Source organism: Stomoxys calcitrans, chromosome 4, assembly GCF_963082655.1.
Source record: "Stomoxys calcitrans chromosome 4, idStoCalc2.1, whole genome shotgun sequence".
Taxonomy (NCBI): Eukaryota; Metazoa; Arthropoda; class Insecta; order Diptera; family Muscidae; genus Stomoxys; species Stomoxys calcitrans.
This window is the reverse complement of record NC_081555.1, coordinates 71,689,721-71,760,586: the sequence shown is the minus strand read 5'-3', so window position 1 is coordinate 71,760,586 and position 70,866 is coordinate 71,689,721. Positions and strand designations below refer to the sequence as shown.

The following is a 70,866-nucleotide window of genomic DNA, read 5'->3' as shown; positions in this document are numbered from 1 at the left end:
TAAATGCATAGACAATCAAAAGAAAACCTTTTTGATCTCAACAGAGCAATCGAATATTCCCCCTTATTCCGGTCGGCGATGGCGTGATTGAATGTCGAAATTTTTACAAAATTGTATTGCGGTTGTCGAAGACGAAAAATCGTTTACATTTTTGGTATTATATAAATTGAATTCGACTATATAATATCGATCGATATATAAGTTTATTGCAACTATACCGCGCTTGTTTGTCGAAAGAGTATGGAACCTATTTTTGTATTACAGTTACAGAAATGTATAAGGAATAAGGGTGATTATTTCGAAGAAACGAAACTTGATATCAAGTCTCGTGATTCGCAAAATGTACAATCTATTGAAAAATCTCGAAATCGAATATCGTGATTATGCCCCTGATTAGTTAGTTATTATATTTTGAAGACATTAGCTGTTGCATATTTTACGTTAGGTTAAGGGAGGCCGAACCGTAGGCAAGAGGCTATGACGCCTGGTTTCGAATCCTGGCGAGAACATCATGAACATTTTCAGCGGTGGTTATCCCCTCCTAATGCTGGCGACATTTGGAAGGTACTGTACCATTTGGTATGGCAGCCATTACGAAGAGGTGACGCACTGCGGCACGACGTTCAAACCCGACTATTAAAATGAGGGCCCTTATCATTGAGCTTAAAAAAACTTGAATCGGACAGCACTCATTGATATGTGAGAAGTTTGCCCCCGTTCCATAATGGAATGTTCATGGGCAAAATTGTATTTGCAAGAATTTTGTGCAACGTAAAATGCTCCACCATACTAGAAGATTACGCAGTACAATTAATTCAATAAGAACCATCTGTGTTTTAAGAGTCGAATATCGATTGAAACTCAAAGTCAGTTCCGTTCCCAACGACGAAATTTGTTAGAGAAATTTATGTTTCTTTTTATACCCTCCCCCACACTGAACAAAATAAAAATCGGTTTCAATCACGAATTTAATTTTTCAATTGGAACTGCTTCAATTAATAAATGATAATATCAATCAGAAGAAGAAGATGATTGAATAAAATTTCGATTAAAAAAATTGCATAGATTAAAAAATTATTGAAATTTTCGATTAATTTTTTAATTGGATCGATTAAAAATTAATTCAATACATTGAAAATAAATGTTATATTCAAATTTTGGCGAAAAGCGCGCTGTATAGGGCGCACCCTCGATTTCGATGGAACTTGTTACACATATGTAAACCCCCTGGAACACAAATTTGAGTTTTATGTTTGACTTCATAATCTCTCCTAAAACACAAAACACCTCGCGTTCTTTTCCAAAATTTGAGGACGTCAGATATGTGTTGATATAAATTTTGCGAAATGTAGGACTTGTGGGTCTTTAAAATACTCTTTCACGTACATATGTATTATATAATGCTTAAATAAAAACAAAGGCTACATTCCAGAAATGTAAATATGTTTCCTGAATTAAAAAAAATAGTAGCTAGGGGGGTTAGACACAGCTATTGACATATTTTAACAGTAGTTATTGTAGTGTTATTACAGTAAATTTATGACTAAAATGTATTGGAAATGTAACCCCATTATCTAGTATATGAAGAAGCCGTTATGCTATTAATAATGTTTTGATCATAATTAAGATTGGAATTGCGTCGAGATAGAGCTGCCAAACCGTCGATAATTGCAACGTTCGATATTTCTTATAATAAATATCGATACTATCATTAATTACCTATATTTCAACCGAAAATGAGAAGTAAAAATCAGGAGATAGGTTTATATAGAAACATCATATGGAAAATAGAAAAAATCGATTTTCGGACAAAAAATAAAATATAGATAGTACCATCGATATTTTGTCAGCTCTAGTCTAGAGATTTAATAATCTAATCCAAAGACTGTTTGCATTGGAGTTTTATCCATGACATAACTATCAGGTAGTGTACCATAGCTGAGTACAATTTATCTCTCGAAGTGCACTATCTGCCATCTGTCATCATACACACAAAAGCAACGAAAAATGGCGCGAACTAGTAACATACTCATAAACAGAGTTGCACTTATCACTGATTTTGACAGATTGTGCACTAAATATTTTGTTGTTGGCAACTGCCACCACCTGTAAATGAATATATCTTGCGTGCATGTTACACACAAATGTGAGTATGCTTGTGAGTATGTTGTAATTTCAATCAAAAACCACTCCTTCGAGATTAATAAATTTTGAAACACAAATATATTAAAAAACGATAGCAGCTTCTATTTGCAAATATAACAAGATTTGGTAATATTTTCATTGGTGTAAATAAATAAGCACAACTTTCTAAAAGCCTTTGCCAGCATCTTCCACTTGTTTCAAAATAATGTTGTAAGTGCAAGACCTAAAGCACAATACTGTCTTTCGCAATCGTTATTACTTCGTACAGGTTTATTGCTATAGCTTGCTATGAAAAAAACATTTTTTATTTATTTTAGAAGTATATTTATTTTTAGTTATATACAAATTCTTTTTTATTTATACATCTCCAAATACTAAATTGTTTTCCATCCCGAGTATGTACTTGTTAGCATGACATACTTACCAGGTAGTGTACCGTTAACAGCAGCGTACAATTTTTTTCGCCTAGTGCACTATCTCTCAACGAGTTTTGGTTGTGTGTGTATATTATAGTTAAGAACCATACACACACAAGCAACGAAAAATGACGCTAACTAGTAACATATACAAAATCAGAGTTGCACTTTGTTGTTGGGCAACTGCCACTACCTGTAAATAAGCTTTTAAGCAAGATCACGAACACTAACAAACACTTAGTTACAATTAGAAGTCTCGCGATAACGTTTATTTTACTTAAGAAAACGACTTATTTCGCAGCGACTGTGGTTGTGCTCTTTTTGGGCGTCGTGAAATGTAAGTTTTCCCTAGATGAAAAAACAATTCAAAGCGAAATGAAAATTTTTCATAAATATTTTCCTCTTATTTTTTTTATATGGAGTTTCAACGTGAAACCCGAATATAGTACCAACCTTTATAGATAAATAAAACGTTCTTTCCATTAAACGCTTTATTCTTTAACCTTGACAGCACTGACACCACATCTGAAATAATTAAATATCAATAAAACAAACATATCATAAATGTGATTTTATTAAAATCCTAAGCAATTTTGCCACTTCAGAAAGTTTAGCTAAACGGGGATAGAAAACACTACTATTGTCCTCGGCCGAGTACCAGTGTTAGCATAGAATAATTTGTAGTTAATATGGTTCAGTTCAAAAACTTTGTTCCAGGTCGTCCATGGCTCCTGAATTAAGGCAATATGAATCTTGCCCTTGTTGATTTTCATCAGCATGACCTCAATCATTGGCGCTGCCGCAAACGGGCTTCTTGCGAGTGGGTGATGGGCTCATCGTCGGCTCTCTGTTCGTTAAGCTATATTGAGTCTACCGTCCTGATGTTCCAATATAAGGATCTTTGCCTATCCAAGTTTTCCAAATTTTAGGTAAATGGGCTTCTTGGGAACAGGTGATGTTCTCATCGTCGGCTCCCTGTTCTTGTTGTTGTTGCAGCAGTGTGTTGTGTTTTATCTTTCGTCTGCTTGATTCTCTTGAGTATCCAGATTCAGGAACTTTGCGAATAAGATGGGTGTGGGGTGAGACCAAAGGGATCGGTGGAGGTTAATTTCAAATAGCTGTGGCATGTAGGGAGAATGTATAAGAGCTGTCAAATGTGACACCAAATATTTTGGGACGTTTGATCCTCAACCGTATCTGTAGTGATGAATGTGGCTGAAGATTTGGTGGCAGATATCTTCAGATCTTTTGCAGCGAAATAAGAGGCAAGTTCGTTGAGGTAGACGTTTAGCCTATCTCAGATGTCATCAATGGGTAGCGGGTCTGGTGCCATCGTAAAATACGCATATGATACGATCTCTATACCACATGGAGGGGGTGGAAAGGGATTAAGTAGAGGTTAAACAGTGCCGGAGATATCTCCCCGCCTTGGGGAACTCCCTGTTTCACTCTACGGTGCTTCGACTTCTTATCCTAAATTCCACAAATGACTGGCGACCACACAGACAATTCGCGACCTAGCGTTTCAGGTCTGGTTGGAGGGACGTGTTGGCGATGTCCTCAAATAGTTTTCCATGGCTGACCGTGCCGTATGCCTGTGATAGATCCAGTGCCACGAGGACCGTTGGCCTGGGCTCATTGAAGCCACGGCAAATGTGTGCGTGGATGGCATGCAAAGCAGTTGTTGTTCTATGCAGTCTATGCTGATGCTCGGCGAATGAAAATTCTCAAACCAGGCTCGGGAGGAGTAGTCCCTCAAGCGTCTTTGCTACTAGTGAGAGAAGAGGAATCGGTCTGTACGACTCCCCCAAACTCAGGTCCTTTCCTAGCTTCAGTAGCGAGATCACCCTACCCATCTGCCAGACATTGGGTACTATAAGAGTGTTCAAAGACAGGTTTAGAACAGTTGTAAGATACTCGACTCCAGGTTGATCCAGATTCTTCAGCATCAGTGCAGAAATTTCGTCGGGGCCCAACGCCTTTGATGACTTGGCGACACGGATGACGTTCGTAACTTCGTCCACGGTAAATTTTGATGGTTGTCTATCGGCTCGGAGACCACGGTTACGACGAATGGTTCTTCGGATCATTCACCGTTACGTCACCTAAAGTGACTGAGGTCCCGTCTACCGGGGTTCGTGAGTGACTTAACAGTAGACCATAGCTCCCATAAACCGGTACATAAGTTACATTGCTCCAAGTGTTCCACCTACTAATTCCTCTTATGTTTGTTGACTATCCGATTAATTTTCAAATTCAGCTCGCTGATTCTGGGGTTCGTGCAACGAATCCCATCATGCTCGTCTGAAAGTACCAATGCCTGCGCCGGGAAATTGGGCCGCACTTGGGGTATTCTGGTATAAACCGGGGGGCTGCTGCGTTAATGAATTCGATTTTATGAGATCAGAAAATCAGGTTTATAAACAAAGAATACGAAATCATCAAACATTTTTTTGCAAAATGTTTTTATACCCAAGATATCTGCAAATTTATAAATACCCAAAGGTTTTTTATTGGTATTTACCCAAAAATACCCAAGCGTTGGGTATTTATCCGGTAGAAACCCATCTCTAACCATTCAAAACGTGGATCCTTCAATCTGCCCTCACAAAGGTGGTCGTTACCAAGGGAAGAATGCCATGAAACGTGATGCGCATTAAAGTCTACTTTAACCAGACGATTAAGGCCAGACAGCCCACTTATCTCGGGCTTGTAACCTTAGCCATTAACTGGGTCACAACTACCAACCGGCGGTATTTACACGTTGAATAGCTCTTTCTCGGCAGTGCCGGACTTGACTGCTGTCGCCATGCACTTTATGTTGGGGTCAATAGCAGCAGGCGTAGGCGAGATGGGTCTATAGGTTAGGTTAGGTCCGGATATTAATCCGCCCCATGCCACATATACCTATGCCAGTAATCGGCTTGTTGTGTGCTATACTAAAAAAAATACTAAAAAAGTAACCTCGAAAAAGAAAATCTAAGTTAGGAACTCCGTGCTACTTATAAAATCCTCAATTGTTTTCCATGCCACGCCCCTTAGTTGGGTCATGTCTGGTATTGTGTCTCCACCAAAGTACCGGTGTACTTTAGCCGCGAAAGCCAGGAAATGACAGAAAACGCTCCAACGTCTCATCATCTTCCCCACATACCCTACACACGCCATCACTTGCCGCACCGTTTTTGCATAAGTGAGATCGTAGTCCTATGTGTCCCGTTGTGATACCAATAGCTATACTGACCTCCTTCTTACTTCCTTTCATTAATAGCCTCGTCCTCTCACGATCCGGATCACCACACAGGATTTTCGCCGTCCTACCGACTGTTTCGCTGTTTCACAGTGTTACATGCGCATTCCTCATTATCAGAGAAGGCATTAATCTCCTTCTTACAATCCAAGATTGTTCGTGATCTTACCGTCCTGGTTGTTACTATGGCCATTTTACTGTCCGTAAATATGTTCACACTCGACGTCCACGCGTTAGCATCACACTACCTCACGCAATCCGTGATCGCCCGGATCTCCGCCTGCACGACCATATTATGGTCAGGCAGTCTAACAGATCTCAGCTGCAGGTTTTGGTCTCCTGGATCGCTGCGACCAATATGTTCTTCCGACTCATAAAATCGACAATCTAATCGATCTCTAATAATTGCAATTCAATAACAAGAAAGTTACACTTCCCGGCACTGGCCTGGTAATATTGGGGCTGGGATGCTGTTGTTGCGTATATTGCCGCACGGGAGAGGTCGGCGGGTCACATAGTCCGACAACGTGGACGCAGAAGGCGACGAGGACGACGACGGCGCTTGTGACCCACTGCTGGCTATGTTCGCACAGCACCTTGCAACATATTCAGTATGACTATACTTCCGTAGCGATGTAAGGCCAGAGCAAGATCGGAAATGTACCCAATTCATGCACCGGTTACACCTCACCGACACCGACCGATGATGGAGGGGGTTTTGGAAAACCGAACAGAACCAGGTTCCGGGGTTCTTATCAATTCCGGCACGGAGCAGAAGCTTGCGGGATGTGCCTCTCCCGTGACGATTTGACTGACATTTTTCCAATGACTTCTGCTTTGACCTTTAACATACATACCAGGTATGGTCTGAATCGGTCCACAATCTCTAGCTCCCATATAAACCGATCTCCTGATTTTACTTCTTGAATCCCAATTCTAAGCCGATTTGGCTGTCATTTTGAACACTGACTTTCGTTATGATCTCTAAAATCCAAACCAAATATGGCTCGAATCGGTCCTTAATCTGGTATAGCTCCCATACCGTAGGAATTATATTATCTATTATCCTTTTTTGTCCATAAAGGGATGCCGGGCAAAGAACTTAAGACATGCGATCCATGTATAGAGAGTATATATGATCCATCCCGGCCGAACTTAGCACGCTTTTACTTGTTTAAATTGCATACTTTTTACAATTTATTTAGGTGCTGAATGTTAAAAACACTGATATTTTATGAAACCGACAAACGTTTCCAACTTCTTCTCCAATCTTCTGACAACGCAAATACAGATGAGTTTAAACCCATTTTCGAACCAAAAATTTTCTATAAAAATTTTCATTTGTCGATGTTCTTTAAATAAACTTAAAATTGCCCTATTAAAATTCTATCTCGAATTTTTTGTGGCCATGGATTTCAGTTGTTAATCGAAAAAGCTTACCACACAACGCAAGCTTGTCCGTTGTAAGCATAAAGTTTTCCTTTCTTTAAAGCTCTTCTCCAAAACCATGGTAGAATTAAGTTAATGGCATAGCCAGACGCCCAACAACAAAAAATCGAAAAGTTGACATTTCTGTTAAGAAATGTTGTTAAGATTGTTGTTGTTGAAATAAAATGTGTTTTGTGATAATAAGGCCAACAGTCCTATAAAGAAAAACAGTCAGCGGAGATAGATCCGATTGCAACCCGAAGCAAAGTTTCCAACGGACTTTCCACCTGACTTTACAGTGTTTCAAACAAACGCAAATCCAGAAAACAATTGGTGGTGCTTAGGTTAGGTTAGGTTGAAAAGAGGCTGCGGATATTAATCCGCATCTAAAGGTGGAGTTACATACTATGCGCGTGCAAAATCAAATCTATGTTATGTTGTCCTATTTTACGAATCGCGCGTAATTTTGACCTTTCTACTGGATGAGGATTTGCATTGGGCATGAGCAAGTTCCTTTTGTTTCATTTTATTTTAGCGGATGGTTCAAAATGCTGTCCACTATTCATTCATTTTATTTTACTTATTTTTTGGTTTCACATACCACAAGATTTAAAATCTTTTAATTACAATATGTGATTAGAATTGTTATACTAAGATAAGGGAACATTTAAATTTAAGTCACTCAAAGATAGCTGCGGTTAATGATCTGCGTCTGCTTCCAGTAGAGCGGCGGATCTAGAGCCCTGGAGTAGGCTTAGAATGGACTTCAAAGACCCAACAGCTGCGGTGGTGGAATCACGTCGTAGCATGTTGTCTGCTACTGAAACCTCGACTGGTGGATCGGCTGTTCTTGGTGCCACTAGCTGACAGACGACTGGTCATCAGGGGCTTTTGATGAAGACACCTGGTTCGAGTCTTAAGGACAATAATTAACCTAGGCCATCGGCCTTCCCCGACAAACCAACACGCTCTCTAAGAGGTTGGAAAAATAGAAGACGCATCGCTCTCAGGTTTATTGAGAGGCTTGGTGCGAATGATCCTAGGTCTCTCTAAATTAGGCAAGGGAATTTGCTGCACAGGCTACTCCAAAGACTACACGTCTAGATTCGGAAACAGCACCGCAGTCAGCCAAAAGGATGCGGACACCTAGAGGGCATCCCATGCCTAAAAAAAAACTAGGGCGAACAATAGTAAGATGGGTCCAAGAACCAATGCTAATGTCGCTAGAGACAGTTTGGTTATGGCAGTTGTCGACAAGGGAGAAGAACAGGGCTGCATACTTAGGAATAATTGGAATGGGATAGTCAATGAACTGTCATCAGTATACTCCGGCTGTCTCGCAGACCTCAACAAGTCTGAAGGGGTTATATACTACGAATTCAACAAGTTGAAACTGAAGGTCTATAGAAACGGTGGGGTTGGGGAATCAGGAGACGATTCAGCAGCTGTTGCTGAACACTTGGCTAAGGAACTATCGACCACATCGCTAAAGTCTGGCGGATTGCAGAAGACTAAAAATCCCCTTTTTACAATCGAGACAGGAGGGGATGACATTGAAACCGACAAGCCCTGTGTGGGTGGCTCATCCGGTTGCACTGGGCTAAAGGTGTGCGCCAACGGGGAAGCACGAAACTCAAAAAGTACTTTGACAGCTAGGGAAGCATCTAAGGAGAAATCGTCCACCGCGCAAGTGACCAGTGTGCCGAGGAAGAGTGGTTCCACAGCTTTCTCATCTGCCCATGTATGGGTACGGAATCTCATCATGACAAGATCTAACGAATCTTGTGAGGATGAACTCTTGGTGGAATCAAAAGACGAGGCTCACAAAACAGTGGTGGAAGTTCTGAATCCTGACCATGGATCTACATATAAATCTCCACCTTTGTAAAGCCGCTTCGGCGGCACTAAAGGTCCCCCTGATGGCAAGAGTGGAGAAATGGTTTGTGGACTAAGAATTCCGGGATTTAAACTTCTCAAGGGCAATGGGAGACACAGAGCCTGTATTCTTGCAAAGAGTAGTCTAAATGTTTTTCTTCTTCCGCCGCTAAGTACTGAGATTTAGTAGTAGCCAGCCTTGAAATAAACAAGTCTCATTCCTGGCTGGCTTCCCCATATATATCACACGATTTAGAGTTGCCGCCTTCAAACATTAAGACGCTGGTTTAAGCCGATTCTGTAGGGAAGAGAAGCCTCATTGTAGGAAGTGATGCTAATTCACATAACCAGATATGGGGAAGTTCGGATGTCAACGAAGGGGGTGAGCCGATTATTGAATTTATTATAAATTGCAATCTGGCGATTTGTAATAAAGGGGATAAACCGACCTTTATCACCAGGAACAAACAGGAGCTACTAGATATTACCTTTGTATCGGAAGATATAAGTGGAAGAATATGCGACTGGGAAGTGTTGGATGACCACAGCTTCTCTGATCAGTGTTACATTAGTTTTAGCCTTGGAGATAATATTGAAGAAGTGGTCCCTCGGCTAAACAGAAGAAAGGCGAATTCGGATAAATTTCGGCAAAAATTCTGCACGTCTATCCCTTCTAGACCAGAAAAGGTAGTGGAAACTACGGAGGATATAGACATAGTGGTCAAGCGGATCACGAAGGCCCTGAGTGACACGCTTGTATCAGCATGCCCTAATGCCAAGCCAAGGGGGAAAGAGCGGTCACCATGTTGGACCCCAGAGCTAGTTGGTCTAAGAAAGACTGCAGAAAACTCTTCAACAAAGCAAAAGCCACAAGAGCACCCTACAATTGGGACATCTGTAAGGCTGAGCTAAGAAAAATATAAGGGCGAGCTGAGAAAGGCACAGAACAAATCCTGGGTAGAATTCTACAGCTCCGTGGAGGATACATCTGAGGTCTCTAGGCTAAAGAAAACTCTGTCCTCGAGACCTATAACGGTGGGGTATATATTTAGAAGTCAGAGAATGTATGGACAATGTCTTCTGAGGAAACACTAGAACTACACGTTGATACACATTTCCCGAGAAATTCTCAAACGGACAACGTGGCGCGAGAAGAGGTCACTGATATGCATTCGTCGAAGGTCATTAGGAAAATTGTGTCTGACCCGAAAATCCTTTGGGCGATAATGTATCACCGGTTGATGTACAAGCTGTGTCTGATAGACTGGTTCCCTGGCTTAGGGAGATATATTCTGCTTGTATCAGAATGCCATATATACCTATGGGATGGAGGGACACGAAGGTAATTTTCATTCCGAAAGCAGGAAAACCCTACCACACGAAGGCGAAAGATAGACTGTCATCCTTTATGCTGAAGACTCTTGAGAGGTTGATAGAAACATATCTTACGACAAAGATCCTTGAAGATCGCTGCAGCAGCATGCATATAGTAGAGGCAAATCCACTGAAAAAGCCCTTCACACCTAGTCGGCTATATAGAGGGTTCTACAATACAATGGTAGCATTTCTTAACATTGAATGTGTTTTCAATAATGTAAAACCGACGTCAATCATGAAGGAGTTGGAGTTTCTAGGCATCAACTCTACTTACTTACTAAAAGATGCATTACGGCAGGCTTGGGATCTGTGGATCTAAAAAGATGGGTCAGCAGAGTAACACCTCAAGGAGGTGTACTGTCTCCTCTACTTTGGAATAAAGTCATTAACAATATATTATTGTCTCTGGAATAAAAAGGTGTAAAAGTGGTCGCGTATGCTGATAACGTGGCAATTGCGGTTAGGGGAAAGTTTCACAGCACTCTAAGAGATATACTTCAGGAAGCTCTACGTGCAACAGCAAAGTGGGCTACCGAAAGTGGTCTAGGTATAAATCCGTCCAAGACAGAAGTAGTTCTTTTCAGCAGGCGATACAAGTTGCCTACAGTGGAACCTGCCACCTTGGGTGGAGATAATGTTCCATTTACAGAAAATGCAAAATACCTACATGAGAGCCATTGGCAAATTTGGGGGTTTAGACAGCGTGTGATGCATTGGGTATATACTTCAGTTGTCAGACCTATAATGCCATATGGTGTTGTGGTCTGGTGGGCGACGCTTCAAAAGTCCACCTACTGCTCAATACTTAACCGGATCCTAAGGATGCCTTGTTTGTGTATCACAGCCGCGCTGAGGACGACACCATTTGATGCGTTGAATTTAATGCTACATATTATGCCTCTGGACATTGTGACTACGACAAATTGCCACGAACACCGCGAGGTTAATAGAGCCTTCTCATTGGTAATGTGGCGGCTACGGACACTGTGTTATCCTTGATACAATATCCTATGTTCCAGCCAGTGTGGATTATATCCTTTCTGAGCCGCTTTTTGATGAAAATTACTGTACCACTATTCCTGATAGAACCGATTGAAACTACGATATCCCTGGTAACAGAAGTTACATAGACTTCTATACGGATGGTTCCAAACTAAACGACGAGGTGGGCTTTGGGGTGTACTCTAAAGATCTTGAACTGGTCATATCGAAAAGGTTACCCGGCCATTGCAGTGTGTATCAAGCGGAGATCCTTGCAATTAAGGAAGTGGTGGAATGGCTAAGATATAATGACAGACAGACAGCCATTAAATCCCTGGAGAACATATTTCTGAACACAAAAACAGCCCTCGACTCTCGCAGATCTGAACAGTTCAAAATTCACCTGTTTTGTGTGCCGGGCCACAGAGATATCCCAGGGAACTGTAAAGCAGACGAGCTTGCGAGACTAGGAACTAATCTACACATTCCAGGGATACTGGAATCTGTGGGTATGCCTCTAGCGACATGTAAGCTAAGTTTTCAGGACCAGGCCCGCAGGACAACGAATGATAGATGGCCACAAAGAGGGGGTTGTGAGCATTCCATAACTATGTGGCCTCTGGCGACATGTAAGCTAAGTTTTTAGGACCAGGCCCGAAGGGCAAAACGAATGATAGATGGTCACAAAGAGGGGCCTGTGAGCGTTCCAAAACTATGAGGCCTAATCTAAACTTGAAGAGGTCTACTGCTTTGCTGTCATTGGCTAGAACAGACGTCTCAGTCATTGTGTACGTCGTGGCAGGTCACTGTCTTATCGGAAAATATACTGACAGACTGAAGGTTGCCTGCAATGATTTTTGCAAAAGCTGTGGGGACATCAAAGGAGAAGAGACTATAGACCACCTGCAATGATTTTTGCAAAAGCTGTGGGGACATCAAAGGAGAAGAGACTTTAGACCACCTTCTATGTGTGTGTCACGCACTAGCAGTCAGTTTAGGTTCTCATTTATTTGAGAATCTGTCTAATTTTGGGGGATGTGAACATTCGCCAGTTGTTGGGCTTTTTAAAGCGATCTGGATGGTTCAACGGTAGGAACTAAAGGCATATTCCTTCTTCTGTTCCTGTGGCATCACAATTGGCGAAAACGTCTAAGTGAGTCTGATGGCAGACTGCCACTTAAACCTAACCTAACTTAATCTATTGCGTAGCCATTAAATTTAAAAGATGGTGGGAGGAAGTTCCAACGACGGGTCACAGTTAAAAAAATTGCCACTCCGATACCAGCAATTTATGATACCTTGGTGTTAACCACATATTTTTCCCGAACTCCATGCAGCATACATTTACCCACATTTGACGCCTTGCTTAGTCCTTGGGGATTGAAAAAACGGAAAAAACGAAAAAAACGAAAAAAAAATGCACACTGCATTTACGCATTTTGTTTTTTTAAACCCTCCACCATAGGATGGGGGGTATACTAATTTCGTCATTCTGTTTGTAACTACTCGAAATATTCATCTGAGACCCCATAAAGTATATATATTTTTGATCGTCGTGACATTTTAGCCATGTCCGTCCGCCCGTCTGTCTGCCGAAAGCACGCTAACTTTCGAAGGAGTAAAGCTAGCCGCTTGAAATTTTGCATAAATACTTCTTATTAATGTAGGTCGGTTGGTATTGTAAATGGTTCAAATCGGTCCATAACCTGATATAGCTGTCATATAAACCGATCTTGGGTCTTGACTTCTTGAGCCTGTAGAGTGCGCAATTCTACTCCGATTTCATCGAAACTTTGCAAGAAGTGGTTTGTTATGACTTCCAACAACTGTGTCAAATATGGTTTTAGTTGGTTATAACCTGATATAGCTGCAATATAAAGTCATCTGGGATCTTGACTTCTGGAGCCTCTAGAGGTCGCAATTATTATACGATTTGCCTGAAATTTTGTACAACGACTTCTCTCATGACCTTCAACATACGTGTAATGGTTTGAATCGGTCTAAAGCCTGATATAGCTCCCATATAAACCGATCTGCCTATTTTACTTCTTGGGCCCCTAAAGGACGCAATTTTTATTCGAATTGGCTGAAATTTTACAATTCTTTTCTTGCATCATATGTTGGCCAAAAAAAACCGATCCATGGTGGAGGGTATATAAAATTCGGCCCGGTCGAACTTAGCACGCTTTTATTTGTTTTTTTTTTTTTTTTCTTAATTCTCCCAATGTTTTCAAATTCAATTTTAAATTTGAAGTTACGGTTTATTATTAAAATGTCATTTATTTCAAATGTATACGACAATTCAGTGGCACGATACAACCCTGAAATTTCCCAATATTTAATCAGCTGGGCTAGTGATTCTAGCAATTCCAATATCGAAGGAATTTCATCCATGTGTGGGTGCACATATCATTCTAGTTAGCTACTCTGTTTTGTTTGGTGTGGTAAGACCGGTACTATGTACGAGAATATGAAGAACAAAACAATTCTTGTGACCGGCGCTGGGGCAGGTAAATTAGAATACGGGTCGGATGGGGGAGGGCGATTTAATCAAAATCAGTCTCAGCTGATAATTCTCTATCAAATTAGATTCTACGGGCGTTTATTTAATGACCTTAAGCTTAACCAACTACCATTTCCAATTGATTGAAACCTGATAACGTTGAATATTTCAACCTTTTTTGCCCTTAAGGTATAGGCAATGATTTGTGCAAACAACTTGCGGAGGCTGGAGCCAATGTTGTCGCGGTGGCACGGTCTAGTGAACAATTGAAGGAATTGCGGTCATTCAATTCATCCATCAAAACATTCCAGGCAAGAAAAAATGCGACTAGTTGCTATGTTCCGCAACAAAGTTTACGTTGTCGTTAATCGATGAAAACACTTCCAGGTTGATCTTAAAGATTGGTCTCAAGTACGCCAGACTTTGGCAAATGTGCCCGCCCTTGATGGATTGGTTAACAATGCTGGCATTGCAATCATCAGACCATTTACAGAGTTAACCGAGCAAGATTTTGATGAGTAAGTATTGATTTTAAGAGAATTGTTTAAAGATTTTAATAAAATTTTGTGTCTGACTGGTCGTTATCATTGAAACGTGATCATCACACAAGATGATATTTACCAAGCCCAACATTTCAAACTATGTTAATGGGCCAGTTGCAAACCATTTCAAAGCAACACGATTTATGTGTCGTGACGATTTGTATGATGACTTCGGCTCCCAAAAATATTTTGGTGAAAGGTTAATTTACAGAAATTTGTTCAACATTTATCAACAAAATACAGTTAGGCACAGGTGATTCTAAATCATTATCGACCCGATCTCCGCCGGATTGATATGATAAATCACGATCTCCTTGGCGTACGGTATGAACAGCGATAGTTTTAAACAGCGAATATCAACCATGATTGTACTCAGTCTGAAGATGACTATGATCCCAGAACCAAACAATCAAAAAAGTCTGAATTCTCTCTAATTGGAAGTATGGATGTTTCATGTACAACTGGCGTAACTTTTTTGTGTGCCTTTCTTTATACGATAAGGCTCAAAAATCAACAATGAAAATTTTTCAAGTTAATTTTTTCTGCACAAAAAAATTAGAAATCGTCTTTGCAATTGTTTTTTATGGCTGACTAATTTATTTTAAATTAAATTATGGCAGAATTTTTATTTTAAAAGTCGCTCGTATTTCGTATTTATTAATATATAGATTCTTACCAACTGCATCCGTTAGATGGAGCCGCCACAATTTTACAGAGCAAGGATTGATGCCAGTGTGCAATGTCCCAACTGTGACCTGGACCACACGACACCTGTTTAACTGTTCAGCCAGACCTACTCGACTCGGTCCCAGATCCCTCTGGACGCAGCCATAACACGTACGGTTCATATCGTTGAATAACTTGATATAGCAATCATATATTTAAAAAGGTCATTCAAAGAACTTGTGGAGGGTATATAACATTCGGTCCTGCCGAAATTAATGCTCTGATTTTAGGCGCATTCGAAAAAAACGTGTTTTTCCTTTTTTTTACCTGTAAGTCGTAATCTTCTCGTGTCTCACTCACACCCAAAGAATTTTATTCAATGTCCCTGCATTATGAAGGGCCTTTGAAAATTGTGAATTGCTAATCGTACCTTTTTAGACCGTGAAGGTAGCCTGAACACCTAAAGGTTCTGTCTCCAATTTTGAGATGAAGAGCTCCATTTGATTTTCATACCAAAATTTCATTTCTTTCTGCGTATTGCTCACTCAAATAACTTTTTGGCTAAAACCTTTTCGTCAAATCACACACGCATAGCCTTCCTTTACAATGCGATATCAATCCCGGCACGGGGTAACTTTGAACACTATACAGGCTGCAACTTTGAGCTCCGACCTACGTGGTGGTCATATGTAGTTATCACAAGATGTTCTGCTAAGAGCTACCGGGCGTTTACAGGTTGCGGTTAGTGGGAATCTTTGTAAACGTTATAGCTGCAACTACAGTCGCGGACAATCAACGGTATCGAGTGGAGAGTCTCAGTGAGAGGCCAGGCGGCACCGGCTCTTGCTTAAATACTGAATGCCTATGATGCTCGATATGACAAGGCGAGTTTTTTGGCGCCTTTAAATAACCAATGGCCATCACGTTCCTATGGACTGGAACGAGCTTACCCACTTTTAGTAGTTTGACGAAGATCGCTAGCTCCATATGCAATGTGTCTACAACAACAATAATACGATACCAATGACCCGATGAGATGCTTCATGGCAAGGGCTGCACACTGAGGCGTACTATATAGCTCGTTGTTCAATGACATTGAAATTCTCCGCCAACGCAGATTGAAGCGTAGATTTGAACAAATACACAACGTCGTTTGCTTTTTCAAATAGCCAAGCTTCGAATGTTTATAACAGCACAGTTAATAATAGGATCTGGGATCGAATTATGTACATATATCATATGTGATTGGGTAGGGTTATGTAAAAACCCATATCCTTGTAATAACTACTTCCTTGCAGTGTTTTATTTGTGATGAAAATATTTGTTTCTGTCTTTAATCTTACTGCAGCACTTTTGATGTCAACATCAGGGCAGTTTTCAATGTGACACAAACCGTACTGCCCAAATTGAAAGAAAATTCCAGCGTTGTCATGGTATCATCTCTAGCAGCATCGCGATCCTTTGATGGCCATGCGGTCTATAGTGCAACAAAAGCAGCAGTTGATTCCCTTACACGATCTTTAGCTCTCGAGTTGGGACCAAGGAAAATACGGGTGAATTCAGTTAACCCCACCGTTGTACTAACTAAAATGGGCCGGGATAATTGGAGCGATCCCGCCAAAGCTGGCCCTCTTTTGGCCCATATACCACAACGAAGATTTTGCGAAGTCCAAGAAGTTGTAGATGCCATTGTCTTTTTATTGAGCGACAAATCGAGTTTTGTCAATGGGCATCATTTGAATTTGGAAGGAGGCTATTCGGTTTCTTGAGTCTTAAAAAAAACCACAATGTTCCATTATTTTTTCTTTTATTTTAATATATGATTATAATCCGTGTGTATTCACAAGACAAGAAAAAACAAGAATCTTGAAACGAATGTAAGTAAACATATATGAGTGTGTGATTATACATTATTAAATGTGTGTATCTTAACTTAATAACTTATTTTTTGTTTTGTTACTTACAAACAGTGTAAATAAAATATTCATGTTGTTGTTATGCGTTTAAAAGGAAAGCTCTAACCAAAAATTGTTGTTTTTCTTCTTTTCTATATCTACATGGGGAGCGATACCTATAGTGGTAGTACATGTGCATGGGGAGAATCTTTTTAGCCCTTGCACACTAAAATCTAATTTTGAAAATTCTCACTTGTGTTTATTGCAATATTTCAATTAATCAAAATATGTATATTCATTTATATGCAAAGTGGTTGTTGTATGTAGATTGATAGATACAATTGCATGTTTAGAACATTGCTATGTAATCACTGATTTGTGTGGGACGATGTGCTACTTTTGGAAAATGCTCTTAAACACTACGATTTGTCGTATTAATACAAGAAAAACAAAAACAAAATTGCAACCATTATTGTTCCCATTGTTTGAGTTTATGAGCCCACTTTCATTTGTTGTTGATTTTGCATCAGCTGCTTCTTTTCACGTTCTCGTCGACGCAGCTTCTTGCGTCTTCGATCAATACTAGCCAAATTACTTTTGATGATATTATAGGTTTTTCTTAAATCTTGAATTTGTTTCAATAAAATCGCTATACATTGATCAGGACTGAGTGAGGGATCTGAAAGAAATAAAGAATTTGTAAAATATAGTATTTGTTTACATTTATATAGTTTATTCAATTTATTAATCAAAATCCGCCTTCCCGGGCTTTACATTGATAGAATTACAAAAGTATTAAAAAACAAAGCTAGTTAAAATATAGGCTAAATCTTACATCTTCATGTAACTGTGAAGTATTTAAATTTTTAATGTTTATTTAGGAATATATATCGTTGTAATACGTTTTTTTGGCCGAGGAGGCTTATGTATTACTATTAAGAAATAAATAATACAAATATTAAGAAAAAAATTAATCAAAATTAGATGAGCAAAAAACAAAAATATATGAAAATAAAATATAAAAATTGCAACCTAACGCACTTTTATTTGTTTTAAACATTGTCAATGTTGGTGAATGCTGGGTGCGAGATTGCAACAGTGATAGCATTCTAGTTGACAGTTTATCTTTAAAAGTCCGCTGACACAATGTGGAATGTGTTTTGTCTTTTGCAGTTTGTGGAGATTAGTTTTGCTCGACTCGGTATACACCTCGGCACCATATAGAATGTGAGGCAAGGACAATAAGTGAGCCAATGTATATTTAATTTGCGTGGGTAAAAAATGTTTAGGCAGTATAGCTTAAGATTTAATTAAGAACAGATATCCCCTATATGATATAAACATTGTAAACAGGTCATTGGAATGAATTTCAAAGCCTAAAGAATCTATGTGCAATATTATTCTGGACAATAATATTTTAGGGCGGGTAAACAAGACGAGAGCTGTTAAATACAATGGATTTGGTTTTGCCAATGTTGATTTCCAAGTTATTAGAACGAGTCGACTGACACATTCGTTCGATAGCATCAAGTTTTGAGATGCTTCCTAATGTACTCAGCAACAAAAAATCTTCAGCAAATATTTCCAAGTCGGCAAGTTTGCACACAGCGACTAACGTCATTAACATATAAACAGTATTTTGTGGTACGCCGTAAGAAATATAATTCAAATTCAAAGCACGATGGTGACAGACAACATACGGTTGGATACAAAAGGTAATAAGAAGACAGCAGGGCCAATACAAAGGATTGAAATTGTGATAAAGCTTAGAGAAAAGAATATAATGGTCAACTAATTCAGCAAAGCTTTGTTTAGAGCTGCAAGAATACAGGGATTGCATCTTTCGACAGCACGTCTTATATCATCAGTAAGTTGTATTATGAGAGATGTTGTACTGATGCTTTCTCAAGCGAGATTGGCAAGGTTCTATGAGTGAAAAACGATGCAGATGGTCCTCAAGTTGCTCTCTTATTATCACTTCAAAAGCCTGGGAGAATGCCGGTAGTATTGAAATTGGACTTATTTTCCGTAGTGGCGTAAATCTTGCCAATTTCCACCCAATCGGAAAACGATTTGTCATTAAAATTGTATTAAAAAATGCAGTATATGCCGCTGTACATAACATAAAATTAATTTAATAAACCGAATAGCTATTCCATTGGACCCTAATGCATTAGATTTAATTCTAAATATTGAACTTTGTAATTCGTCAAGTTAATGTTTCTAAAGAAATGGACATTGTGGCGAAAATCAGAATTGACATCATACATTTGACGGGAATCAGGTATGTATTAGTTAGAACTAGATGCTGCAAAATAATTATTCGATAATCTAGGATCACAATCACATTTGTTATCACCGAAATTAGAATCGAGGCCACCAGTAGAACGAATTCTCGAACGCAATTTCTTCAAACATGCAAATGTCAAAAGAACGTTTAACCTGTCGTATAGTATTACGGGCAATTTTTTCATATTTGTTGTACCGCAAGTCATTATCCTCAGTGGCACATTCAATTGAAGCGCGAAATGCCAAATCCCTATTTAGAATCGATTGTTTCAAATCGCTATTATCAAACTTGCCGTAACTAATTATTTTTGTTTTCACAATCATTATTAAACAAAAATGTCATTATATTATCTAAGACTGAAAGCTGTATGTCAATATCGTTAGTGCGGTAGATGGATGAAAAATGAGCATATGTCGTCAATTAGATTATCCTTTAGGGTTGGCCCTTTATTCGGATTTTCACATGAGCAACTGCCAAACTCTACATACAAACAATTTAAAGTGAAAAATGTGTGAAAAAAACACACTTTCTTTACACCTATGGCTAAAAGCTTATGCACAGTTAAACACAATTAATCCTCATGTAGTATGAAGTTAAGATTGCGCAAAACAATTCTTTTAATTGTGTTTCAAAGAAGAAAGGTTTTCCCAACTATTCCGAAAGCTGAACAGCATACTCCTTTTAAGGAGGGAGTGGTAATCTCGCAATGACTTGTAAACGATATTTCTATAATTCAATAATCGATATTGAAGAAGCAAAAATTCATGTTTAGAGTTAATGATCAAAATCACCAAAAATTATCACATTGGGGAATCGTGAAATAATATCAGAAGTATCGTTTTTAAAGGCATCAATACATTCGTTCGGCAAATAAACAATATCTACAACCAACTCCTCATTCCCAGAAACAATTTTCCAAAGTAAGGCTTCACATAGATTTGTTTCAAAGAGGACTAAGTTTACTTTCGCCTTGAGGCTCTCAGAAACGTATAAACCAACGTCCCCATCTCGCATACCAGAAGGATCATTTCTAAAAAAAAAACAAAACTGAATCCAGAAATGCTAACAGCTCTGGTAGGCACGTAACACTTGAGTATCGTTTCAGACACGCCTATTAAATTGAGATAGCCACTGCTCAATAAATTCTTTATTTCATCGAATTTAGATGAATAATTGCTGGGTTAAAATGTGAAGATTCTGATCAGAAGAAAATTGTCTTATAAAGGAATCATCACAGGCAATCTCACTGATGCAATCAGCCGCAATCACCATGTTCTTCCAAAAGAAATGTGCTTTAGTACTAAAATTAAATCAAGAATCATTAAAAAACAAATAAAATTACAAAAAAAAAAAACAAAAAATTACAAAATAAAACAAAAATACATAAAAAAAAACAAAAAAATACAAAAAAATTATCTTTTAAAATGGGTATAAAAAAAATTACATAAAAGCTAACAATTCCAGTGCGGCCCAATTTCCCGGCGCAAGCAGTGGTACTCGCAGACGAGCGTGATGGGATTCGTGCTATGGATCCCGCTAACTCCAGAATCAGCGAGCTGAATCTGGAAATAAACAGGGTAGTCAACGAACATAAGCGGAATTTGTGGCTGGAACACTTGGAGCAATGTAATTTAGGCACCGGTAGGCAAACTGTGGCCACTGTTAAGTCACTCTCGAATCCCGGTAGACGGGATGAGAGGACCTCAGTCATTTTTGGCGAGATAACCGTGACTGATCCGAAGAGATGCGCCAGATTGTTCAACCGTCAATTTATTGTGCATCCCGAGAGAGACAGGACAAGGAGGAGAGCCATTCGCCGTATTCGTGGTCTCCGAGCCGATGAACAGCCATCACAATTTACCGTGGGCGAAGTTACGAATGTCATCCGTGGTGCCAAATCTTCTAAGGCGTTGGGCCCCGACGGAATCTCTACATTGATGTTGAAGAATCTGGATTCAACTGGAGTTGAGTACCTTACCACTGTCCTCAATCTGTCATTGAACACTCTTATAGTTCCCGATGTCTGGAAAATGGGCAGAGTGATCCCGCTACTGAAGCCTGGAAAAGACCCGAGTTTGAGGGAGTCGTACAGACCGATCTCCCTTCTCTCACCAGTGGCAAAGACGCTTGAGGCATTACTCCTCCCGAGCCTCGTAGGAGAATTTCCATTCGCCGAGCATCAACATGGATTTCGGAGACTGCACAGCACAACAACAGCTTTGCATGCCATCAACACAAACACTTGCTGTGGCTTCAATCAACCCAGGCCATGTGATAGGACGGTCCTCGTGGCACTGGACCTATCGAAGGCATTCGACACGGTCAGCCATGCCAAATTATTTGAGGACATGGCCAATACGTCCCTCCAGCCAGGCCTGAACCGATGGGTCGCGAATTATCTGTGTGGTCGCCAGTCATTTGTGGAATTTAGGGATAAGAAGTCGAAACACCGTAGAGTGAAACAGGGAGTTCCCCAAGGTGGGGTGATATCTTCGGCACTGTTTAACCTCTACCTATCCTCCATTCCACCCCCTCCAGACGGCATAGAGATCGTATCATATGCGGACGATTGTACGATCATGGCATCAGGCCCCCCACCTATTGATGACATCTGCGATAGGTTGAACGTCTACCTCAACGAGCTTGCCTCATATTTCGCTGCAAGAAATCTGAAGATATCCGCCACCAAATCGTCAGCCACATTGTTCACTACAAATACGCGTGAGGTGAATACTGAGCTGACTGTGATGGTCGATGGAGAAATGATTCCGACCATCAAGTGTCTCAAAATACTTGGCGTCACATTTGACAGCTCTTACACATTCTCCTCACATGCCACAGCAATCTGCAATAAAGTCAAAAGTAGAAACAAGGTCCTCAAGTCACTCGCTGGCAGCACTTGGGGTGCAGACAAAGAAACCTTGTTGACCACATACAAAGCAATTGGCCGGTCTGTGGTAAGCTATGCGTTAACGTTAACTTTGTGACACGCAGTGGAATAATATTCAGATCTGTCAGAATGCCGCCCTCCGAACTGCGACGGGCTGTCTCCTCAGTTCTCATGTGGACCACCTCCATCAGGAGACAAAGATCCTACCAGTGCGAAGACATAACTACATGCTGCCTAAGCAATACTTTTTGGGCTGTTATCGCAGGAACCATCCAAATCATCATCTTGTGGATAGATACCCATCGCCCAGAAGCCTTAAGGTAGATCTACACGATCTAGAGCGTGAGGTTCAGCGCTACAAGAGAGAAGCTCTAGATCAAGCGGGTCTAAACAACATTCATGCAGACACGGTAGCTGATGCGGTAATTGGCTACCGGGTGAATGTAGTTTTTGGAGATCGACCGCCACCCATTGCACTCTAAGAAATCGACCTCCCACGGCAAACCAGAGTGGTTCTGGCTCAATTACGTTCCGGCAGATGCAGCCGCCTCAATTCCCACAGAGCTAAGATTGATCCTGGGTCTTGACACTCAACAGAATCAAGCAGACGAAAGATGGAACACAGTAAACTGCTACAACAACAACATTTTATTTGAGCTCCTTATTGTTGGTCTCAGTTTAAACTCTTCTCACAAATACCTTTCTTTTGAGTCCATATTGACCCGAAAGGAGAACGGATCTGTTCAGAAAGGCAGACTTGTTTTAAAATTTAAGCTTAATGTGTCGATTAAGGTTGACAACCTTATGGGTCGATTATGGATAGCAACCCACGTTTAGTTGCGTTGTCGCCTGACAACTTTAGTCGACTTTATAATAGCCTACATCACCAAGTCTGATGTAAATTTGTTAACAACCCCAACAAATTGTGGCTACTATAGCCATAAAAGTCGATGTCGGGTGAAAAATATATATGGAAGCTATATCTAATGTCATGTCTACATTGACTCGTTTTGCTTTTGTCGTTTTGAAAAACATCTCAACCGTTCGCACTAGTTGAGACATTGTCACACTGCAACATAAATGTTACGAGTCACTATTGTTAAAATTTAATGTTTCTAGCTTTATCTGTAAAATTTTGTTGACTTTATATTTTTCTTTTTTTGGAAAAAAATTGATTTTAATTTTTTGAAATTATACAGGGCTGTATTTATTTAGCACAATTCAGGCACTCATTTGGGCTCACATGCTTCGAATGACTCGCTTTTGTGGCAAACGAGTCGTTTTGCCGTTACAAATTGTAAACGAAAAACCAGTAGGGAAGGACAAAAATCGGGCGGTGCCGACTGTATAATACCCTACGCCTTCCCTATAAGTACTATTTGGGAGTTATATAAAATTTTGAACCAATTTTGATGGACCTCGGCGGATGTTTTCCGACAGGTTATTAAACAATCCGTATCAAATTTCGAGCAAATATTTTCAAACTGTAATAACAACGTTTGACAAATGACAATATTATTGCAAATTACCCAAAATCTGACGGACATATATATGGGAGCTATATCTAATTCTGAATCGATTTCGAGCAAAATCTCAGATAAAGTGGTAGTCAACAAGGAAAGCGTTGTTTGGCAAGATTGGTCAAACAATGCGCTTGCAGTGGCTCTAGAAGTGAAAATCGGGCAACATAAATACATGACAGCTATATCTAAATCTGGGCCGATTTCTATGAAATACACCAGTAATATCCAGAGTCATAAGATAATCCTTCCTGCCAAATTTCGAGAGAATCGGTTAACAAATTACCATTTTATTGCATTATTACTGCAAACAGGACGAACATATTAAGGAAGCTATATCCAAATCTGAACCGATTTTTTCCAATTTCAATAGGGCTCGTCTCTAGGGTGAAAAGCATGACTGTACCAAATTCGAACCTGGGCGCACGAAGCAACAGCAAGAGCCGTTGGCGTTGTCTGGCGTTCGAGGCCATCAATACAACATCCAACAGATGCACAAAAAATCTGTCATTACACAGAAACACATGCATTGTGAAAAGTACAGATAATAGACAGGATGGTCGAGCGTGGTTAAGTGGTATTTATATCATAGAGACATTTTCCGCAACGAACTCGATATAAGTACAACATACCAACGTACGTCCCTTGAAGCCTTCACTGAGTGTGAAGGTTCCTACCAAAAATGGTAAAATTTTTTCTCTTCGTAGGTTGGTAGGCTGACCTCAATTTTTGGTAGGTTTTTCCAACGTATGAATACCAAGTTAATTACTGAAAAAATCGCAGGGGATAACTTAAAATTAATTCAATTCTTGTCGTTTCTGCGTATTCGTTAAGAGTGTAGAACAAAACCATGGATGTCTCGCTGTTTATAATTTCGGTAAAAAGGGCGGAAGTTCTGATATTGACTGTAAATGGTACGATTGTTAAGGGATCCCTTTCAAATTTCGCAAATTCTCAATAGGAATTGCGAAATGTGGCAGCCGCATACAAAGATATTGAGGGGTCCATGCAAATCACTGTAAAAGCGCATTTCTGGCCCAAGCATTCAAGTCCCGAGATAGCTTTATCCAAACTCGCGCACGGTTGTTCATTAAAATCGGGGCAAAAATACGGGTATAAAGAGTGCAAAACAAGATACAGACCATCATTTAACGTAAGGCCATAGAGTGATTTCGACAAACAGACGAGCGGACATGGCTAGATCCTTTATTAATTTGATGTTTTTAAAATGGAATGGCAAAATGGTCTAGTTTCCGGTAGCGGGTATACAAACATATATCGGATTTGTAGAACATATTTTTGGATTGTAGAATATTTGGTAGGTTTCTTAAATTTTGGTAGGAAATAATTTTCTTGAGTGGCAAACTGTTCACACCTAATATGCCTGATGAGTAATTCTAGGTCAAATTACGAAACGCTTCCCATAGTGGTTTGTATGTGTTGCGATCTCTGGCATTCCTTTTCCATTGAACTCGCCTCGAAAGACGAACAAACAAAAATTTGTTTTTTTTTCTCTGGGTGTGTCATTATATATAGAAGATTAATAGAGTTCCATTGTCCGCTGAAAACTAGCTACTTAAGGAGTTTGCAGTGAAATTTGCCGACTCAAGCCTATTAAACAAACAGACAAATAAGCAATTTAATGAGGTTTAACTTACCTAATTGCACCAAGAAATTGTAGGGACATGGTTTTGAACCCGATGGATTTTGTTGTGACTGCTGCTGCAAACAGTGCCTGGAAGTATGAGAGCTGCGCTGCGAAATATTATCCGAGTTGTCATCGCTATCAGAACCAGCTGTAGGAAACAGTGCCACAAAAACATTCAGGGTAATGACTACGGATATTTGCACCATATTAGCCAACTTACCTGTTTTATTTTTGTTTATCGTCAATGCTCGACGACGTTTGGTTTGTTGCTGAAGTTGTTGCTGCTGTTGTTGCTGCTGCTGTTGTTGCTGCTGCTGCTGTTGGTCGGCTGTCAACGAGAGAATAGTTTCTGTTTGCTTACGGGTACGCCTCCGTTTGCGTGGCGACACTTCGCTTTCAATGTCAACATCTTTTTTGATGTCTTCACTGGATTCGTCCTCTTGACTACCAGAATCGTTAGGCGAACTATTAGCGTTTACACCACCGACGCCACCAGTACCAGCGCCTCCACAAGCCGACACTGAGGCACCCGAACTTTCCCTTTCCCCGGTTGAAGATTCTTTATTGCTGTTCAAGACGGAGAAGTCTTTTTCCATGACATTGGGATCTGGTATTAGCGATGTTGCTGTACGTTCTTGCGAATCTTCCCGTCCTGCTATAACCGAAGCAGGGCTACCCGGTATGGTTTCCTCACATCTCAATTGATTTATCGAATCGTTGTGAGCATCAGCAATATTCAAGGATATTTCCATGGGAGCTGCAGTTGACTCCTTTACAACGATGTTGCTACTACTTGCTGAAACAACATTTGTGGAAGATCCCATGGGTTTTTGTATGTCACCCAATGGCTTAAGGCCATCATCGGGCCTTAATTCCGTACGAGGGTCCAAATAGAAGCCTGACGTAGATGCCGGAATGGTGGCGGGTGAGAGGGATGCTGTTAAAGAATGAAAACCACCTCCTCCTTTGGGGGTCAAGGGCACATTGGACGGTGCTAAAATGGGTTTCATTATCTGTGGTAATGGTCTAATGGTTGAAGAGTTCTCGAAAGATTTTGATGTTGCCACAAATGCCGTTGGTCCGGAACTTTGGACGGGTGTGATAAGGGTTTGTATGGGACTGGTCACGCTTGCAATTGTGGTAGAGGCTGGCATAAGAGGAGTTGGCTTGGTTATACCGCCACTGAGATTTTGTTGTGCTGGCTGCTGTTGTTGTTGTTGTTGTAGCTGCGCCACAACTTGCTTTTGAGGCGTTTGTTTTGACGTCTGCAAGGCAGCCGCAGCAGCCTGAGCGGCAGCCATTACAGATGGTACCGCCGTCGACGCAACCACTACCGATGCTGGAATGTCCGGCAAATCTATGGGAACTCCTGTAGATGTGGTTCCCACGGTTACGTTCTGCGTTCTTAGGGGTTGATTGCTTTTTTGGGGGGTAGAGATGACATTTGATAGGTTACCACATGTGAATGTGCTATCCAGATTTTTTTCGTTTCCTACAGGTGAGGATTTTTGTCCACCACTTATCGTCGGTGTGGGCATAACAACTACACTCTTCGGAATGGTTGGTGATATCGTTGACGTGGTTGTTACTTGTGGATTACCTTGTACAATAGGTTTAAGGGTATTTGATGTATATAAAACTGTTCCTATAGAACAGGGCTGGGGTTTGGTCCCCCCCAAACTTGAGGAGGACACTACATGCACAATGTTTGCGGGATTTGAAGCAATTGTCGGAGTTAATGTTGGTCTGGTCGCTGTAATAGCCGTCACGGCTTTAATGGGTATTGGAGCCGGAATGTCGTGTTGAGTGGCATAGGCGATCTTCGTTGTCACCATTGTAGACTCCAATTTCAATGGTGTCGCACCACTAGTGCTGGGCACAACAGCTGCCGAAGCCTTAACCGTTTCGTTGGATAAGAGAACAGGGCTTGGCTTTTGTTCTGTGGGTGTAGTATTGGAAGTGATCGGCTCTTCTACCATATCTTCTATGACCAAACGTCTTTCAGAATCTGTACTGTCATTGCTGTCATCTGAGAAGGTTTCGGGATTTGTCGTTGACAAAGGAGTGGTGGGGGTGACAGGATGACTGGTAACTGGTGTACGCCTTTGTATGGCACACTCTAATTTCTGAATAGTCTCCGACAATTGATTTTTGGCTCCTCCTATGGACTCTAGAATACCCATTTTTGGCTCCGGCGATGTCAAAGGCGTACGTCTATTGGCTAAGAAGTTTGTAAGTGGACCACTCGGTAGCGCTGAACATGGTCCCGATGGCATGTCGGTATTTATTTTTAATGGTTCGCTCAAGAGTAGAGTGGTAGAAGTACTTGGAAAATTGAGAGGCTGAGGAAGGGTCTCCAGCGAAGTTTTGATAATGGGCATAGTGCTCAAACTTGGCGCGGTACCAGCAAGGGTATCTTTCGATTCATTCGGTTCCTCTTGAGCTTGATCCTTGTCCTTCGATGTGGCTGCTGCCTCATGTTTCTTATTCTCCTCCTCTTCTTTCTTTTGTGAAATAGCTTTTAAGACTTTGTCAGCTATGGAAGAAATAGAGGGTTTACTTTCCAGTTTGGATACATCCAAATCGAATACTCCGCCAGTAGCAGATAAAAGAACTTTCGCATTCTCAAGTTCAAATTTGTTCTCTCTGCCACTTGAGCCAGCTCCACAGGATAATTCGAAGACATTGCGGGTTTCTATGAAAGGACTTCCAACTTGGGGCTTAGCTATCGCCGCACTTGTGCTTGGGGGTGTGGTTAGCTTGGGCGATTTTATAGTTTGCAACACTGGTACAGCTGTTGAAGAAGGTGGAGTCTGCAGAATAGCCGGGGCGGCGGTCATGTTTGAAGTGGCACTAGGTGTCGTATTGGAAACAATTTTAGTTGGGGTGGTATTCTCACTTGGATTACTGGGAACAGATGGGGGTTGAGGGCTCTGTAAAGCATCCGTCAGAGCTCTTGTGGTTTCTTGGACCGTTTGTGCCAGTTCCTCATTAAGCGCGTTAATATTCAAATTAAAACTGGGTGATTTGCGTAAAGTATCGAATACCGATGGTGTCGTTTCGGAGACATGTTTTTGAGCAGCTATCACGGGAGCCAATAACGACGAAGCACTTGAGGCCGGGGTAATAACTGGAGGCGTAGTTTTGGGTATAGCTGGTGCGTGCATAACAGTTGCGGATCCCGGTCCCATTTTGGTCAATGTTGGATTAGTTTGTGATTTGACCACGGTTGAGACTACTGCCAGTGTCGAATGGTGTACCAGCTTGGCGTCTTGAACCAAAGGGCTGGGGTTGCTTACTCTTTCATCCAATTTCAAAAGTTTCGATTTATCCGCTACGGACTCTTTCATGGGGGAACCTCGCTTCTTTCGATTAACTAATGCAGACATTGGATTTTGAGCTTGAGACATATTTTGTTCGGCTTTGGCAGAAGGCTTAATGCGCTGTGCCATGGCGGAGGCATTGCTTGCGGTCGGTGGTGCAGAACTAGCTGTACCTGCCTGAGAGCTCGCCAAATTAGATGTTATAACCGATGTTGAGGATGAAGAAGATGCATTTCCGGAAACCATGGGCGATTTGCGAGTCTCAAATTCAAATGGCTCTGTATCCCTAAATTCGTAAATGTCTGGTGACGATGGTTTATTAGCATTCGTACTAGATTTTTGTTGATCCTTTGCAATTGCACTGGAATACGAAGTGGACGAGGTCGATGTTGTCGAGGGCGATGACAATGACGTAGAAGTGGACGACGATGTACCACTGATATCTAGTTTACTCATGTCCGGTAAAAACCGCGAACCCGATGACGAAGAAGTGGCTGATGATGACGACGATATTGAAGAGGATGTGGACGATGTAGAAGATGGTGAACACGCTGCTGGTGGTTCTACTTTTAGGATTTCCTTATGCACATTTGGTTCTATGAACTTTTTTATTGTATGAGCCGTTATTTGGTGCTCGCTTTGAGGAGTCTTTTTAGGAGTCTCCAATTTCTTTGTAAATGATGTTTCCAACTTTTTAACAGCAGACAAAGGCTTTTCCACTATAACCGAAGCATATTTATTCGGCGTAGAAGTAGTGGATGACGATGTGGTAGAGGAGGCAGACGTGCCAAAACGGGTAGGCTGTATTAGAGACGATTTAGTTTCGGACGCAACTATGACCACCGATTTTTTGTCCTCCTCTTTGACTGGTGTCTGCTCCTTTTTCAAATCACCTTCCAACTTAACCGACTGCACTGAGGGTTTGACCTCGTCTTTGACTATGCATTTGGATTTAAGGTTTTCCTGCTTTTTCTCGGAATCTCTCTCCTTGATGATTTTTTCCACCACTCGAGTGTTGCCAAATGTCTGGGCTGGTGCTTTTGAAGAAGACGATGTCGGCTGTTTATCCAAAGATTTTTGCTTTTTGGCATTAATAAGTTGTTGGAATTTTTTGCGCATGTTTTCCAATTGCGTAGTCTTGTCTGAAGACTGAGACTCGTCGTCACCAGATGACACCGTTTCCGATGACATTTCCGTTGATGATCTCTTGTTGGGTTCATCCTTGGGCTCCGCCTTTACCTCGTCCTTCATTATGACAGAGGAAATTACTGAATTTGACGAAGACGATTTAGAATCAAATTCTGTCTTTTCTGTCTTAATTTTGGTCATCGATGTATCCTTTGTATCACTTTTCAAATCCGATGAATCCTCCATTTCGTTGGAAGATTTAATGGTGTCAAAGCCTTTTAGTTCTGAACGGATTTGAGATAAATCATAATCTCTACCCTTTCTCGGAGTGGCAGATTTACTAGTCGATGGAACTTCTATTTCGTCCTCGTCTTCATCGTCTTCGTCTTCAGTTTCCGATTGACTGTTCGGTGCCGAGACAGACATTTTTGATTTGCTGTGTGATTTTCTAGATTTTAAGGATTCTTTAATATTTCGACTGGGTCTCTTGACTGGTTCGTCTGAATCTGTGTCGGAATCCTCTTCAGTTGCCATGGAAACATCCGAAACATTTGCCGAGGTTCTCCTGCCACCTGGGGTTTGACGTTGTGGGCGTTTTTTCAGAGCAGAAGAGGTTGCTGGTGATTTGGTTCGGCTAGAATTTGATGCCACCGACGATGGTGTGGTCGAACGCGGAGGCATAGAATCGCTACGTCCCCTACCCCGTTTGCCCGCACTTGTTGGGGTTTTTGCAGCACTCATACTCTGATTGTTGGCCGATGGTACACATGTGGACGGGCCACTACTACCCCCAGATGCTCCCGAACTAGAAGAGGTATTGGCAAATGAAGAGGCAGTTGGTGGTTTGGGAGGATTTTCTTTTGCCTTTTCATTACTGCCCGAAGCACGTCCTTTAAACTTTGAACCCTTGGTAAGATTTTCGGCAATTCTTTCTCTAGGTACACATTCATCGTAGCGATTATTCCACCCCGTATAATGTACCAAGTACATGGGGGTGCCCCGTTGAAGTGTTATTTCGATGACTTTTGCCTCATATGTCACCTTCTTCTCGTGATAGTACACCTTTAATTTATCGCCCGTCTCCACCACAAAATCGCCAGTATCGATTTTTTCCACAACAGTTTCATCCTTGCGACGCTTACTGCGTTTGTCGTCACTTTGGGCCGATTGCTTACGTTGTGATTTATCCTTTTTCGAAGAAACATTAGATCCTACAATGAGATGAAATAAACATGAATTTTTAGATATCCAGCAAATTTTAAGGACTCATACAGTGAGTATCTATTGTTCCCAAATATTTTGGAACAAATCCTGATTAAACTATACGCGCCTCAGACTCGGCTTTAGGAAAAGAGACATTTCGAACTTCAATTTATATTAAGCTACATTCTGAATGGTATTTCCAGTGAAATTAGTTTGCAGCCATACACCCAAATCCATAGATGAGATAATTTTGCAAATTTGTCTTTATGAAAGAAATTTTAGGGAAGATTGCGAAGATTCGCGTAACAATCAAGGAGTATTAATGGTAAAAGCAAAGAAAAATTGCAAGCAAAAGAGTTACAAACATTCTTCAAAGAAGGAAGACGTTTGTCATTACCGCAAAAGAAGGGACATTAGCTAAAAGAATGCAGAAAATGGATTGAAGAAGGGAACCCGTCAAAGAAGTCATCAGTCTCGTCGCCGCAGAGATTGTTAGCATGTCCATCGATTACGCTGAACGGCTGGGTTCGAATCCTCGCGAAAATATCGGAAAAAAATTCATCGTTGGTTATCCCCTCCTAACGCTGGCGACATTTGTGAGGTACTATGTCATGTAAAAACTTCTCCACAAAAAGGTGTCGCATTGCGTTACGCCGTTCGGACTCGGCTATAAAAAGGAGTCACCTTATAATTGAGCTTGAACTTGAATCGGACAGCACTTATTGATATGTGAGAAGTTTGCCTCCGTTCCTTAATGGAATGTTTAGATTGCACATAAAATTCCAATGAAATTTGGTGGATTGAGAATGCTTTCAGAATTCGAAAATTTCAATGAGGCCTAAAAGGAATCAATAATGGCTTATGGTAAAGGAACTATCAAAATAATTTAAGATGTCAAAGGAATGAAATTAAAAAAAATTATCTCAAGGATGTTTGGTACGTAGCAAATATTCCAAGAAATTTGTTTTCGGCACTTTCAGCACAAGATCGCAATCCAAATAGAAGTTTTAACTCAACAGTGAAAGAATGTCCCGGCACGGTATAGCTGTGAACACCACCACACAGGCTGGAACTTTGGGGTCCGATCTGTGTGGTGTTAAGTGAGATGCCGGGCGGCACCGGCTCTTACACAAATACTAAGTGCTTATGATGCTCGATATGAAAAGTGGCGCCTTTAAATAACCAATGGCCACACTGTTCCCGCGGCGATCGGTCTTTTGAACCGGAACCAGCTTGCTCACATACAAGAGCTTAACGGGGATCTCCACCTCCACATGAAATTGTGGCAGAATGTTGGTTATCAGTGAATAATCAAGTTATACTGCATGGAAGTCTTTCAACATCAATAAGACCAATAATTCCAAAAAATAAATAAAATATATTCATGATAGTTTCAGATAATTCTATTCTGCAACTTTATCATATCAAGGTTGGAATATCGTCATATGCGTAATTTAAAAGAAAAATTGGAAAATGATTTTGATATACAAGTTAAGATGAAACGAGAAATTTGAGAGCCATGAGCTTACGGAAAATCTTTAAGAATACCGTTTGGAAATAGAGAAACAGCATTATCGTGTGAAGAACTCATTTCAGCTGATATTTGTGGCCCTTCCAAAATTCTTTTCAAGGGTAAAAGCATCTCATATTATATAAAGATGATATTTCGAAATGCAGCTATGGATACATAGCTGAAAAGAAATCCGACGTGGCTAATACACTCAAGGAAATGCTAGCCCACGCAAAATCACAAGGTCATTCTGTGAAAACGTTTCTTAGTGATAATGGGAAGGAATTCAACAATAAACATGGCAACGGAATTTTAAAAAGTTTTGCTTATAACTCATAAATTAACTCTCCTATACCCGCCGCAAAATGGACCTTTGAACTCAATTTACCTAAACACCTAGATTGTGAAACTTATATCCTTGGTGATTTTAGGTATTGTGAGGCTTCACAGGAGGCCAGCGTAGCGCAGAGGTTAGCATGTCCGCCTATGACGCTGAACGAATGAGTTCGAATTCTGGCGAGAACATCAGAAAAATTTTCAGGGGTGGTTTTCCCTTTCTAATGCTGGCAACATTTGTGAGGTACTTTGCCATGTAAAAACTTCTCTCCAAAGAGGTGTTGCATGTTCGGCACGCCGTGCGGACTCGGCTATAAAAAGGAGGCCCCTTATCATTGAGCTTAAACTTGAATCGGACTACACTCATTATTATGTAAGAAGTTTGCCCCTGTTCCTTAGCGGAATCATTTCGTTCCAAGTCCGATTTAAAAATCACATTACTAAGGACAAACATTTCTGCTACAACAGAAATAACAACAAATAAAAATGCATGCGTATATATGTATTGTATAAATGTATCTTTGTTTGTATGTGCTAACTTTGTGAGGTGCCACAAACACGCGAAAGCTTTCTATTAAAAATAAAGCTCATTCAATTCTGTTTTGTGCTTACGTTTCTTCCACACAAACATATGGGAGATTATATTAGCAGTATTCTTCTATGCCTCCCTTTCGTCATGTTGTTACCCCACTATCTGTTGTCATTATTTCTTGACGTTTGGTTCAGAACGCCGCAAAAATAAAAACAAATCGGTATAACAACGTACACGATCCGTTTTATTTACTTTTGCTAAAAACTTAGTTAAACTTATTAAAATTCCATAAGGAGAAAGTGCGTAAACAGGTGTTTCGAATCGAAATGTGTCACCATAAATTGTAGCCAAACATGCGAGATATTGCATGGCGATAAGAACTACCTACGATTTGCAATCTATTCTAAATATGATTATAGAACTTAAAAAAACGGTGGACAATCGTAAGACTAAATGGAAAAAAATGTTATCAGTTAAACGTGCCTTAAATCCAAGAAAGGCCAATGTTGGCAAAAGAATTCCTATGATGATGGGAGGGAGAGAGAATAACGACATGACAACTACGTACATAATCATGCAACATAAAGGAGTATGGCGACTTTTTATGAACAAAAAGACAGACTATTAAAGTTTAGCTTCAAGACAAGTCTCTCTCACTCATAAAAACTCGCAAAATGTAGCTACACTTGTAACATTCTACAATCTTTAAGGCATATTTTAATCGGAATTATTTGTTTAGGTTAAATGCAAATGCAGATTGGCCCACGAATATCCTTTCACTCATTTTAATGAGTTCTGACCGATTCAAACTTTAGCTCAATGGTAAAGGCCTGCTATTTTTAACCGAGCATGAACGACGATATGGATATTGTGTTGTCCCAGGAGCTTAAGGGCCGTAAGAATTTCGCTTCTTAAACGAAAAGAATTTATGTTTGAGTATGTGACAAAAATTATATTGCTATTGTTGGCATTACCCAGGGTCACCGCGTCTCCCCGGCCACGGGAGCTGAGTTGGTAGTATGCTCGGTTTATCGTTGCGTTGGTCGTCGGTTCGATTCCTACCACGTCTAGCAGGTTTGACGAATTAAACGGAAAACAGTAGAAGGTGACAACCTTTCCTTTGAATTTCTGTTTGTTAAGATTTTTGGGTTCACTATGGGTTTCAAAGATGTTGTTCCGCTAAACGAAACGATCTTTGTTAGCACACATCCATAAATAGAGGCCCCTTATTATTCAACTAAACAACTTGAAATGGTCAAAATCTATCAATGAGTGACTAGAATTATCAATTTATTATTTCTTTTTGATTGAACACGATTAAAGGTTTATTACAACAGAAATTGATAAAAAAAAATATATAAAGCAGGAAAAACAGGCGTTAATATAGACAATACCGTCAACGAGTCGCATTTTGTCAGTTTCAATGCAATTTGAAGTGGGTAGATGAAATAGTCTAAATGGAGTATTACACCAACAATTAATAGAATAAGATTATAAACTGCAAAAAGTTCATACACATTCATCGTTACACTTCAGAAAATCTTGATATCCACCCAGAAAGTATTTTACAATAAATGTAGACATTTTCTTTTCGAATTCCAGATTTTTAAACAATGAGCCTTCTAATAAAAGCTGCAAATAATTTGAGGCATCCCTTTGCACCCGGTGTGAAATGCATGTCAGTGACTTTCCAAGGATTTCATTTAAAACATGCAGCTCAAATTAACAGTTGTCAGCACCAACAATATAAACGACAATTTTCGGGAAAAACTGCTAAACCGCCAAAAAGTAACACCACCATGTATACCTTATTTACAGTAGGATGTATTACTATGGGCTATTTTGTGTTCGATAATATGGAAAAACTCAAAAGGCAAGAAAAGTCCATAAAAAACACTGAAGTAATAAAAACTCCCAAGGTCGAAGATAAGGTAACATCGGGCGATGATTATAAACAGTGGCATTCAACTCAACGTCAGGACTTGCCAACATTCAAATTGGATGAAATACAAAAACACAATAGCTTAGAGAATGGTGTTTGGGTTACCTACGGCATTGGAGTTTACGATATAACCGACTTTATACCTAAACATCCGGGCAGTGATAAGATCATGTTGGGAGCTGGCAGTGCCATAGATCCCTTTTGGGCTATTTATCAACAGCACAATACTCAGGAAATTTTGACAATGTTGGAAAAGTATCGCATTGGTAACATTTCGCCAGAGGATGAGGTTGCCACAGATGACATGGGTTCTCCCTGGGCTCATGAACCAAAACGGCATCCTTTATTGAGGCCAACTTCCGAGAGACCATTTAATGCCGAACCACCCATTACAATATTAGCCGACAATTTCTATACCCCCAATGAATTCTTCTATGTGCGAAACCATTTGCCGGTACCCGTAATCGATGAGAAAACATACGAGTTGGAAGTGGAAATTGAAACGAAAAAAGCCGCAGCAAAGAGTACTCAAAAGGTTTTAACTTTGGCAGATATTAAAGCATTACCTAAACACACGGTCACAGCGGCGGTTATGTGTGGTGGTAATAGGCGTTCGGAGATGACCAGCGTTAAAAGTGTAAAAGGTACTCAGCAAGAATTTATTCATAGAAATGTAATTTATCATTGAACAGAGCCATTTATTTTGAATTGTAGGACTTTCTTGGGGTGCTGGAGCTGTAGGCAATGCCAAATGGTCTGGAGCACGTTTACGGGATGTCTTGTTGGCCATGGGTATACAAGCAAATGAAGATCTTCATGTTATTTTAGAAGGAGCCGATTTGGATCCAACTTCAAGCCCTTATGGTGCTTCCATACCCCTTTCTAAAGCTCTAGACGAGAGAGGAGATGTCATTCTGGCATATGAAATGAACGATAAACCTCTTAACCGTGATCATGGCTTTCCAATACGAGTCGTTGTACCTGGTACGGTAGGGGCTCGGAATGTTAAGTGGCTAACACGCATTGCAGTGGCCGAACATGAATCAAACTCACATTGGCAACAAAACGACTATAAAGGCTTCAGTCCCAGTACCGATTGGGACACTGTTGATTTTACCAAATCCCCAGCGATACAAGCGATGCCAGTAACTTCTGCTATTTGTACACCATCGGCTGGCGATAAAGTTAAAGTTACCAAGGATGGCTTTGTGGAAGTTCGAGGTTATGCTTGGTCAGGTGGCGGTCGTCGCATTGTGCGTGTAGATATAACAGCTGATAAAGGCAAAAGCTGGCACGTAGCCACTTTAGAACAAGAAAATGAACCAGATGGTCGCCACTATGGTTGGTCATTATGGACTGCACGCATACCTGTTGATGCTAAGCACAAAGGCGAAGAGGTTGAAATCTGGTCAAAAGCTGTCGATTCGGCTTACAACGTTCAACCAGAATCATTCGAAAACATTTGGAATTTACGTGGAGTACTTTCAAATGCCTACCATCGAGTTAAAATACTATTGAATTAACGTTTTTTTTAACATTTTTTGTAATGCAATCTAAGAACGAAACAAAGTTGTTCGCGAAAGCGAGAGGAACCATGACATAACATGCAACTTTCATGACATAAATATAACATAACTTCAATGTTTGAACATATAGCGTTTTTATTATTGAAAGTTTTCTAATCTAATATAACAATTTGCCGTTTTGTGGTCTTCCATTTGATTTGATTTGTTTGTTTTCACATACAACAAGATTACAAAAGTCGTATAATTATAGTATGCGTAGAGAGAGTTTATACCGGGAAAATACCCAACGCTTGGGTATTTATTAGGTAAAAACTCAATAAATACCTTTTTTGGGTATTTATTTGTGTATTTTAAATTTTGCAGATATCTTGGGTATAAAAAATTTTTCCAAACAATTTTTGATGATTTCGTAATCTTTGTATATAAACCTGAACTTCTGATCTCATAAAATCGGATTTTAGTTATATATAGCCGCTATATAGATCGATCTCCAGACTTAAAGTCTTGAGGCAATAAATTGGTAATTTTTCTTCCGATTTCGATGAAATTTGTCACAGTGAGTTCTAGCAGACGCCTATTTATTTCTGTGAAGTAAGGTTCAGATCGGACTATATTTGGATATAGCTGCCGTTTGACAGACCACCCGATCTCCCGATACAGTGCATTGAGGCCATAAAAAAATCCATTTATTACCCGAATTCGATAAAATTTGGCACAGTGTGTTCTGGTAGACCCCTACCCATTCCTGTCAAATGTGGTACAGATCGGATCATATTTGGATATAGCTGCCATATGTACTGATTTCCCGATATTGTGTAATCAGCCTATAAAGAAGAGCATTTTTCATCCTATTTCAATGAAATTTGGCACAGCGGGTTCCATAAGCGGATTTCATTTACAAAGAAATGCCATTCAGAAATTAATAGGGGATACCGCAATTGGATGATTAACATTCTTCGGTTTGTTCGTCCGAATTGAAGCTTTTGATATAGATATTCTGGACATCCTTCTTATATGAAGTAGTGTGAGGTTTTTATATTAAGAAAGTCTTCAAACTTTATATCAAAAAAGCTCCCCGAGAAAAGTGCTGGACATACCTAATTATCCTATCGGGAGATCCGGATCGTGAGAAGACAAGGCGGAACTCTTGGAATCGGAGAAACGAAAAAGTTCACTTCCGTAGGGTAGCAAGTATGATTTTGCCGGGAGGAGTCGCATATGCTTTGGAGTGTATAATTCCGTTTGATAAAGAGCATGCCAAAATTTTTCCTGTGGCACCGATTATATGGTCAGTCCAAGCAAGGGATTTATTCATTACTACGCCAAGATTTTTTGTTTCCTCCACAAGCTGTATGTGTTGGTTTGCAATAAGTCTTCTTTCCTCAAAATCGATGTTTTGAGTACGGTGGGAAATCAGCAAAAATTTTGATTCTTGTGGATTCATGTAAAGTCTATTTTCCAGAGTCCAAATAAGAATGGCTTCTAAATCCTAATTAATCTCAGAGAATCCTCGAGACGCTTGAAATTTAGGACTTTAGGAGGGCCCTGTATCAAATATTTGGTACACCTCGTTTTAGATGTAATCGGTTTGACATTATGTTTTCTATAACAACCGACTGAAGGCGTTTACGAAGATAGCTAGAAATCAGTGTAACTGCAGAAGTGTAAAATTTGAAAAGTTGTTTTAATTACATGCACAGCGTGTCGTGATTGACAAAATCAAAGGCCTCGAATTGGACCAAAAGAACTATGGGTCGATTATGGATTACAACTCGACTACAGATGCGTTGCCAGGAGACAAAACCACGAATCAAAAATTAGTATAGTTGCAAATTTTTGTCAATTTCATTCAATATCAGTATTTTTAATGTTCAGCTCCTAAGAAATTTGTAAAAAAATACGTAATTCAATACAAAAATGAAAATTTCTGTAACAAATTTGGCCGTTGGCAACGCAACTGAATTTGGGTTTCCCTCCATAATCGACCCACTAATCATGTAATCAATCCAGCATCCATACAGGACCGCATTTCTTCCGCAACAGCAATTAAGGTTGTAATGCAGCTATGTTTTAATCTAAACCCGGATTATTTACTCGATAGGAGGCAGAAGTCACTTAGGTAATTTCAGATTTGGTTATTTAGAATTTTCTCAAAAGCCTTGGAAAGAAAAGATAGGATCAATATAGGACGGTAATCGCTTCCGGTGTTGGATTTAGGAACAGGTATCACTTTTGAGTGTTTCCATGCAGACGGGAATTTGTTGGTCGTTAATATTGAGTTGAAGATGAAATGAGTGATGTATTGCAGAATACAAGGTAGTGTAGATTTAATAGATTATGAGTGTAGATTATCCAGTTTCGCTGCGATTGATTTTATATCCATGCAGTTTTGGTATACATCTACCGACTGGACGCAGGTAGTTTGGAGCAGCAGATGTGACCATAAGGTGGTTTGCATGAGTGTTTTCAGTTTGTGCTTCAAACAGAATATTAAAGAAAGTCGAATTCACCTCATCAGGAGTACCATTTATTTTAACTCGAGGTGTTACTCCGATACCAATTTCAGATATAGTTTTCATTTGTTTTTCGAATCCGTTGCCTTCTGGAATTTGATAGCGAAAAATAATAGTTGACAGCATATAAAAGATTAAGTTCCAAGCAATTTTCAGTAATTTGCGCCCAAGAATAAAATATTTAATTTTCTGGAAGTTGTGGTATTAAGTTCGTTGCTGTTGCTTTGAAGTTTGGGGATTATACGTCATAAATATAAGCAAATACTTAGAGTAGCAGGGCACACTTAGTTGATCATACAACAGAACATTGATTAAATTTGCAACTAGGAATAAATCAAGAAGACCATTCGTTGTCGTGGAATAGTGAGTTAGTATAACTGAGTTCACGCAATGTATTCCGATTGATTTGACAGCGTCTAAAAATTACTCTCATTAAAGACCAGCCGAACCGGGCCCGCCCCGCTGCGCCTTCTTTAACTCTCTAATATCTTTTTAGGGTTGGGGCACATCGCCCTGAATGTGTATATCGAATTCGTGCTACTGTAGCCTATGTCCGCCTATAACGCTGAGCGCCTGCGTTCAAATCCTGGCGATAACATCGGACAAAATTTAAAGCGGTGGTGATCCCCTCTTAATGCTGGCGACATTTGCCATGCATGGTCATGTAAAAAATTCTTCCAAAAGAGATGTTGCAATGCGGCACGCCAATCGGACTCGGCTATAAAAAAAAGTCCCTTATCATTGAGTTTAAACTTGAATCGGAAAGCTTTCATTGATGTGTGAGAAGTGTGCCCCTTCTCGGTTCCTGGTTCCTATACCTTTCCAAATACCTTTCCTTTAAGTCCTATATTAAGGTATTGGTAAATATTTCCGGTTTAGAGCGACACTTGGCCCTTAATGTCAATATATGCTTCGTGCCCAACTTTCAAATACATTTTGTATGAGCCCCATAATGGCATGATCGGTAAATGAATTCTGTTTGAGGGTGGGATGGACCTCTGGGACTTTGTCCCGAAAATGAATATCAATTTCCCGAATTTATGCCATATTTGTAATCTACTGTCGAATACTTTTCATTTAAGGCCCATATTGACATGAAGGTCGAACGTCTGTTTAGAGGAGTTTTTGGGTCGGGGAGGCACGCTGGGTACTTGGACCCAAATTTTAATACGATATTCTTTTTCTAGTCTCCAGTACCTTTCATTTGATACCCATTTTGTGCCTATCGGCCCAATTTTGGTTTTAGATGGCTTTGTTGGGGTAAGGGGGTAGGACCGCCCCATCCGATATCTAAAAATTATATAGCCAACGTTTCCTTCCAGACAAACTTACACAATCTGTGACAATTTTAAGAAAATCGGTTTAGCTGTTTTTGATTCTATGGAACAAACAAAAAAAACGAGTCCCATATAGTCATGACGGGTTATGTGACTATATGGGCGGTGTTTTTGGGTAACGGGGGAGGGTCCACCCCCTTCCGAAATCAACAAATTATAAAGCCTATTTCTCCTTCCTGACCATATTCGTAATCTACTCCCGAATACCTTTCATTTGAGTTCCATATTGTCATGATCGTCCAAAAAACCTATTTTAGGGGGTTTTGGGGTTAGGGCGTCCCCCAGTTACTTGGACCCAATTTTTAATATGAAATTCGTACTCTACACCTGAAATTCATTTCATTTGACATCAGGTAGATAAACAAACAACACCAGAGAAAAGTTTTGAGGAAACTCTTAGATATAAAAAAGCCCACCCCACCACCTCTACTATTAGGTCGATTACTTCAAACAAACGAATGCTCAAGAATAGATACAGATTTAGTTAAGACACATGACTTGAGCCATGTCTCTGAGGCACCAAATATATCAAACCTACTTCCAGATAACGAACCTTTAAGATCGTCTATGTTCGACGCACTGCTGACAACGGGACCAAGGTCAAGATTAATTACCATTATCGGAAACTTTATTACCTATGGGGAACCAAAAAAAACCCATTAAATCTGATCTTCTTTAAAATAATTTGGATTAGTAAAAAAACTAACAAATGGATACAATAATAATAATGACTTCTCGCCATGCCAGACCTTTTGTTGAAAAAAAGATTTCAAATTATCTAATTGCATGTAGAATAAAAAGTTAAGAAGCACCATCCACGTCAACATCATTATTAAACGAAACATGATTTACTTCTTTAAACATGTCATCGAATTGTCGAGAGTCAACAAATTTTATTACACCAAGAGGACGTTCTGGTCTAACTTTGAGAATATCTCCATCAATCAATACGACAATAGAAGAGCAAGCAAGTATCCTGCAGGCGGAAGATTAATCCTAGATTGAATATCTGAATCAATCACATCAGGTAACTAAATGGCACCACATTTAGCATACTTTGCCATGGCTGCACTGAATTAAATAAGACGAGCAGAAATGTTGTATATCTGCCGGACACAACGAAACATTGAGAAAACTCGCTCGAGCTCGATTGATCTGTTCGATTCAACCTCCTATGCGGAACAAACATTTTGATTCTAAGCAACGTAATTTTGTCTGCCAATATTTGGTTAACATTTGCAATGTTTTGTTAACATCAAACTTAACCATAAGAAAAATTTTCAGCGGTGGTTATCCCCTCCTAATGCTGGCGACATTTGTGAGGTACTTTGCCATGCAAAAACTTTTCCCCAAAGAGGTGTCGCTCTGCGGCACGCCGTTCGGACTCTGCTATAAAAAGGAGGTCCCTTATCAGTGAGCTTAAAATTGAATCGGATAGCATTAATTGATTTGTGAGATGTTTGCCTCAGTTCCTTAATGGAATGTTCATGGGCAAATTAGATTATAGAAATTAGATAAAAAAAATTTCGGACAGCCCGTGCGAATAATGTAGTGAATGCAGTCCTAATAATGTGCACTTTACATACTGGACGTGTATTAACTCTTGTAGTGGGGTCACCATTTTGGGTGAAACAAAAGTTCCAAATAAAAGACAACAAGCGACAAAACAAGAAGGCGGCAGCTGCTACTTTGTGCAAACTTTGATCTTTGCAAATTGCAAAACTTTTACTTGCAATGAAGGGATTAGTACGGGTTCCAATGTTTCTACAAAAAAATTAATTAATTAAACATTTTTATTCTTTTAAATTGTACTGAATTTTATCATTTTGTTAAATGTTTCTAAGATCGCGAAATTTTTAGCAGCTGATAATGCCGACGTTGGCAGATCTTAATTTCCATCGTTAACACCACGAGTCTCCAATGAATTGCATATTTAAAATTCGTATGATGATTTCTGCTAATTGCATTGGTGGTATTGTCACTGATGATTCTTATATTCAACAATTTTGCTCGGAATAACATTTTAACATTGGTTTCTTTAATTCTCAGTCCTTCAATCCTGGGCACTGAACAACTAAATTTAAGGAGATTAATTACTTGTTAAGCAGTGGTCAACTTTGATGAGATTAATTACTTATTAAACAGTGGTCAACTTAATATTTGGGTCGTTTTATTTAGCAATCTATCAAATTCGCTAGCTTATGGATAAATAAAACCCTCTTCGCGCTAAATGGTCTGTATTTTGACCTTGGCCAATACTAACACACATCCGAAATAATCAAATATCAACAGAATAAAAAAAAATACTAATGCAAATGCCAGCATTAGAAGGGTATAACCACCACTGACAAGTATTTTTGATGCTTTCGCTATGGATTCGAAACCAGGTGTTCAGCGTCATAGGCGGACATGCTAAAATCTGCGCAACGGTGGCCTCCAAACAAACAAATAAGAGTAGTCAATAAGTCATGTTAATTTTAAATAAATGTTTCTCAGAGTCAAAAATTGCTATTTTTTATAATCCTAAATAGTTTTTGCTTTTCAGAACGTTTAAACATTGAATAAATATGTCGAGTTCTTCCTCTTTTGGTTTTGTCATTCCGAGTGAATGATGACCCATATGTTTTAATAACCGGCGATGATAAACGAGGATAAGCCAAGCCGCTTAGTAAGCATTTTTCTCCATACAAACTAAGCGAGAAACTCCGCTTAAAGTGTAAATAAAACAACTCTATTGTGGAACTTCTGAAACATAGCTTAAACTATTTGTGTTCGCACAAATTTGTAAATATACCCGGATATTATTACGTCATTACCATATTCGCGAGAATTGTTTTAATTGGCGATTTTAACTGTGATATTTAAAAACCAGAAAATTCTGTTCTTAAACTAAAATTGATTCTAGTGAAAGGTCATAGTGTCCGTGAAAGGTCATAGTGTGTGTGAAACAGATAAATGGCATGTTTCACACACACAATGACCTTTCACGGAACTCAATTTCTTTGACTATTCCCTGGTTAGAGATCCCGCTGCTATTGTGGGTAGTAACCAATTCAACTTTCATGCACTAAAATATATCTAAATATAGGACTCTCCCCTTTACGAGGACCTGAGGACTTTGGGCCAATTTCCGAAACTAATGTATGCCTTGAAAAATATCGTACACCTTTGATAACAACTGTGATTTAGATCTTAATTATTCAAATAAGTACTACTTAGTATACTTCGTGTTCGTCTAATTATGTAGCATGTCTTGGTGATGATTGACTTGTTTTAAAATTTATCCATTCCCTAATGGAGATTACCGGCGTTAATCGAAATATTGGAAAAATTTAAAATAAAACTATTAATAAAAAAACACCGACATCGGATTTAAGTAATTGTACATGACCTCAAGCCGAACTATCCACGAAATTATAATCAAAAAGGTCAACAATACACAATATAATAGTTATATTTTAAAAAAAATTATATTTTTCTTTGAAATTATATAATAGTTCTTCATAGATTTACTAAATCCGCATTTATGGCCTTTTAGGAATTTAAGTGCTAAATTCTGTGTTTTTTTATCAGGTTTTACCATAGAAAAGTAGATCCCATTTTTTCAGGATTTATTTTTTTAATCCAAAATAAACCAGATTTTGTGTCTGCGGTTATCGACACAAGTACCAAATTTTCAACTGTGTTCAAGAATCGTGTATGGATGTGTGTGATATGCACATTCATGTATATGCATGTACGCTTGTGTATGCCACTTTAATCCCCAAAAACACAGTGTAAACAGACAGAATTTGATATTGGATTCAGTTAAATCGAGAGATCATAAAAATTTCAAAGCAAACTTTCCATTATATGACCGCTTATTTTCTATCCTTTAAAAAAAGTTAAAAGTTTCACGTTTTCTCAATAAAATCCTAAAATGCGTCAATTTCTGAATTATGGACGTTCAAAAAAATTGCAGATATGAACAAAAAACCTTAAATTAAATTCAGATAACTTATTTTAACTGTTTTTTGTAAAAATTTCTTTATTATTAATTATTGGACGACCTATGCTGCGCTAAACTTTTTCACAAAGACGTTCCTACTACATTCTTACACTGTATTCTTGTATCTTTCCTTCGATTTTTTTACCTGGCCCCTTGAATAACACGTCAAAACTTATTGTTATTATTGGACTTTGCTCTAGCCATCTCATTTTCCATATCGCACTACGAATTCTCTATTGGATTAAAATTCGACGACTATGCAAAACATTCAAATAGGTAGTTATTAGTTTTCTTGAAAACACCTTATGAGCGCTTCGGTTTGTTGAAATTTACTAAATTGACATATGAACCGCTATAACGGGACACATAGCACTACGAGCTCACTTATGTAAAATCGGTGCGGTAAGAAATAGCATGTGTAGGGCATGCGGGGAAGATGATGAGACGTTAGAGCATTTCCTTTGTCATTGCCCGGCCTGCGCTTGTAACAGATAGCGGCACTTAGGTGGAGACACAATACCAGACGTGAACCAACTTAGGGGAGTGGTATTGAAAACACTTAAGGATTTTGTAAGTAGCACGGAATTGCTAACTTAAAAATTTTTTTTTTAGAGGTTACTTTATAGTTTTTAGAGCGCACAACAATCCGATTACTGGCTTGGGTGTATGTCCATAGTGGTATGGGGCGGATTTAAAATCTGCACCCTCTCTTCAACCTTACCTAACCTACACCTTGATATAGGAGATGTTTTCCTCTTTTCATTATTGCACGTTGATTAGTTACGTATGTATAAAAACAAAATCCGTATGAAGTACTTACCCGAAGGTGATGAATCTCTAGTAGCATGCCCGGAGGAATCTTTGGAACTGCCACTATCTTTGTCCTTATCTTTTTCTTTCTCCTTTTCCTTTTCCCTTTCTCTTTCCTTCTCTTTATCTTTCTCCCTTTCTTTTTCTTTTTCCTTCTCTTTTTCTTTCTCTCTTTCTCTTTCTCTTTCCTTTTCTTTCTCTTTTTCCTTCAGTTCATCTTTCTCTTTATTTAGATTGGAAGCAGCTTTCATTTTTGACAATGGAACATCACACTCATCTTTTGCATGCTTCTCTTCATACTTCTCAACCAATCCCCTCACTTTGTTGCCACCAAGGGCAGCACTTCCGCTCGCGTTAGATGTTGATGGCGCCGCCGATATGGAAGATCCACCCAAGGAGGATTTGCGTTTAGTCTTGTTAGTATTATCTTGACTACTAGACTCGCTTGTATTCTCCGATTCTTCGGTGATTGAAATATTTGTGTTAGATGTTGAGAGAGCTGCTGCCGAGGTAGAGGCAGCACCTAAAGATGCGCTAGATGTTGATGTTGTGGCCAATTTGCTTATTGCAATAGTTGATTCCCTAATGGTATCTTGGGGTTTCGGAGATGCCACAGAGTTTGCTCTTACTAAACTGCGACCTTTACTGCGATTGGAATTGCGCGGTGACATTAACATTGAACATCCCAATTTACGGTTAAACTCCCCATAAGGTTGGAGAAATTTTTTAAATGCTTGTTTCACCAAATTAGTAATGCTGACTGTGACGGGTGCAAAGCCCAAACGTAATGCTATGGATTTCCATTGATTTTGCGAAGTTACTCGATTATAACCACCTCTTTTTTGTACCGCACGAAAGAGTCGATACAAATCTACATCTTTATTCTGTATCGATGGAACTTTATTAAGGGGAGTGCCGCGATCATCCATATATTTGTAAAGTTGGGCTACAAAACGGTCTTTTTCTTCTCTGGGCTCGTCATCCGAAGAATCTGAATCGATTTCATCGTCATTGTCACTCGAAGAATTACTGAGAGCAAAAAGAGCATCTCGCTCCCAATGTGGTGGTAACACATCACTATCCAAATATTCCAAAGCGGCCTGAACTGCAGGACCATCCTGCTTAGCTGCTGCTTCCCTAGTAAAACCGGTGGCTTCTTTTTTAGGCACTGTATAGTAGCGTCCGTCTTTAAAAGAACGCACCAAATACTCATCTTTAACACGGATGCGCACTGTAGCTTGAGCTGTAGGTGCTACCACCAAACCAGGAAACCATTTTTCCTTATCCTTCTTCTTCGACTCTGTCTCGACGCAGACAACTTTGCCGATATGTTCTTCTTTTTCATTGACAACCTCTTTAGCATCGCTTTCGTCGTCTTCGTCTGAACTGTCATCGTTCATGTGTCCCCGCCTGCGACCACGGCGCCCTCCAACTACTGGATTGCCAAAATGTTCAGGGTGTGTAAGTGGCAGCTGATCCAAAGTTTCGCTCTCATTAAAATGACGACCACTTTTTAAACATAATGCTGTACGCCTCAAGGTTGTTATGTCACCATCATCGAACACCACAGTATACTGAGAGCAATCCTGGATTTTGGTCACAGTTGCTTCAACATAATCTTTGCGATCTGGGTGGCGGACTTCAACAACAGCCCCCACCCTGAGCTGGCCTGGGGCTGCCTTTATATCATCATCAGAAACCACACCAGAGCCCAGTCCCTGCTTGTAGGCTACTTTGACTTTGATGTTGCGCACAACTTCGCTAACTTTGGCCTCACAAAAGGCGCCCTTATATTTGGCACTTACTTCCGTGCCCACTTGTAAATAGGGAGGATCGTCCACTTGCTGAAATTGGGAAAAATATGATTATGTTGACTTCTTGATTGCAAGAAAAGCTTGTTATACAGAGGGGTTATGTCAGAGTAAAATGAGCCTCCTTGAAGACAAATCACACTCAGACTAATATCGAAGTAACAAAAAATGAGCGGATCCGATATCGCCTCCTCCTTCACAATTTCCATATCGACTTACCTGCATTTTCTGAAGAAAATAACGTTCAAAACTTAAATTATCGCTTACAAACGCCACTTTTGCAACAAATTATTGAACATTTCCCCAAAAAAGTAACTTTTTTCTTGGTGAAATTTAAAGTTTATTTCTATCAATATGATTTTCCTCCGTTTCCGTGTATCGCGGCCGTCGTCGTCGCTGCTTATATACATACATACACCACACACAATCTATTTCACGCACAACAATGTCTCGAGTTTTCTTTATAATTCTATCACTTTTCTTAAAACCTCAAACTTCCAAGCTATTTTTCTGTTGTCCCCTTCCAGTTTTAGAAAAATAAAGGCAAATATTTGTGAAGTTCTTTAGATTTTCTGAATTTTGGCGCAAGATCTCCAGATTTTCACTTTTAGCTTCTTAGCAGAAATGGATGACATTTGCCTGCGTCGTTCGTTGTTTTTATATTGTTGTTGGTTACTTAAAATCGTGCTTATTCAGTATCCATTTAATGAAAGTAACGAACGTAACACAACGTAATGAACATAATACTTTATATTAAATATATTTTTAACTGCATAGTTATGCGTAGTTGTCCAGTAAAAATTAGCAAAAGTAAAATCAACCTGGTACTGGTAATATATTCGTTTTTCACCGTTGAAACCACACTGCACAAACAACAATGATAAAATAAAAATTTTTTTAAAATTTTACCATAAGTAATGAGGAAATATCGTACGGAATGAAATCAGCAAGCTGTTTTGTCTAAAGTCTATTATCTAAAAAAAAAGTAATAGGCGAAAAATAACCAGAAAAGCGAATATAGTACCAGCCCTTAGTTATTTATTTGAAGAAAACAACTGAAGCTTCTCCAGCAGGGAGTTGCAGGTTCTCAATTATCAAACTCTCAGAATGTTCCACCTCCTCACGGACTGTCTTTTAGTGATAATAAGAGTGTTCGAACTGGAAGTCGTTCGCGTACTTTGAGATTTTGATAATTAAGATCTTGCAAATTGCTACTGAAGGTATTTTTCTAGCAGAATTTTGAAAACCATCTGTTTTGTTCAAATAAAAAAAAAGGTTACAATTTTCCTTATGGCTGGGACTACGTTCGTTTTTCGCGACATTTTTTCGTGATTACTTATTTTAGATAATATATTTTCAAGCAAAAAACTTGCTGATTTCATTCAGTAGGACATAAGTAATATTTTTTCATTGAAAATTTTTTAGTATTTCAAAAAAGTAACCATGAAAAATTTCTGTGTTCAACTGTGAAAAATGAATATAGTACCAGCCTTTACTCTCCTGCAAATTTTTACTTGAAAATTACGCGAAAAGACCTAATTTAAGTACCCTTCAGAATACGCGACGATACGTTCGCACTAATTTAGAAATAGTCATATGTTTTCTATTTACTTTATATAGCAAATCCAATTTTGTTTAGTTGATTGTAATAAAAATGGAATTACATATTTTGGAACTTTTCAGCGGAATTGGAGGAATGCACTATGCTTTTGAATGTAAGTTGGAAAATTGAGCTATGTATAGATATCAGTTTTGATATATATTATAATACAGGCTCCAAGCTTAAAGGACACATTTGTGCTGCAATGGACATAAACACGGTGGCGAACAATGTATATTTCTACAATCACCCAAACACTCCTGTGATGAACAACAACATTCAAAAACTTAGCGTAAAGACTTTGCAAAAACTTGGAGTTAATACCATCTTAATGTCACCACCATGTCAACCTCACACACGTGTTGGTCAAAAACGTGATGTCGAAGACAAACGTTCAGATGCTCTTAATCACATATGCGAGTTGCTGCCTAAGTGTACCGATGTACAATATATTCTTATGGAAAACGTTAAAGGTTTTGAGGAGTCCACAGCCAGAGAAAAGTATATTGAAGCACTGGAGAAATCAGGCTTCTACTTCCGAGAGTTCATATTGACTCCCACACAAATAGGAATTCCAAATACAAGGCATCGTTATTATTGCATAGCAAGAAGGAGGAAAGATTTCTCATTTCCAGCTGGTAAAATATGGACTTGTCTTTCGACAGAATCACAAATGACATATGAGGCCACAAATTTAAGCGATTTGCTTATGGAAGATACATTATGTTCTGAATATCTTTTGGATGAAAAAGTACTTAAAAAAAGGGTATGGCTGCTAGACATTGTTACCCGCCATGCAACAAATACCATGTGTTTTACCAAAGCGTATACCCACTATAGTGAGGGAACAGGATCAATTTATTGTCCCTTGAGTTTGGATGAAATGAAAACAATATTTGCAAATCTAAAAAAAACTAGAATACAGTGACAATTGTGAAGATGCGGCAAATTGGGAACTTTTACAAAGGTTGAGGCTGAGATATTTCTCACCTCGGGAAGTTTCAAGATTGATGAGTTTTCCCGAAACTTTCAATTTCCCGCTCGAAACATCAAATCGTCAGAAATACCGTTTACTGGGAAATAGCATAAATGTTCGTCTTGTTGGTGAATTAATAAAAATAATGTGCAAAGAATAAATTTAACTAAATATGTTTATTGAGTTAGGAAAAGCGAAGATAATATTTAGGTTTGAATCCTGGCGAGAACGTCAGCAAAATTGCACTAATGCAAGCGCCATTTGGCCACAGGTCATATCTAGGAGTTCAAAAAATACGATTTAACCGAAAAAGATACATATTTATTCCAAATTTCATTTGTCGTATTAAATTTTTTGTACTATCACACGATGTGTAGAGGAGCTGTTTTTGAAATTACATATGACATGTCTTATCGTCTAATGGAAGCTTAACTGCCATATAGACTATGTCGACCTCAAGCAGATTTTTAAGTAGCGATATTTGATTTTTGGAAATCGGACCACAAATGAAGATTTGGCACCCCGAACAAATTTTAGAAATGCCGAAGTGACCCATTTAGGGGCGGCCAAAAGGCGCCCGGACAACATAGGTACTAGGGCATATGACCTCATTAACACCTCAACTCTAACCATTTACGGCAGGGCGCCCTGGTAGCCGAGTTGGTAACGTGCTTGGATAAGCAGTGCAGGGGTCTTGGATTCGATTCCCGCCATTAGCTTTGGTCTGTCGCTGGTGTGGTGTCACAATGGACTTAAATTTGTCTAAGCGAGTCTGCAAAGAGCTGCCACTCTTCGCCCAGCTGATAGAGTTTTCTAATTTCAGAGTTGTAAATTCACAAGGGGAATTCTAGGCAAAGTTATACAAGGTCAAGTCATTAGCCAAACAACAAATAATCAACTATACAATTCTGTGGCGAATTGTATTGGGAACTGGACACTTCCAGTTCCCAATACAATTCTGACACTTCCTAATTGACATTCTAGTTTTTATTTCCATTATCATGTGAAGCAGCCACAAGATCAAAAGATTTATGATTATGAAGGTGTAAATTATGAATTCAAACGATAAAAATGTGAAAAAAGAAACCAAATGTAAAAAAACTTTAAAATCCAAACAAATTATTTGACGTTCTAGTGGGATTTGCATACAATTGTGGAATTATAAAATTTCATCAACTGGGCTAATGACTTTACCTTGTATAAATTTGCCTAGGGTGGATTCATAAGCTGATCTCACGCGAACAGCTAAAAGCAGCCGGCAAGTCTGGCGGTATTAAGGGTTGGTATTCTATCTAATTGTTGCACGAGGAATTTGACAGTTATGTTTCGTTTTTATTTTCATACCAAAAGATGTTTTTTATCTGCACTAATGTTTTTATTATTTTTTTTCGCAAATAATTAAATTAACAAAAAGGAAAAACGACCCATTCAAACCAATAAAACAAAAATTATGCCGACAATGATGGCAAGCGTTGCCACTAAAATTTCTTTTTTCCATTTTCCTCACTATAAACAGAGTACTACTATTTTATCACCTGTTTTCCTCCAGCTTTTTACCGATGTTTTTATTATATGGAATTTGACAGCATTCCGACTGAAAAGCTGAACGGAATACTCAGCTTTATGTCTGGTGCTATGGTCGTTTTTCGCAACATTTTTTTGTGATTACTTTTTTTAGATAATCGATTTTGAAGCAATAAAACTTGCTGATTGCATTCCCTCATTACTTATGAAAATTTTTTCTTAAAAGTATTATGTTTTCATTGGGATTTTTGCAGTGTTTCAAAAAAGAAGCCGTGAAAAATATGTGTTTTCAACTGTGAAAAACGAATACAGTACCAGCCTTTAGATGTAAATTCTGTGTTTACATTCACAGCAAACGACCCAATTTGGAATATTCTCCATTCTCTCAGGATTCACTGAATAAGGTTAAGCCAAGCGATCAGCTGATATACTTTTTTTTAATATTTGACAGTACTTGGCCAGGATTCACTGAATAAGGTTAAGCCAAGCGATCAGCCGATATACTTTTTTTTTAATATTTGGCAGTACTTGGCATTGAGGATGTCAACTTGTTCTCTTTTTACATTCATTCTTTGTTTACGTTTTCTCCTATATGATGACATTTTCAATCGTCAGATTTGACATCCTTAATGATGTTTATGGGGCCTATCCACTTTATGTTTTTACATGTGACCTAACCTTCTATTAGTGAATCCTGGTACTTGGCATTGAGGATGTCAACTTGTTCTCTTTTTACATTCATTCTTTGTTTACGTTTTCTCCTATATGATGACATTTTCAATCGTCAGATTTGACATCCTTAATGATGTTTATGGGGCCTATCCACTTTATGTTTTTGCATGTGACCTAACCTTCTATTAGTGAATCCTGCCATTCTCTTTGTTTGTGTTTCTCTTTCTCTCATTTTGCCTGCACACACACGAGCGCAAGTTTCTTTGGTTGTGTTGAGAAAAATGTTATTTTGAAATGATGGCTTGATGATGACATGGCGGATTGCGCCATATGGTTTGTGGTTGTTGTACAAATAAGACCACCTGTAATTGTTTCGCCATTATAAAATCATTTACAGATAAATTCATGTACCGCAAACAGCTGAGTACATGGCGAAACAATTAAGAGTGGTCATTAGTACAACAACCACAAATCATATGGTGCAATCCGCCATCAAGCTGATCGACATTTTGCCAACACAAACAAAGAGAATATATGAGAAAGAATTTAACAAAAAAAGAGAATGCAAACAAAAATCTGTCATCTTAATATCGTTAAACCTGGCCAGCTGTTAACGGCTGTTCGCGTGAGACCACCTTTTTTAATCCGCCTTGAGTACAAATTTTTCTCACGGAGTAAGCTATATGTTATCGACTTTCATAACGTTCGATTTTATGTGGAGTTTTTATTTGCACTATCATGTGTAGCAGCCACAAGATTAAAAGGTTTAAAATTATAAACGTGTAAATTATAAGTTAGAACAATTAAAATGTGAAAAAGGAACAAAATGTGAACAAATTTAAAATCCAAACCAAGCATTTGGCGCTCTAATGGGATTTGGATACAAGTCTAGAGTTGGATAATTCCATCAGATGGGCGAGTGAGCCAACTATCTTGCACACTACCGAACGTTATGAAAACTCGTCGACAGATACTGTACTCCGCCAGAAAAAATGTTCTCAGCCCTTTGCGGTATGCTTCCTGTAAATTAAGTTAAAAAAATAAAACGTGAAATGTGTTTTACCATAAACTGTGATAAGTGTGAAACAAAACTGGTGCGAACTAGTTACATACACAAAATCAGAGTTGCACTAATCACTGATTTTGCAGATAGTGCACTCAATATTTTGTTTTTGGGCAACTGCCGCTACCTGTAAATGAATATATCTTGGTACACTACCTGGGTAAATTTGACTTACAGAACATTAATTTCGGCTCAGCGGATCTTTTACTTTGCTGATATCGGCCGCTCAATTTAAGCCGCACGAGCCGATGAAAACAGTGGGCGGCGGCATGCTGGTTGAAATCGGATCGCCGCCGGCCCTTTTAGCTCGGCTTGGTACTTTGATATTCTCTATTATCTTTGGTCAAATTCGGGTTTGTTTGTAAACATTTGGCTTCTGTTGTGATCAGCATAGACGTAAACAAAGAGAATATGTTTTTGTTGTGCCGTGTGCCGCTCTCTTTGTCTCTCCTTTGACGTTTCATTGTGGCCGTCATTCGTCTATTGACAGACCGAAGTAGAAGAAGCACAAGTGTCAAAAATATTTTCTTGTCGTTTGTTAGTACTACTGAAAAAATCTGAATTCGCGGACGCTTTATAATATATATAATTCAGCGATAAATTTAGTGGCTTTTATTGGGTTCTAAGATAACAAAAACGAAAAAGCTAGTGAATGCGATAAAATTGAAGTGAATTTCCAGTGAAGTGACTTCAAATGATTTGTTAAATTTGTATTGAAAAAGTTTGCTTACAGACAACAGAAAAAATTAAGGTGGAGCAAATGCCAATTGCAAAATCTAAAGTCCTTGAATGCTTTTAAAAATGCCTTTTCCAACTCTATTGCAATAAAAAAAGAGAATGAATAAATTGAAAGTTATTAAATTTGATGGAGAAAAATGAAACAAGTTTTTGTTTAAGTGCAAAGTAATTGTAAAATTGTTACACGGCCATTTACAATTGTGAAAATCCGAATTCTATAAAGTGACGTTATACTTGGAGTTACCAGATTAACTGCGTGTTGTACAGGAAGAATAGCGGGCAAAATCAAAAGGTTTTGTGGAAAGTCATTGACAAATCAAAGTTAGATTTTAGTTAAAATAAAAAGTTAATATATGCATAAAAAAACAAGTTAAGTTAATTTTCCTCGGCATTCAGCGATAGTCGAGCAAATGGACACAAAATTTCTATTGGTTCTCAAGATCTCAAGCCAAACGTTCATATGAAAGGATCGAAACCTATGGCCCAGAATACTACTTAAAGTAGTAATATTTTTTTACATTAAAATTGTGGTTATAGGTAAGATGGTTCAGTTAGAAAACTCAAACTTGACCATTTTCTGCCTTGCTATATATTTTCTCTCAAGGGGAAACCACCGCTTAAAATTTTTTCTGATGTATTCGCCAGGATTCGAATCCTTGCGTTCAGCGTCATAGGCGGACATGCTAACTTCTCCAGTTGCCCCTCTTTCTTAAGGATTTAAGATAAGATCAGATTTTATTTTGTTTTCAGACATAGACTGACCTTATTACGTTGTACATAAGTAGAAAAAAAGAACAACATGGGATGTCAACACACAATACAAAAACGAAGGGAATCAGTTAGACTAGAAAGGAGCTCTGAAACACTCAAAGGCGAAAGCCTCAGCCACATTTAGCCAATGCAGGCATTTACAGTAATCCACAATGAGACATAAAAGCCTTAAGGGAATCCGATCGCCGGGCCTTGGCATCGGCCCACGCCTTATTCGCGTTAATCTTAAAATCGTGCAACCTACACGATAAGGGATCACAAGGTGGCAAGCTCTATGTTGTCTCGTTCCCACCCACGCCGTCCCACTCGTTCACCTTTATTTGTTTCTTCGCATCTTTACAACTTCTAACCAGTCTATACCTCATATGGCCCGACGCCGGAGCCTTCAGCTTGGCATGACTGTCAGAATCGCGAAGACATCCACTCTAATGACTCTTCACCCTCCAGATGCCGATTCTACCTAGACATTCTGTCCATGAGCTTATGGATTGTAAAAAGTTCTGTCTGAAAGAAGTTATCGCTTCCAGAGGCTCATTTGACTCCCTAATTCCAAGGAACTCAATGTCCCATATCGGGAAAAAGACCTCTAACCCGTTATCAGGCAAGGACTCCTCCTGTAAAAAATACGCTGCCAAAAACGCGTAGAAGATAAGAACGCCAAGTTACCGAGTAGAGCACACGTTGGCGCACATCCTAGATAAAGGAGGGATTCTACCTGGTTGTTGTTGTTGAAGCAGTGTGTTATACACTGAGGCGGCAGCCCTTGCCGACGAAGAAATCCATCGCGTCAATCGTGCGCACAACCGTCTGCCATGGGATTGTATTCTACCTGGTAAATTGTCAATGCGTGGGTATTTATTGGTCACATACCCAATAAATACATTTTTGGGTACTTATAATTTTCCAGATATTTTGGTAACTCAAAAGCCTTTGCAACCTTATTCTTTGTATATAGTGTTGACTCACTGATCTCATTAACTTGGATCTTAATGTACAGCCGCTATATAGACCGATCTCCCGACATAAAGTTTTGGGGAAATATTTGCCCATTTCGCTGTATATTGGCACAGTGAGTATTGGTAGATCGCTACACAGAAAAAATTAAAAATCGGTTTCAATCACGAAATTAATTGTTGCAATTAATTTTTTTAATTGTAACTGTTTCAACCGCGAAAATGAAAATATCAATCACAGTTTTTGAAAAAAGAAAAATTCAACTTAAAATGCATATTCAATTTTATAAATTATTGAAAATTTTTTAAATTTCCAATAAGTTTTTAAATTGGGTTTATGATAAGTCCTTAAAATGCAATGGAAAATATTGTTTTTCGAATTATAAAACAAAGAGTAGCGAGGCGGGTTTACGTCTAACTACCGACATAGATTAACAGTAATTAAGATATTTTTTTTATTACAGCAACTTACATGCATTGGGGAGTAAACCCAACAAAAACACATTTACAAAGAGATAGATGCTAAAGAAAACGTTATATCATTAATACGCATATTTTGATCATAAATAAGATTAGAATTGCGCCTAGAAATTTAAAAAGGTAGTCGAAGAACTTTTTGTAGTGTATTTTTACCAAAATTTCGAGCGACCAGACATTTTCAAAAACCGATTGTTGAGTCTAGAAAAGTTTTCAATTCAATTAAATAATGTTAAAAAGAACTTACTGCTAAAACCACTAAAATTTTTTTTGTCACTCGATTCGTTCGGCAATTCAATGAAAACTGCTGTTTCTCTTTATAAAATCTGACATTTTCAATGAATTGAAAATGAAAAAAGATTGGGGGTTAGGCCGTTCTTGTTTAATTGAATATGATAACAGTTTAAATCACCTTTGCTTATAAAATTATAAAATTAAGATTCAATTAAACAAATCATTGAATCAATTAATTTTTTAATTGAAAATGATAAGATTTTCAATCAGAACCGTGATTAAAAAATAGATCAGATTCAATTAAAAATGGTTGAATTATTTAATATCAGTTTCATTACACTTCCTAAATTTCAATCAAGATCGTATTTAAATTCTCAATTAAAAAATGTTTGATTCAATTAATTTTTAATTGAAAACATTTTTATTTTCAATTAAATTTTTAATTGAAAAAGTTTTAGTGATATTTTTTTCTGTGTACCTATCCCTGTGAACTGTGGCGTAGATTGGACAATATGTGGATATAGCTGCCTGACCTCCCGATATATGTTATTAGGGCCATAAAAGGTGCTGTAACCTCTGTTTCAAATTTCACCGAAACCTAATGAAAAATTCTCATTTTATGGGCTCAGTATTCTATATCGGGAGATCGGTTTATATGGCAGCTATATTTAAATATGTTTTTCAAGACTTATTGTTCATCGAAATCGGGTAATAAATGCGACTTTTATAGTTGTAATACCCTATATCGGGAGATGGGTCTATAAGGCAGCTATATCCAAAAATGGCCCGATCTGGGTCACATTCGAGAGAAGGGCGTAGAGGTCTATCAATCCTCTCTGTTCCAAATTAATCGAAATCGGGTAATAAATGTACCTTTTATGACATTAATACCTTATATCTGGAGGTCAGGCGATCAGTGTATAAAGTAGCTATAACCATATGCTGTCTGCCACACACCACATTTTACAGGGATTTAAGGGGTCTACCAAAATTCACTGCGTCAAATTTCAGGGAAACCGGATGAAAAATGTGCAATTTATTGCCTCATGACTTTTAATATGGATATTGAACTATATAGTAGCTATATATCTAGCTAGGGCCCGATTTTATTAGAACAGAAAGCCAGGTTTACATACTAATAATATGAAACTATGAAAAATAGTTTGGAAATATTTTATGTTGCCAAGATATTTGCAAAATTATAAACACCCAGGTTTTGGGTATAAATGGGTAAAACCCCGGGAATCGTGAATCTTGCGATCTACCGCCGTAATCATGGAGTTTTCCATCCCTGGTAAAAGCCTGCACTTTTGTCGATATTTTGTCTCTAGTTCCGTTCAAGATTCACGTGCAGGTAATTGTCTTTCGGAGAGAGCTGCATGTCTAATCCTGGATGGGGAAGGCCCCTTAAAACGACCAGCTTTAGATTATCTGTTGTTGTTGTCACATTTGTATGTGGACGTAGCGATCCTCGTCCTGACGCTGCTGGAACGTCATGGGCATTGATTACTTAAAGGAGCCAGTAACTCGTCTTGTCATATCAAACATCATAGCCACTCAGTATTTAATTAAGAGCCGGTACCGCCCGATATGTCACTGAGATTCTCCACACAATATCGCTGACTCTTCGCGACTGCAGTTGCATCCACTCCGTATGGAGAATTCCACTATCTGGAACCTGTGCGCGCTTAGCTTCTCCTGACAACAAAACACACACCACAAGCCGAAATTTCCAAGCTGTGTAGTGCTCATAGTTATCCCGTGCCGGGAGTTTCCTTGTAAAAAATACCAGCTCAGTCTTTCTGAGATTTATGCAAAACCCATTGGCTTTCGCTGTGCTTTCTTTTGAGCCTGACCAAATTTCAGTCAAATCGGATAAAAATTAAACCCGCTAGAGACTTAAGAACTCAAACCGGTATATAATTTGGGCATATGACAGAAAAATTAATGATTTTTGTTGGATATTCTATGTATTTTAAAGAAGGTTGGACGAATGACCAATAAGCAACAAATCATTTGTTTTGCAACAGGTTTCCTTGGGTTTTCTGCCCCGCTTTTCACAGCGCATTTGTGGACCAAAATTCAACTTTATAAAAGTAAATAAGCATTTTATATAGAACGAGTAAACAAAGGATGTAAGAAGGAGGTCCGTATAGCTTTCGGTATCATAACAGGACAAATAGTACTACGAGCTCACTTATACAATATCGGTGCGGCAAGTGATAGCATCTGTAAGACATGCGGGGAAGATGATGAGACGTTGTAATATTTCCTATGTCATTACCCGGCTTTCGCGGCTAACAGATACCCGCACTAAGATGGCGACACAATACCAGAGATGAATCAACTTAGGGGCGTGTTATGGAATTAGGAATTTTGTAGGTAGCACAGAATTCCTGACTTTTCTTTTTCGAAGATAATTTGCAGTTTTTAGAGCGCACAACAAGCCTAGGGGTATGCCCATAGTGGCATGGGGCGGATTAATAACCACACCCTCTTTTCAATCTAACCTAACCTAAACAAATATTAAATTCACCCCCCTTGAATCTTTTGTGAACCCACCACTATGGATCCTGCCACGTACATATATAGATGGTAGAATTGTCCAAAAATTAAGGCTCCTGGCGATTCCAGAAGTTAAATCAAAGAAACGATTAAATGTGAGCTATGTCTTTATCGAACTCGATACGGCTCATTTGCAATCTCCAAAATTCAGCCTCATTAAGAATAAGGTGACAAATTTCAAGCGGATAGCGTTATTTATTCGAACGCTATAGCAATTTCGACAAGCGGAAGGTCATGGCTGGGTTAGGTTTGGTTAGAGAGGTGGTCTATGTTCTAAACAGACTCAGACTATTTTTATCCGTTACGAAACCACAGTAGCAACATGGTCCCACTCCGCGACTAAGATGGGGTGCGTCCACAGGGATCTGGATCTGAGTTGAGTGGATCTAGCCGGGCAGTTAAACAGGTGACGTGTATCGTGCGGTTTCTGGTTACAATCGGGACATACATCTTGCACGTCGGCATCAATCCTAGCTCTGTGGGAATTGAGGCGGCTGCATCTGCCGGAACGTAATTGAGCCAGAACCACTCTGGTTTGCCGGGGGAGGTCGATTTGGACGCATAGCTTACCACAGACCGGCCAATTGCTTTGTATGTGGTCAACAAGGTTTCTTTGTCTGCACCCCAAGTGCTGCCAGCGAGTGACTTGAGGACCTTGTTTTTACTTTTGACTTTATTGCAGATTGCTGTGGCATGTGGGGAGAAAGTGTAGGAGCTGTCAAATGTGACGCCAAGTATTTTGGGGCACTTGATGGTCGGAATCATTTCTCCATCGACCATCACAGTCAGCTCAGTATTCACCTCACGCATATTTGTAGTGAACAGTGTGGCTGAAGATTTGGTGGCGGATATCTTCAGATTTCTTGCAGCGAAATATGAGGCTAGCTCGTTGAGGTAGACGTTCAGCCTATCGCAGATGTCATCAATAGGTGGGGGGCCTGATGCCATGATCGTACAGTCGTCCGCATATGATATGATCTCTATGCCGTCTGGAGGGGATGGGATGGAGGATAGGTAGAGGTTAAACAGAGCCGGAGATATCACCCCGCCTTGGGGAACTCCCTGTTTCACTCTACGGTGTTTCGACTTCTTATCCCTAAATTCCACAAATGACTGGCGGCCACACAGATAATTCGCGACCCATCGTTTCAGGCCTGGCTGGAGGGACGTGTTGGCGATGTCCTCAAATAATTTGGCATGGCTGACCGTGTCGAATGCCTTCGATAGGTCCAGTGCCACGAGGACCGTCCTATCACATGGCCTGGGTTGATTGAAGCCACGGCAAATGCGTGTGGTGATGGCATGCAAAGCTGTTGTTGTGCAGTGCAGTCTCCGAAATCCATGTTGATGCTCGGCGAATGGAAATTCTCCTACGAGGCTCGGGAGGAGTAATGCCTCAAGCGTCTTTGCCACTGGTGAGAGAAGGGAGATCGGTCTGTACGACTCCCCCAAACTCGGGTCTTTTCCAGGCTTCAGTAGCGGGATCACTCTGCCCATTTTCCAGACATCGGGAACTATAAGAGTGTTCAATGACAGGTTAAGGACAGTGGTAAGGTACTCAACTCCAGGTGAATCCAGATTTTTCAACATCAATGTAGAAATTCGGTCGGGGCCCAACGCCTTTGAAGATTTGGCGCCACGGATGACATTCGTAACTTCGCCCACGGTAAATTGTGATGGCTGTTCATCGGCTCGGAGACCACGAATACGGCGAATGGCTCTCCTCCTTGCCCTGTCTCTCTCGGGATGCACAATAAATTGACGTTTGAACAACCTGGCGCATCTCTTCGGATCAGTCACGGTTATATCGCCAAAAGTGACTGAGGTCCTGTCGTCCCGTCTACCGGGGTTCGAGAGAGACTTAACAGTGGCGCACAGTTTACCTGCACCGGTGCCTAAGTTACATTGCTCCAAGTGTTCCAGCCACAAATTCCGCTTATGTTCGTTGACTATCCTGTTTATTTCCAGATTCAGCTCGCTGATTCTGGGGTTAGCTGGGTCCATAGCACGAATCCCATCACGCTCGTCTGCGAGTACCACTGCTTGCGCCGGGAAATTGGGTCGCACTTGTGGTATTCGACCGGCTGGTATAAAGCGAGCGGCTGCTGCGTTGATGATGTCTCGGAATTTCCTCTCGGCCACAAGCACATCAGAGGGGGGTGGCAGTTCACTGAATCGGCGATTGGTATACTCTCTGAAGCCAGTCCAATCGGCCTTCTTATAATTGATGAACGTCCGGCGCTCAGAGGTTATGAAGTCGGGTGGTCGGTCGATGGTGAGAATTATGGGGAGGTGGTCTGACCCCAAAGAGATGACGGCTTGCCAGGAGACGTGACTCAGGAGATCAGGGGATGCAATTGAGATGTCTGGCGAGCTGCTGCACCTGGGGGCATCCTCATTCACCGTGCAAAACGTGGAGCTATCTATCTGTCGTTACCTAGGGGAGAATGCCATGACGAGTGATGTGCATGAAAATCCCCCAGAACCAGACGATTATGGCCAGATAGCAACCTACTTATGCAATAGCAACCTACCCCCATACATTCCATGTATGGGTCACTAGCGTCAAGTGCAGGCGAGATAGGTCTATACTGCACGGAATGGTGTATAACGAAGGCCAATCCCCCACCTCCATTCCTTGAGCGATCCTTACGTAGCACATTGTAACCGTGACAACTGTGCAAGCTGCAGGTGTTGGTCAGCTTTGTCTCCTGGATCGCTGCGACCGATATGCTCTTCCGACTCATAGAATCTACGATCTCATCGATCTTGTCACGCAGTCCGTTGCAGTTTAACTTTATGAACGATACACTTCCCGGCACTGGCCTGGCAATAGTAGGGCTAGGGTGATGTTGCATGGATTTCCGGGAGAGGTCGGGGGGGTCACATAGTCCGACGACGAGGACGCCGAAGGCGACGACGGCGACGCTTGTGACCCACTGCTGGCTATGTTCGCACAGCACCTTGCGACATAGCCAGTATGACTATACTTCCGTAGAGAAGTTAGGCCAGAGCAAGAACGGAAATTTACCCACTCCATGCACCGGTTACACCTCACCGACACCGACCGATGATGAAGGCGGTTCTGGCAAACCGAACAGAACCAGGGTCCGGGGTTCTTTTCAATCCCGGATGTGCCTCTCCCATGACGAAAAAAAGACGAACACGTACACTGAGGCGGCAGCCCTTGCCGATGTGGATACCATCGGGTCAATCCGGTGCGTACAACCGGCTGCCATGGGATTGCATTTATGGTGTTATCCAATTCCATTGCTAACGAAGACACAACAATTAAAATGAATATAAACTGAATATTTTAATGCTGCACGTGTTGGTTGTAATCAAGCTTGACAGACCAGGCGTCCTGTGCGAATCGAACCAGCGACCTTCGCACTGGTGCATCCACAGGCGACCATGGCTTTGGTCTACATCAAATTAGAATGCCAAGTTTTTTTAAACATGGTTTGGTTTGGTTAAAGGACAATCGCCTGGCAACCGCAGTTGCTAAAGGCTTCACTCGGAGATATTTGGTCTATTGTGTTTGTCGTGAAATGAAATAAAATATTGTAAGAGAGAAGAGAGAGAGAGAGAGCGAATTCAGAATGACTCTGAAGTCAAAAGAATAGTTGTTGTTGTTGTTGTTGTAGCAATGCGATAGATTGTGTATATGAAGGCCAGGAGCTCAGCACGATTCGCCAACATTTCCTAAACGTCCACGACGCTGCTTGCATCTCCGAATAAGCCTCGACCTCACGTGACCGGCAGATAGGGCCTTCAGCGTGGACAGTCAGTCAACATAAATCTTGACAGTGTAAAAGGGCCGCCGTTCCTTGAGGATTGCGAAAACCTCTGCCTGAAAGACACTGCTCCCATCCAGAAGTCTGTGTGACTCCCTAATTCATATGAAAACCCCTGGCACGCTGCCCTCATCCAGCTTGGACCTATCCGTGTAGACAGCGGGACACAAGAATAGCGGGAAGACCCAAACCAAAACTCCCTCTTCTGAAAAGGTGTCCATCTGTCACATAGTCGGCCGAACGAACCACAGCAGCCCCAGTTCAACTCTCTCCTAAACGTTTCTTCTAAAGTTCAATTTCTGGTCAGTGTGTTTTTGTAGGCTTTATTTCAAGCCCATTGGATCTCGCTCATCTCGCAGTAGAGAGAAAACCTACGTCATTCAAAATGACGACGTAATCAGCATAGGCTACCACTTTCACTCTTTCCTCCTCGAAGGACCTGAGAATTGATAACCAAGAGCTAAAGCACGGTTATCCTTCCCTCCGTTATCATCCACTCAACAAACGACAGCGCTTCACTGCTTCGTATCCAGGGACGTCCGTGACGTCGGAAGTCACGGGTCCACTGGCCACATCCAAGCACCCCGGAAATTGCGTTGTGGTCAGGAGTTCGAGAGTTTCGGAACTATCCTCCGTCCCAGTTCCGTCATCTCTCAGAATACTCCCGAGGGTCTTTTGGTCCTTAAATAACACTTTCCGAAATCTTGAGAATTCGTTCACTCCTCCACCAACTCACAAAAGCCGACCCATGAGGTCCTCCTAGCCGATCTCACCTCGCCGTTGTACCGGTTCAAGGACTCCTAATAGAGGTCCCAATCGGTACTTAGTCCGCCTCAATTTCCTCAGCTCCCCATTCCACCAAACAGTTAGTACTCCTAGGATTCCTGTGTGGTGGATCGTTGTCTGTGGATAAAGCCAGATTGAAGTAGATATACATATCTATCACCCGAAGGATGCATCCTCGATACTTCCTATTCCTTCAAATTAGAATCATCGAATCTCGTCAGAGTTATGTCCATCTCCTCTGATCTTTTTTTTAATTTCAAAAGTAGGTATATCCCCAACATTGAAAATTCTCAGGCCAGATTAAGGATAAAATTAAAAATCGAATCACCTCTTTTTTCGTTATTTATTTATTTTAGTGTTATACAAAAGCCTTGCGACCAAATATCTGTATTACAATAATCAATAATTCTAATGATATCCAAACTCCTCCATTGTGATTAGTGCGCGTTTGCAACGCAACCCAATATCAGCCGAACATAATAACGCTTCACCAAAATTTATATATTTATGCTTCCCTTGTATGTATATGTTTGGTTCGATCTGGTAACACCAATTTACAAAAACCAAAGAAAAGCAGGTACAAAAACAAATAAAAAATCCATTATTCGCTGCTTTTGGCTGCTATAGTAACTCAAACCAACCACTCACAAAAAGTCATTCTTTTGTGACAAATTATGGCGAAGACTGTTGGGGAAGGAGAAACAGTGAGAGGGTTCCCCACAACTCTTTTGTAGTCTGCTACGCGCTATGCCTATGCTCTATCATTCAATTGTTGAGAATGATGAAGGTGGGAGGATAGACGTGTATTTGTATGCAGGCCCCATGTATGGAGCTGCTAAACTGGCGAAGTGTTTAAAAATAAACAATAATAATAACGCGCCATTGGATCTGAGAATACATAAATAAATACATGTGTTTGGTTACATTTTTTTTTTTTACAGAAAACAATAATAATAGCAACAACAAACTACTATTAAAAGCAACAGCAGCTTCGTGAGGTTAAAGGCATTCAAGTAAACAAATCAGTTGCAATCTCTAATTAGGCTTTCATTATAAATTACAAACAGACATACAAATGTATGTACAAACATATGTGCAATATATGCAAATAATTATTTTTTTTTACCTTCCTATTATACATACAGTCACACTACGTTCCGAATCGATTTTGAAAATTGATCTCATTGAGCTTGAGTTAAATTACGTTGTATTGACACGACACACACGATTTCGAAATACGCTCAGCCAACTAAGCAGCAAAGCAACAAAAATAAGAAGAGCTAAAATGTTGACACTATACACTATACTATATGCAATGTAGTAGGCCTAATAAACCCACAAACTAGCTAACATTGATAGTTTGGACTGAAAGTAGATCCTTATTTAACAGTTGTTATTTAACTAAAATGTCAACAAATTCTCACAACACGGATCTTTACTTGAGGCCTCTGCCGTTTCTCGATCATAAATGGATACGAGCTGATCTCATATCTAGTTTACGCTATCCTGAGGATGCTGCTATTTTGTGGAATAATCTCATACAGGATTGCGAATTGGTGTCATCTCCCGCAGCTCCGGTTTTAAACGCTGCTGGCAACTTGTCATATCTGGGAGATGATGGGAAACACTATTGTGGCGTGCAAAAATTGCAGTGCTCCTGTTGCCCAGCGAGTGATTTCTGTGGCCCCCTGTCTGCTTGCAATTGCAGTGCATGTCACAGTCTGGATTCGGATGCAACTATAAAGAAAATCACTACTCAGGCTCAAGCCGCAGCCGTGGCAGCCCAGCGTATTGCAAGTGATGCCATCTTTGAGTCTTGGCTGTGGGGTCAAACCCCGAATAGTGCTGCCAAAGTCGAGTGCCAAAAGACGTTACTCAACGAACTGCATGACATTGCACTGCAAGCAGCTGGCAATTGTCTTTCTGCCACCCATTTGCGACAGCAGTTATTCGTTTACGAACGATACTTTGTGGCTTTGGCTCGATGCAAACAGCAACAACAATTGCAGCAGCAGCAGCAGGCGATGCAGCAACACACATTGCCCCAAATGCAGTCGGCTGAAGTGCCCAAATCGCTGAATCCAAATAATCCTTTTCTGAATGCAACAGACAAAAATGTTCACAGATTTTCTGAAGAGAGTGATTTTTCTGCGCGCGATCGTTTTGGTAAATATCGCCAACCCTCTTCGCAGGAGTTGAGGTCTCCGGGTCGTGATAGTGAACGAGCGACACTGGGTTTGGCCAGAGTATGTACGCGAGCTGCCTTGAATTTTTCGTTCTTTTTCCTGCGTCGAGCCTGGCGATCAGGCGAAGATACTGAGATGTGCAGTGAGTTGTTGTGTGAAGCATTGGAATCACTGCAAGACTTACCGGAAGCGTTGCTATTCGATACGTCACAGGTGAGTAGAATTAAAAAACAACATGTATATTGAGAATTCCATAATATTTTATTAGTTCCTGCAACACTTCCTTTAATGTATAAAAGTGCCAAATCTGTTGCCATCTCGCAATATTTATTTGCAATGAAAAATGTACAGAAAATCATTATATTCCATTCCTTCTATATAAAAAACATTTATCTATAATTTTGAGCCCAGAAAAGATCTAATCAGAAAAGTATGTTGGTTAGATATACTGTAATATATGCCTAGTTTTTTACTTTTGCATGATTCGTCGACAGATTCGTTTTAAAATGCAAATTTTGCCCATGAACATTCCTCTAAGGAACAGGGGCAATCATTCTGACAATATTAATTGGCCAACTATGTCAATATCGTCATCCAGCTCTTTGTTCAAACGTCGCCGATGTTCTTACCATAGAAGTTTTGTACGGGTATACGTATTTAATCTGAAAGTGAAATTCGCAAATACATTTCATTAATGTCTCATAGATCCTTGATGGGGTGCATAGACACTTTTCCGCAAAGTTTCACGTAGATTCCCATTGCATTTCCAAAAAGCTTTATTGTCCTGATCGGTCTACATATAAGATAGTGGGTTTGTGGTGCTTTGACGGACTTGTGTATCTGACTCCACATTTGGGTTTCAGATACGTACACTATTCCCGACCATATTTTATTTGAAACCAATATTTTCCTTACACTTACACTGGTTGAGCCGGCTCCAGCCGTTTTTTTTTTGTAACATTGATCATGTCATGATCAGGCTATATGTACATTTGAGGAGTTTTAAGGGTAAAAAAGCCTTCCCGTACTTGATCACAGATTTTGAAGCAAAATTCGTCATTTGAACCTGTCATTTTTGTTCTTAATCGGCATAAATATCCGCTCGAGTGGGCTTCGTGATGTCTCAAATTTGCAAATCAGATCCGTACTCTATTTCTTAATACATTTTATTTGTGACCCACATTATCTCGTTCAGTCTACATGTCAATTTTAAACCCCAAATTTAACCTTTTCAATCTAATGCCCGCTCGGAAAAGGCATGAAGTCGATAGCAAAAGGTAACGCAACGTAACTGAAGTATAAGTGATCGTTCGAAATTAAATCCACATTTCTGTGTCTCCTTATTCCTCTCCTTGAAAGGTGCATATATATGTCAATAAAAACATAATATGCTGTTTTGATTTGATAGGCATAAGGAATTCAAATGCGATTTGAAGCACCAACATTAGAAGCACCAACATTTTGAGCTGTTTTTCTTTTTATTGGAAATTTTCTTTGTAGTTACAATTTTGTTTTTGTTCGAAATGTACTTTGTGTGACACTAAATTGATGCATTCTTTCGACCCCTTGTTTAAAATCGACCAATTTTGTCGAAATACTACGAAAACCCAATTTTCCGAAGAATAATGGCGATAATGGCGGTGAAGAGTATACCGTAGAATTAATCACTAATGATGGTATAGAATGTTTACCTCCTAGTCAGATGGAGGTCCGAGTAGCAGTAACCCGAATGAAGAAGAACAAGACAGCAGAAGCCAATGAGTTGCGCGCTGAACTATTTAAGAGAGGCGACACACTGATAAGGCGTATGCTTGGGCTTGTCTGCGCGATCTGGGCAGAAGAACGCATGCCCCATAATGGGAATCTCAGCATACTCTGTCCCATACACAAGAAAAGAGACAGGAGAGAGTGTGCTAACTACAGAGGAATAAGTCTCCTTCCCCTTGACATTCAAGATACTCTAGAGCGTGTCAAGTCAATGAGATAATTGGGACCTATCAATGTGGCTTTAGACCTGGAAATGCGGCCGTAGACCAGATATTCACACTGCGCCAAATCCTTGAGAAGACCCGAGAGGAAAAGATCAACTCTTACCATTTACGACTGGCCTACACCTAGGGGTCCCAATGTTAACCCGGAGAGGATTGGGATCTACTTTTTCATGAGGAAGACGTATGTGGGCCGCTTTGACGAACCACGTTTCCTCAATAGACGATTTCGATATCTGACAAGGACAAATACTTAGGAGTGATCTTGGACAGAAACTGAATTGGAAGTGTAACATTCAGGGGCGTACCTAGAAGGCTCACAGTTGTTGGGCACTATGTAGACGGGCCGTAATTTCGAAATGAGGTCTGAACCCGAGACTGGTCCACGCCCACTAGGCCACTGGAGACTATTCTAGATATCCGATCCATTTACATACAGATTAAGTATGAGGCAGCCACTGCGGCTATTAGACTTAAGTCGATGGGAGAATGGATAGAGGATAGAAGCAGGTTATACCATCGTTGTATAATCGATGCAATGATAGAAAACCTGGAAGAAATGGAGACCACACTTGAGGTCGAGTGCGAGGCACTGCTGCCAGCGGCACAGTCTTGAATTGGCGGAACCCTTGTTGTTGTTGTTGTAGCAGTTTATTGTGTACTATCTTTCGTCTGCTTGATTCTGTTGGGTGTCAAGACCCAGGAACTCCGCGACTAAGATGGGGTGCGTCCACAGGGATCTGGGTCTGAGTCGAGTGGGTCTGGCCGGGCAGTTAAACAGGTGACGTGTATCGTGCGGTCCCTGGTTACAGTCGGGACATACATCTTGCACGTCGGCATCAATCCTAGCTCTGTGGGAATTGAGGCGGCTGCATCTGCCGGAACGTAATTGAGCCAGAATCACTCTGGTTTGCCGGGGGAGGTCGATTTCTTCGGGTGCAATGGGTGGCGGTCGTTCTCCAAGGACTACATTCACCCGGTAGCCAGTTAACGCGTCTGCTACCGTGTCTGCATGAATGTTGTTCAGACCCGCTTGATATGCCGCTTGATCTAGAGGTTCTCTCTTGTAGCGCTGGACCTCACGCTCTAGATCATGTAGATCTACCTTAAGGCTTCTGGGCGGTGGGTATCTATCCACAAGATGATGATTTGGATGATTTCTGCGATAACAGCCCAAAAGGTATTGCTTAGACAGCATGTAGTTATGTCTTCGCACTGGTAGGATCTTTGTCTCCTGGTGGAGGTGGTCCACATGAGAACTAGGGAGGCAGCCCGTCGCAGTTCGGAGGGCGGCATTCTGACAGATCTGAATATTATTCCACTGCGTGTCACAAAGCTGACGTGACCACACTGGCGCTGCATAACTTACCACAGACCGGCCAATTGCTTTGTACGTGGTCAACAAGGTTTCTTTGTCTGCACCCCAAGTGCTGCCAGCGAGTGACTTGAGGACCTTGTTTCTACTTTTGACTTTATTGCAGATTGCTGTGGCATGTGGGGAGAAAGTGTAGGAGCTGTCAAATGTGACGCCAAGTATTTTGGGACACTTGATGGTCGGAATCAATTCTCCATCGACCATCACAGTCAGCTCAGAATTCACCTCACGCGTATTTGTAGTGAACAGTGTGGCTGAAGATTTGGTGGCGGATATCTTCAGATTTCTTGCAGCGAAATATGAGACAAGCTCGTTGAGGTAGACGTTCAACCTATCGCAGATGTCATCAATGGGTGGGGGGCCTGATGCCAAGATCGTACAGTCGTCCGCATATGATACGATCTCTATGCCGTCTGGAGGAGGTGGGATGGAGGAAAGGTAGAGGTTAAACAGAGCCGGAGATATCACCCCGCCTTGGGGAACTCCCTGTTTCACTCTACGGTGTTTTGACTTCTTATCCCTAAATTCCACAAATGACTGGCGGCCACACAGATAATTCGCGACCCAACGTTTAAGGCCTGGCTGGAGGGACGTGTTGGCGATGTCCTCAAATAATTTGGCATGGCTGACCGTGTCGAATGCCTTCGATAGGTCCAATGCCACGAGGACCGTCCTATCACATGGCCTGGGTTGATTGAAGCCACGGCAAATGTGTGTGGTGATGGCATGCAAAGCTGTTGTTGTGCTGTGCAATCTCCGAAATCCGTGTTGATGCTCGGCGAATGGAAATTCTCCTACGAGGCTCGGGAGGAGTAATGCCTCAAGCGTCTTAGCCACTGGTGAGAGAAGGGAGATCGGTCTGTACGACTCCCCCAAACTCGGGTCTTTACCAGGCTTCAGTAGCGGGATCACTCTCCCCATTTTCCAGACATCGGGAACTATAAGAGTGTTCAATGACAGGTTAAGGACAGTGGTAAGGTACTCAACTCCAGGTAAATCCAGATTCTTCAGCATCAATGTAGAGATTCCGTCGGGGCCCAACGCCTTGGAAGATTTGGCGCCACGGATGACATTCGTAACTTCGCCCACGGTAAATTGTGATGGCTGTTCATCGGCTCGGAGACCACGAATACGGCGAATGGCTCTCCTCCTTGCCCTGTCTCTCTCGGGATGCACGATAAATTGACGGTTGAACAACCTGGCGCATCTCTTCGGATCAGTCACGGTTAACTCGCCAAAAGTGACTCAGGTCCTGTCGTCCCGTCTACCGGGGTTCGAGAGAGACTTAACAGTGGCCCACAATTTGCCTGCACCGGTGCCTAAGTTACATTGCTCCAAGTGTTCCAGCCACAAATTCCGCTTATGTTCGTTGACTACCCTGTTTATTTCCAGATTCAGCTCGCTGATTCTGGGGTTAGCGGGGTCCATAGCACGAATCCCATCACGCTCGTCTGCGAGTACCACTGCTTGCGCCGGGAAATTGGGTCGCACTTGCGGTATTCGACCGGCTGGTATAAAGCGAGCGGCTGCTGCGTTGATGATGTCTCGGAATTTCCTCTCGGCCACAAGCACATCAGAGGGGGGTGGCAGTTCATTGAAGCGGCGATTGGTATACTCTCTGAAGCCAGTCCAATTGGCCTTCTTATAGTTGATGAACGTTCGGCGCTCAGAGGTTATGAAGTCGGGTGGTCGGTCGATGGTGAGGATTATGGGGAGGTGGTCTGACCCCAAAGAGATGACGGCTTGCCAGGATACGTCACTCAGGAGATCAGGGGATGC

General features: G+C 40.2%; 5 protein-coding genes and 1 long non-coding RNA gene across 8 annotated transcripts in view; 4 read left to right on the top strand and 2 right to left on the bottom strand.

Moving 5' to 3' along the window:
- The first annotated feature begins 13,872 nt into the window (after positions 1 to 13,872).
- LOC106092153 (L-xylulose reductase) lies at positions 13,873 to 17,120 on the top strand. Its single transcript, XM_013258926.2, has 4 exons — positions 13,873 to 13,979; positions 14,162 to 14,283; positions 14,360 to 14,490; positions 16,529 to 17,120. The coding sequence occupies exons 1-4, from the start codon at positions 13,928 to 13,930 to the stop codon at positions 16,947 to 16,949; spliced, it is 726 nt and encodes a 241-aa protein (XP_013114380.2). The 5' UTR covers positions 13,873 to 13,927; the 3' UTR covers positions 16,950 to 17,120.
- Positions 17,121 to 17,296: 176 nt separating this feature from the next.
- Positions 17,297 to 48,016, bottom strand: LOC106085529 (serine-rich adhesin for platelets). The gene is made up of 5 exons (XM_059366323.1): positions 47,602 to 48,016; positions 45,582 to 47,415; positions 25,644 to 31,085; positions 25,434 to 25,571; positions 17,297 to 17,754 (listed from the first exon to the last, which is right to left on the bottom strand). The coding sequence occupies exons 1-5, from the start codon at positions 47,605 to 47,607 to the stop codon at positions 17,567 to 17,569; spliced, it is 7,608 nt and encodes a 2,535-aa protein (XP_059222306.1). The 5' UTR covers positions 47,608 to 48,016; the 3' UTR covers positions 17,297 to 17,566.
- Positions 33,592 to 37,046, top strand: LOC106085528 (sulfite oxidase, mitochondrial). 3 transcript variants are annotated; one of them, XM_013249819.2, is made up of 3 exons: positions 33,592 to 33,675; positions 35,058 to 36,041; positions 36,112 to 37,046. In XM_013249819.2, exons 2-3 carry the CDS (start codon positions 35,069 to 35,071, stop codon positions 36,918 to 36,920), a joined length of 1,782 nt encoding a protein of 593 aa, XP_013105273.2. In that variant the 5' UTR covers positions 33,592 to 33,675; positions 35,058 to 35,068; the 3' UTR covers positions 36,921 to 37,046. The 3 variants fall into 3 exon arrangements, with proteins under 3 accessions (XP_013105273.2, XP_013105272.2, XP_013105276.2); XM_013249818.2 differs by having other exon boundaries at positions 33,622 to 33,754; XM_013249822.2 differs by lacking the exon at positions 33,592 to 33,675 and adding an exon at positions 33,939 to 34,044.
- Positions 48,017 to 48,999: 983 nt separating the features above from the next.
- On the top strand, positions 49,000 to 50,119 carry LOC106085525 (tRNA (cytosine(38)-C(5))-methyltransferase). The gene is given in 3 exon segments (XM_013249815.2): positions 49,000 to 49,097; positions 49,156 to 49,898; positions 49,900 to 50,119. Coding segments are annotated over 3 exon segments (1,023 nt in total). The 5' UTR covers positions 49,000 to 49,036; the 3' UTR covers position 50,119.
- A 3,654-nt stretch (positions 50,120 to 53,773) lies between these two features.
- LOC106085523 (probable E3 ubiquitin-protein ligase HERC2) overlaps positions 53,774 to 70,866 on the top strand; it is an 86,583-nt gene continuing 69,490 nt past the window's right edge. Inside the window, 2 exon segments of the mRNA XM_059368081.1 lie at positions 53,774 to 53,968; positions 64,684 to 65,937. Of these exon segments, the coding sequence (XP_059224064.1) occupies positions 64,945 to 65,937 (993 nt within the window). The 5' untranslated portion in view covers positions 53,774 to 53,968; positions 64,684 to 64,944.
- On the bottom strand, positions 63,851 to 64,577 carry LOC106095456 (uncharacterized). The gene is made up of 2 exons (XR_001222739.2): positions 64,187 to 64,577; positions 63,851 to 64,078 (listed from the first exon to the last, which is right to left on the bottom strand). It is a non-coding gene; the product is annotated as an uncharacterized LOC106095456 (long non-coding RNA).

Coding starts and splice junctions, on each gene's coding strand:
- LOC106092153 (XM_013258926.2), top strand. CDS start 13,928: ATGTACGAGAATATGAAGAACAAAACAATTCTTGTGACCGGCGCTGGG. Junction 13,980..14,161: donor TGTGACCGGCGCTGGGGCAG/GTAAATTAGAAT, acceptor TTTGCCCTTAAG/GTATAGGCAATGATTTGTGC. Junction 14,491..16,528: donor ACCGAGCAAGATTTTGATGA/GTAAGTATTGAT, acceptor ATCTTACTGCAG/CACTTTTGATGTCAACATCA.
- LOC106085528 (XM_013249819.2), top strand. CDS start 35,069: ATGAGCCTTCTAATAAAAGCTGCAAATAATTTGAGGCATCCCTTTGCA. Junction 36,042..36,111: donor CAGCGTTAAAAGTGTAAAAG/GTACTCAGCAAG, acceptor TTTGAATTGTAG/GACTTTCTTGGGGTGCTGGA.
- LOC106085529 (XM_059366323.1), bottom strand. Junction 25,572..25,643: donor GATAAACAAAAATAAAACAG/GTAAGTTGGCTA, acceptor TGTTTCCTACAG/CTGGTTCTGATAGCGATGAC. Junction 17,755..25,433: donor CAATTTCTTGGTGCAATTAG/GTAAGTTAAACC, acceptor TATTTCTTTCAG/ATCCCTCACTCAGTCCTGAT.